This window comes from Boleophthalmus pectinirostris, unplaced genomic scaffold, assembly GCF_026225935.1.
Source record: "Boleophthalmus pectinirostris isolate CB_2022bp ecotype Guang Dong unplaced genomic scaffold, ASM2622593v1 HiC_scaffold_7, whole genome shotgun sequence".
Taxonomy (NCBI): domain Eukaryota; kingdom Metazoa; phylum Chordata; class Actinopteri; order Gobiiformes; family Gobiidae; genus Boleophthalmus; species Boleophthalmus pectinirostris.
Window position 1 is genome coordinate 26,095,275 of NW_026571473.1, and position 72,089 is coordinate 26,167,363.

The 72,089-nt window shown below is 38.7% G+C and overlaps 1 protein-coding gene across 1 annotated transcript; it reads left to right on the forward strand.

Annotated features, from left to right (window-relative positions):
* Positions 1–9,618: 9,618 nt before the first annotated feature.
* On the forward strand, positions 9,619–39,066 carry lmo4b (LIM domain only 4b). Its single transcript, XM_020918812.2, has 5 exons — positions 9,619–10,071; positions 12,982–13,219; positions 25,106–25,202; positions 28,078–28,233; positions 38,274–39,066. Exons 2-5 carry the CDS (start codon positions 12,987–12,989, stop codon positions 38,280–38,282), a joined length of 495 nt encoding a protein of 164 aa, XP_020774471.1. The 5' UTR covers positions 9,619–10,071; positions 12,982–12,986; the 3' UTR covers positions 38,283–39,066.
* Positions 39,067–72,089: the final 33,023 nt, after the last annotated feature.

A 72,089-nucleotide genomic window follows, 5' to 3' on the forward strand; every position in this document is an offset into this window, starting at 1 on the left:
ACAATTGTGATCTTTGTAGTGTTTGAAGCAGACAAGGCCACTGCTCGCTGTGGTAAACAATCCAGTGTTATGAGAAAATGAGAAGAGATCAGTCGTTCTATTGAGCTGTAAACAGAGAGGATTCTTCAGTGCTTTAATAGAGAAGAAAGGCCTGTCTGGGGTTGCTGATTGGAAACTCGGTGTCAAAACATGGAATCGCTCGAACATTTTACAAGTTATAACATGGTTTTGTGCTTACCTCCTGGTATTTGTAAATATGTACAGTACTTTGGGCAGTTGTAGTACTTGTAAATGTACTATATAAGTAAAATTGAGGTTGACTTTGATTGGATAAAATGACATGGTAATAGGTGACTTAACTACATTATCCAAAACACTGAAAAAACATGTCTGTTTATATTAATGGTGTTGGACCTGATTTTTACTGTCTTAAAAACTAATTCAGTTTAAAGGGATAGTCCGGAATTTTGGACAGAGGACCTCATTTCCTAGTTAGTCAGAGTGTTGGAGATGTGTGGAGACATTTTTTTAAATTTTGGATCCAGTCCTTGTATTTGCAGAGTTCGCTGGTGCTAGGCTAGTGCATGTCAATGGCCATAGTTAGCCTGCTACTAAAAACAGTCTTACCCACTCCACAAAACACCTGAAGCAAAACAATTATTACGCCAGACTGTCGATGTAAATGTCTGTGTCAATAGAATAATTTTAGAAGTAAAACCAAGCTTGCATTTGAAGGATTTATGTCTGAGCAGCAGTAGTGAGTTGTACTTCCTGAAAGAAAGCTTGGCAGTGGCAGACTGATATATGAGAAAATAGTCCCTCAACATGCAACGATTCATACGATGCAAGGTTAGTTTTATTTCAAACTTTATTCTATCGACACAAACATTTACATCAGCAGTCTGCTGTAATAATAGATTTGCTTTGGGTCTTTTGTGGAGTGGGTAAGACTGTTTTTAGTGGCAGGATAACTGTGGCCATTGACATGCACTAGCCTAGCACCAGCGACCTCTGCAAATACAAGAATATTTAAGAAGTGTCTCCAACACTCTGGCTATCTAGGAAATGAGGTCCTATGTCCAAAATTCCAGACTGTCCCTTTAAATAGTTTGCAATGGTTCAAGGTTTTGCCTCAGTTACTTTATGCATTCAGAGTGTCATAATTATTCACAGCGAGTTTATAAGCACTTTTCTGCTTTTCCTGTCCCAGTAAAAAAAAACAAAAAAAACAAACAAAAACAAACTGGTATGCTACCCTCCCTTTCTGATGATCAGATATTAATTTATACAATATATCTGTATATATTGACAAATTTTTGTTTATATTAGCGACGAAACATTAAAAAGGGAATCCATGTTTTTATTTTAAAATAAACTGGTGGAAGTTGTCATTTAGGTGTTTGTTAGGTGACATGAGGCACACACACACTTTGTAACAAGATAATAATATAAGCAATTTTAATTCTAGTCTTGGTCATTTTGGTCTCAAACTGAAGCAATGGATAATAGATAATGTGGAAGATAATGGATGATGGATGGATGGACTGAAGCAATGGAAATGGAAAGCTACAATCATACATAGGAAGTACTGTTGGCAGGTATCAGATTTTTCTAAAATAAGGACACCTGGGACATTTCTTGTATAAAACTGGGACAAATCACTGGTTTTGGTTATATTTACTGGGACAGAGGACCCAGGGCTCAAAACTGGGATTGTCCTGGGTAAACAGGGATTTCTGGTCACCCTGTTCATGCTATAACGTAAAAGATTACAGCTAAGACTCAGGTTTGTGGAGATACAAACCCACTCACAGTAAGGACCATACTAGACTAGACATAGCTAACCCTCTCTTCGGCAAGGAGGCTCCAATTGACTTTATACTGAAAAATTGTCAGTATAAGTTAATTGCAGTGAGCCTTGTCATTTTGGTGTTAAAATGTTCATATTAAACTGCTCTACATGATCCTGGTGTTTTTATTTAGTTTTTTTGTACATACTGTAAATAAATTCCTATTCCTAATATGGATCTGGCTCCAAATTTGCTCCTAAAACCGTTAGCATCGTGAGCTTCATTTGACTGGAGACAGAAGCTATGGGTGATGTCACGCTCCCTTAGTCCTTTTCTTTATACAGTCTATGATAAGCAGGCTTGTTTTGTATGTTTTTTTTCAATGCAATAAACACAACCGAAATGAAAAAAAAAACATGTTCTTATTTTAGTTTATTTCTTTGGCTTTAATGGGGAATTTTGCCTTTTGCACTTGATCGGACATCCTTGCTCACAAAGAATACTGACAAATGAAAAACACAATCTTTGTCAAATTCTCAAGGACGCCGCTGTTATTGTCCTAAGATTGTTTGTGAACGTGCATAATTGCGAGTCTAGCTGCCTGGGTGTTGCACAATGGCCCTTTAATAGACTGGCTGGCTGTGTAGTGGCTTTCTCCCACTGGACGAACGGATTCATTAGGAGCCCCACAGTCTCCCTTTATGTGGCGGAGATCAGCCCAGTGGGGAGCATCAACACCGGGGTACCATGTGACGCTCTTGTGCCTGTTTAAACATGGGTCCACAGACTCACACACTAACAGAATCGAGCCTGGATCCTCTTCAGAAAACAGCTGCTCGGGAAGTGACACAAGTCTGCAGTATCTGTGAAGAGAATGGAGTTGATTAGTTAGTGAGGGTAACTCGAGAATGTACCAAACGCAGAATAGAAAGGAATGTGAGGCTGATAAAATGGAGTCTTTTTCGCAGTTTGAAATCGGATGATGTGTTAAAACTGAAACATGCTATTACAAGCATTTGCACAAGTTTAAATTAAACATATTATTGATGGTTTTCTGATTGTAGAACGTGATGATATCATACTTCTAGATAAAGAGCAAGAGACAGGTTTTCCTATTGATTACATTGTACTTTACCATGAAATATCCAAAAGGTAAACGCACAAATGTTGAACCTGATTATTTCTATTAGTGACTTGACATCTAGTATTGACCTATAGACTTTTGCAATGTCATCTGAAACCCGGGAACAGCCAGAGTATAGTCAGCGAATGCTAATAAGTGTTAGATTTCCTCTTAGAGGCTTGAACGATCATGCAAAATATGACTCAGGTAACAGTCAGGTAAACTTGTGAGAACTCTGGAAGCCTCTTGAATGTGTGGTGACATGTGTTCACTCCAAAACTTTTGTCAAATTGTGGCTACGTTTATACAGTGAGGAAAATAAGTATTTGAACACCCTGCTATTTTGCAAGTTCTCCCACTTCATGGAGGGGTCTGAAATTTTCATCATAGGTGCATGTCCACGGTGAGAGACATAATCTAAAAAAAAAAAAAATCCAGAAATCACAATGTATGACTTTTTAACTATTTATTTGTATGATACAGCTGCAAGTAAGTATCTGAACACCTGAGAAAATCAATGTTAATTTTTGGTACAGTAGCCTTTGTTTTTCCATTACAGAGGTCAAACGTTTCCTGTAGTTTTTCAGCAGGATTGCGCACACTGCAGGAGGGATTTTGGCCCACTCCTCCACACAGATCTTCTCTAGATCAGTCAGGTTTCTGGGCTGTCGCTGAGAAACACGGAGTTTGAGCTCCCTCCAAATATTTTCTATTGGGTTTAGGTCTGGAGACTGGCTAGGCCACGTCAGAACCTTGATGTGCTTCTTACAGAGCCACTTTTTGGTTATCCTGGCTGTGTGCTTCGGGTCATTGTCATGTTGGAAGACCCAGCCTCGACTCATCTTCAATGCTCTAACTGAGGGAAGGAGGTTGTTCCCCAAAATCTCGCAATACATGGCCCCGGTCATCCTCTCCTTAATAAAGTGCAGTCGCCCTGTTTCAGATTTTAGCATTTTTAAGCTCCAAAAAACGCCATCACCGTCTAAACAAAAGGCACTTCTGATAAAATATTTTGTTGTTTTTACCCGCAAGCGTTTTCGTCTAAACAGGCCCTGACAGAATTAAATTTTTACCTCGTTCCATATCACCCACTATAACTTATGACTTACTGACTCCCATTCACGTTGATATTAATATCAATGGAGTACTGCAGTAAAGTCTTACTAAAATACTGTATATAGGTTAGTAGGTTGATTTGATAAGGTGAAATGTCCATTCTTGTTTTCCATTTTGTACAATGCTGGTCTAATATTACATTAAAAGAAATTGATCTATTGACTTCCTGTTCAAAACTATTGAACCAAGTCGCTGCTGCAGGTTCATTATCCCATGGCACACTGAAACCAAAGACAAAGCAAGATTTACCACCATTACCATCTATGTTTACAGCGATCGATTTGAAGCAATTTTCCAAGAATGGTAAGTCCAATCTGATGTCTGTTTAATCATCTACTGTATGCATTACGGCTGGGTATCATTAAGAAGCTGCCGATACCATACATACCTCGATATAGCGCACTTTTGATTCGATTTGATACGGTTTAATAAAAATAAGGGCTAAACCATGGCTGTGACACTAAAAGTCTTTGTTAAACCACTTCTTGTGCAATGTTAATATGTAACACAAACATTTTAATCATCAAAACAGTGAATATGTCAAAGGTGTTGCATAAACGAATTTCCTTCCTCTAAACAAGCAACAAAACTGTCTATACCAAAAAATACTCTTGGCGATATATATAGATACAGCAACCCCCCATATTCATACTGTATCATTACATTAAATGATACGATATATCAATATTTTAGTATTTTTGCACACCACTAGTATGCATATAGCTTTTTTGTTCTGTTTTACTGTGAAAACAAACCTGAACCATGGTATAAGATATTACCAGCTGTATTGAAATTGGTAACATGAGGAGGACAGTTGTGAAAATATTTAAGAATTCTTACCATTTTATCCACAACCTCCTTCAACCTAGAACACTCCTCCAAATTAGGGTACTTATAGGTTTTCCTCACTCTAAACCTGACTCAGATCTGAAGAAGCATTAATTCGTTCTCATCAAAACAGAAAATACAATTCTATGATCTGAAATATTGATAATAATACCATTGCCATATTATGAGAAAGGTGCATTATGGAACTTTTTCTTCTGGTGTGGTTGCTATGGAGATATTATTGCTTTGCCTGGAATGTCCCACAGTATAACAGTAAGTGAGTCTAAACGTGTCTCAGATCAGATATTTGTTCTAAACATCTCAAAACAATATTAAAGGTGCATTGTGTAACTTTTCTGGTGGAGGGTCCGTCAAATGCGTTTCTCCATGGAGATGCTATTGGTTTGTCAGGAATGTTTCACAGTATGGCATTAAACCTTTCTATCTTCATGGAGAACAAACCAGACCAAGTTACAGGTCAGATCTGTGGAGAGGAGACTCCGCTCACAGTCGAAATGCCTGTTTTTGTAGGTATTTTTTGAGCTATAAAACCACCAGTAATTGAGTAAATGTAAGGTAGAGCTGTTTAATGTCATACTTTGGAAGATTGCAGGGAAAGCAATGTCAAAACTCAACCAAAAAGTTACATAGTGCAGCTTTAAAGAAAGATAAATTGACAAAGTTCGTAAAGGACAAAGAAAACGTCCCTTTATAAATCTAACTGTGTGCGTATAGAGCCAGCACCTGGGACCCTCCAGTAGCTCCACTGTCCTACTCTTCAACTACCCGCAATTAATTCCTCTAAAAAGCCAATGTGCACAATAATTCCTGCTGCCCAGTAATGAAAATCTCATTAAAACTCACCATCAACAAACAATACAGCTCCTGTGAGGCCCCTTTTCAAATCCATTTCATAATTTCCTTCTGTTTTAATCATTTATATCAATTAATCATTCCTTGGTGGAAAATACATTCTTCCCCATCTTGCGTGTTTTTTGTTCGAGCGAGTGATGAGAGTGTCAAAAGAAAGAGTTTGAGACCAAGGGGGCGCTGCTGTGTCTGCCAAAAGGGAAATCAGCTTGACGCCGTTCAATCTCCTCGGAGCTGCAAGAATAATTAAACAATTAACGTCAAGAAAAAGATTGTCTTTATACGTCTGATGTCTTTCTAATGAAGCCTGCGGCGCCTCCTAATCACGCTGTTTTGTCATGTAAAACCACGCAGGCTGGTGAATCCTAAATATGTTTCGGTAACTTTTCACCAATTGCAACTTGTTGGTTTCGAAGCGGTGTTTCCAAACGCCGGGTGATTGACAGTTCTATTTACACGTGCTCATTTTGGTGTCGCGTTTTAGCTCTCAACACTCTCTCACTCTCGCTGTTTAATTAGTTTGACATGGTTTAGGTGCAGGTAATGATGATGTTGTGAGAATTAGATATGGTGATGGTGCATGAAGTAGTTGGGGCGTACTTAATTCAATTCGGTTTTAAACAATGCAGTAGTTAACTCAAATGACTTCAGAGGAAATTGTCTCAATGTCAACAGAGCAATCATGTTACTATATGCGACAAAATACAAATGTTTTTTGTTTTGTTTTCTTATGGAAGCAGGTTAGTTCTGATGCAATGGTTCTCAAAATATGAATAAAAATCATCTACCTATGCCATAATATCTTTAGAACCCATAGACTGTATAAAGATAGACATAGACATAGACATAGACATAGACATAGACATAGACGTTACCCATATTGTTCGGCTTCAGTCAAATGAAGCTCACAGACGCTAGAAGTTATATGAGCTTAGTTATTTGGAGCCAGGCTGTTTCTATGTTAGGAATAGGAATTTATTTATGGACACACTGCAAAAAACCAAATCTGGTCAAGTTACAATGACTTAAGAAAGTTTTATCATGATTTGAGTAAATTTCACTTGACAAGTAAAATGATCTGCCAGTGGTACAAGACTTTTTGTACTTAAAATATGATAATACATCTTGCTACACTTAAAATAAGAAAAATAACAACTTTTTGCACTTAAAATAAGACACGAAATCGAATGTTGCTTGAATTAAGAAAAACACACTTATTCCATTGATAGGTACTTTTACTTGTCAAGTTGAATCTTCTTAAATAAAGTAAAATGCTCTTAATTAAAGTCATTTTAACTTAGCTAGATATTGTTTCTTTCCAGTGCAAAATAGCAAAATAAAAACACTAGAATCATGTAGAGTGGTTTAATACGAACATTTCAAGACCAAAATGATGAGGCTCAGGCAGCAGCTACAGAGAGAAGGGTGACAGTTTCTCGATGTAAAGTTAATTAGAGTTGATGGAGCCGGAAGTGCCCCCATGCTCACTTCCTATTTTGAATGGCGAGTGGGATAGCTATGTCCATTTATATATACAGTCTATGTTAGAACCATATTTTCACTTGTCTCTCCACAGATCTGACATGTAACTTGGTATGTACTGGTAAGCTACTTGACTGATGGAGGCGAGGCTGTCAATCTGCACACTGCGCCCTTCCAACCATCAATAAGGTTACGTTTATATGATGACGATCTGAACAGAAGACGCAAAAGTGACGTCGCATCTTCACTTTTTATTTCACGTTTAGACAAACGTTTTCGGAAGGAAATCTGCATGCATACTGTGACGCAAAGGTGTGTGTAATTTGATTGGGTATGCATGCCAGGCGGCTCAGTGGTCATGTATGTGATGTAAACGTGTATGCGAAGTGAGCGGATGTGACCAGAGTTTTGCGTCTTGGGCAGTGTAGACAGAAACGCCACAACGTAGCATATTCAAGCTTTTCCACTCTGGAAGGTGGTTTCAGATTTTTGCATTTTTAAGCCCCAAAAACGCCATTACCATCTAAACAAAAGGCACTTCGGATCAAATATTTTGCTGTTTTTACCCACAAGTGTAAAAAGGCCCTAAAACACAGCACTCTGGGTGCAGTGTCTTGCTTAAGGACACAACAACACTGCCACTGCTACCTCACTGCAGCACCTGATATCCACAGCAATCCATCTACTAACCACTAGGCCCAAGATATATCCACAAGATCATGGTCTTAGATTAGTTTTGCGTATTTAAGCCTATACTGCATTAACGAATTTACAATAATTGAAACCATCCTCATCTCAAATAAACACTACAGGGCTGTGATTTTATTCAGTCCCTTGGCACTTTTGACAATAGAAGACTTGATTGGGCTTCAATTGTTGAATAAATCACATCTTATACCACATTTTATATATCAGAAATTATTTATTCCCTTTGAAGTTATATTGTTTGTTGACTTAGTTCTAATTGCTTTGCTTACCGTCTTTTTGTTCTCTTTGATCTGATTTCATTTTAGTTTTTTCCCCCATTGCGTTATGAGTCTCCTTTGATGCCATCGCTCTTTAATGTTATTGCAACTAATTAGCGCTTTCTATACTAGCATGATGTTGTAAAGAATAAATCAAATCGCCCATTACAATTCAACTTTCTAAACCGACCAGAGCCAAACACTGAAAAACCAATATCCAGCTCCAACTATCAAAAATGCCGTCTTTCTTTTGTCCTATTTTTACCTCTGTGACTTTACATTTAAATCTCGTCTTTCCATCTTTTCTCCTGTGAAAATCTGTGAGACTAAATGAATTAGAGGATGTGAGCCAAATCAAGGTCTGGCAGATTAGCCTTAATAGGTGTTGAAACCAATGACCTGGAGCGTAATGGGGTTGTAAACGACACAAGGCCACGCTGCGATTTCTTTCCGTGACAGACGATGGCGCCACTACGCAGCTTTCGGGGCCCTGATATTTCCCAGAGGTTGCAGCAGTCACCCTCGGTAAACCAAGTACTTATTGAATGTCAACTAATTAAACCGAGACGTGAGGCGCATGTAAGGCAGTTAATGTTACCGTGCAGCTTGCTTTCTTAAATAGCACCGTCTTTTCTGAACGCAATCTATTAGAACCCAGTGTGGTCCTATTGGGTGTAGTTTTACGTGATTTAATTGAACCAGACTTTAACTAAATAGTAAATGAGTAAACCCACTGACTTGAAAATCGGATCTTAAACATGTAGTGTTTTGTATTGTATTGTTTTCTCTAAAAACTAGGCACACGCGACTGAAAGAATACAAGCTTTTAACATAAATTTATCATTTTTATATGCTTTTTGCTGTTTTTAATGTGGCATATGAACCGAAATCCTATATTTTAGATGGCATTCATAAAAAATAGTATGGAGTTTACATTTAGCCTACTTAAGCAAGACAACTACCCAACTTTTCATGTTTTAGAATGCTTTTATTTTGGATTAAGTATGCGTATTGTGGTGACCCCAAAGGATCAGAGCAGCTACGAGAACTTTCTATAACATCCAATCTCAGTCATGAAAATAGCCTATTCTATTTTGGCCATTTTGTGTAATTACCTAGCAGGTCAGTTTACAAGAAACTGGGGCAGTTGACTATCGATATTGTAGCCCACGGTGTAACAAAAGTGTTATAAAAGTCGCTGAATTCCTTGTTTTAAGTTGTTTTGGTCATTTGCAATGCATATTTAGCACTCACATCTCTCTAGTCTAGTTCATTGCCGTCTCCGTTCCTCTCTGCGCCGTGTCCAAGTCAATTACGCCTCCACGTGATTGGCTGGATTTGTTATTCCCCTCAAACGGAGCGCGCTCCTATTGGCTGCCGATACGCGGTCGTCACGCGTATATAAAAGCTATTTACTGGAGGTTTCTTTCCTGTCAGCGACACATGTAGAAGGAGCTGCTAACGGGACCCGGAGACGAGACAGACAGACCGAGGCGAGAGACGAACGCAGCCGAAAACAGGACGCTGAACTGCCGCTTCAACTCGTCCATACCTCTCGCAGTTTTCCCCCTCTCTTGCGGACATTACGATACATCCACATCTCTGCTATGGACTTTTACACGATAGCAAAGCGAAGAGTGAAGAGGGAAGAAGCATCTAGTGGAAATACTATCTGATAACTCCATTTGCCAGCCAGCGGAACGTCGGAGATCTCAAGCCCGGGCTGAGGTTTGCTGTTGGCGGGGAGGTCGATTACGCACGGACCGCTGCTGTAGTTTTTTGGACATTTTTGAGCAAGATCACACTTTTTTGGGACTCTTTAAGCCTCACTGTTTACCTTTCATCTCCGGATCGTCAACTTTGCAACACAGTCTCCGGTTTTAGCCCTAAACACAAGGTGGGTTTTGAAGTTTGATCGTGGTTCGTGCGCGTTTTCTTTCCGTATTTGTCGTTGAAGAATGCCCTCGTAGTTGATGCCATAATCCCTCTTATCCCCTATCAGATAATTACCCGCTAATGTTTGCAGCCTACTTTGCCATTACATCCCAAATATACGCAATTTCATAATAGAGAAAGCTCTTAGCCTGATCTTTTTTCGTCTCTCTTCCATTTCAGTGACTCCTAAATTGCTTACCCGTGTAATTACTTGCCCATTTAAGTTAAAAGCCACCCCCTGCTCCCTCTCTCTCCTCACTTCTTCCCCGTCTGTCCCCATCGCTGTCATCTCCTAGCGGAAAAACTCCTCTCCCGGATGAAACTTGACTATGGGCTTGTTTATCCATAGATAGGACTCGGTTACAGCTCTGCGTTTTGATTCATTCGTCCTTTTTAGATCTAATCGCCGAAGGTAGGCTGCGGTTTGTCGCTAAGAGCCATCCGTAATGGGCTTAAACTGAATGCATTTCTGTGTGCGAGCAACCCCCCCTCCCTCCTGTATCGTGTGTAACCCAGCTCTAATTAGCTCTACCTGCCTTTCAACAAAGATTTAAGCGTTATCCGGGGCTTGTGTTGTCTGCGGCTGACCAAATTGGAGGGATTACATTCTGAAAAGACATTAATTTTGCGGCCGAAACAAATGCCAGCGCAGTGCACGATAGATTAAAACCACTTTAGCGTCATTACTGGAGCGCCGTAGCGTGGCAAAGCTGTGGCCCCTATTACCTTACCGGTGCTAAACGCTGATGAGAACAGGGTATGACTCTGGAGACGGATCGTATGCATCAATTGAGGTCAAAAAAACAATGCGTAAAAGTGTCGGTAAACACGGAGCAAAGTGCCGATTGTTTTCCAAGTCTTTTGTGTGTTCCCGTGCACACCTATGCCCCCGGGCCAGCTATTAAAAGCGAGGTGTGTTGAACTATTGCACTATTTGTGAAATTCCTTGGACAGCCGAACAAAAGAACGCCTGCGTAATTGTTCTTTTTTTTTTTTTTTTTTGGCGCTGGGTGTTATCGGTTAAAGCAGATTCATCGCGAGAGGTCCAACGAAGCAACAGCACGGGGGATGAGACGGAGATCAAGGGCGCAGATTAGTTCGCTAAATGACTCGTAGGCTCTGTTGTAGCGGAACAGCGCGCTCTGAACAGTTCCATAATGAGATCGGGCTATTGTGCTCCGGTGCAATTTGCAGTCTGCAGATGTTCAAAGACTATACGCCAGTCAGTGCAATGAGAGGCTGACAGAGAAAGAAGAGGGAGAGATGGGATAATTGAGAATAGGGGCTGTCCTTGATCGGGTTGTTGAGGCTGGAAAGTCAACACATGACCTAAAAACACCCTACTGCTCTGGATAGCGGTGTACTATGAGGATTTCAATAGAGGAGGCAAAATCAAAGTAGGTTGAACAAATTGAATTGCGATTTTTTCTGATAAATATTGCAATTCGTGTTTAAAAAGTAGGATTCAGATCAGAGAGCACATTGTAAACAACCCTAGGAGCATTTCCATTTGACAAAAATATGAACTGACAGACCAATATAAGAATTCTATGCATTTCAGAACATGTTTGTAAAGGTGTAAAAACGAAAGAGTTTGTAAAATAAAATTAAAGGATTTTATTGTTTATATTGAACACGCTGTTACCTAAATAATTGGGAGTTCTCAAACTGCAATTTCGATTCAACTCTGATATATAAGTAGCCACAAATACTACTTTTCAACTCACTATAACGAACACACAATCAAAATCAAAGTTTGTTTTTACAGTCTAGTCCAAGTTACTCAAAAAATGAATCAAACTTGTGTGAAACTCATGCAAACTTTACAGTATCAGTTCTGAAATTCTGCTATTATTTATGATTGCAGACCGTACAGGACAGTGTATTCTGATGTTCTGATGTGTGTGAGTACTTTGCTTAGTTACAATCTCTTGACAACACTGGACAAGCATATCAATTATACACTATTGTCCCGGAGACAGACTTGTTTTGTCTAGAAGCGGTACAGCTGCTGCAAACCATATAACCACCAAAACAACACCCAGGCCTTGTGTTTGTTGCTCGTGGTGTATGCAATAACATTTGTGCATCAGAAACACACAAAGAAGGGAAAACAGGAGAGGAGTTGAGTTATTGCAGCTTATTGTGCATGATTACGTACACCCTTTCACTATAATATAAGATAATACTGTACACTACACAGCATAAAGTTTGGGATTTGATTTAAAATGTTGCGTAGTTTGCGAGAAGTGTGTGCTCGAATGTAACTGTTAATTTAGAAAAATGTTGGCACTACAAAGTATCTATTCCAATAATGACTTTGACTTTATTGATCCTCAAGGGTAATTACTTTTCACAGTTAATGGTATTGGAAAAAAACAACATAGTAATTGCAATAGCATCTAATTAATAATACTAAAAAAGCAGCAAAAGAACAGGGCTTGATTCTAAAATTTCTTAATCTCTGTAAGGATTTTGATACTACAATTACAATCAATACAATGAAAAAAACATGATTTAATAATTATTGTATTTTCAATTATTATGTGGGCTTATGCTTGTTGTGAAACAGATGAAGATCATTCTAAAATTATGCAAGAAAGGTCCAGCTTTGTCCTTTTGTGTACTTTCTTCAGTCAGTACTTGCCCAAATTAGTTTGTAGTTTTGATACTAGTTGTAGTTTTGGTTAGTTTTACATTTTTTTAAACAGATATACAAGGTTTGGGCATCTACAGTAAAAAATGAGTAAAACTGAAGTAAACAAACTCCAGGAAACCTAAACAGAATCCAATTGTGTAATAATGATTCATCACTAAAGTATGTCTAGCACTACTCCCTCTGACCGCTCCTGTCTTCCTGTCTTTGTTCCAGGGACCATGGTGAATCCAGGGGGCAACAGCCAGCCGTCGGTGGGCACGGGGTCGCTGTCCTGGAAGCGCTGTGCAGGGTGCGGGGGCAAGATCGCCGACCGCTTCCTCCTCTACACCATGGACAGCTACTGGCACAGCCGCTGCCTCAAGTGCTCCTGCTGCCAGGCCCAGCTCGGAGAGATCGGAACGTCGTGTTACACAAAGAGCGGCATGATCCTGTGTCGGAATGACTACATCAGGTGAGGGGGAAAACACGGGGAAAGTTTGGGAGCTGTAGCTGGGAATTGTATTCATAAGGGTCAGCGCGAGGGTAAGGCAGCTAAAAGTCACACAATTTAATTTATTTAGTTTTTTGTCAACATTAATTAGACTAATATGATACAAATACACTGTACAAAATATTATGTCTGTCTAAATGTTTGACTGCAAAAGTTTGAGATGATTATTTATTGTGTTTTTAGTTGTTTTGACAAGCAAAGTTTTGTTTAGTTAGTAGAACAAAATATTTGGATCTCGTATGTTATGACTGTTTCATATATTATTCTTGTTTAAAGTAAATTGAAGTTATTAATCTGTCCTCTGAGTAAGATCTGTTTTACTTGTGTAATTTGCTTATCAAATACTAATCATTTTTACTCCAAAGTTTAGACCGAAGTAACTGTGTGAATATAAACTAGATATTTTTTGCATTGTAACATTAAACTACACTTATTATTATCGTAGATCGACTTTTGGCGTTATAAAAGGCTGAAAAGTTGTACCTAAGTTATACCTTTGGACATCTTATAAAGTACATTTGTTAAAAAATCCTCAGACTCCGAAATGCCGTAGTTTATAGTGCAAAACTTATTCAAGACAGCAAGGGAATATAGTAGAGTAAAGCCCATGTAAAAGAATAAGATAAATCATAGTAATTGTTGCAGCGAAGATAACATCTGCTATTTCCAACAGTTCTGATTAACTTTTGATAAACTGCCCAGCCCTGCATATGTTTCTTGTGGATGTCAGCTTAAGTGGATCAAAGATAAGTTGATAGTAACAGCGCAAAGTGAGAGTTCCGTCACGCCCATTTGCTCCTCCAAACTTCTCCACAAAAAAAAAAAACTTAAAGAAAATGAGTCTTGTGTTTACCTTGTGAGACATTTTACTGACTTTGGTTTGAGTTCAGAATTTCATATTGGATTTATCACCTCTTTGGACTTAATTCTAATGGAAAGGAGCATTTAATTAGCACGAGAGCCTTTTTAAATATTGTAGTAGGTGTGCCAGACAGACACCCAAGCACACTCACTGATGATACGCTCATTCGGGTAATGTAGAGCCCTGTGATGTGGCGTCGCCTCACTCAAACTTCTAACACTAAGTCCTCTCTTATTCACTTAGGTCATTAGTTAAACATGGGGAGGCACTTCCAAAATGCCAAATGCAAATCCACAATTAGCTTTACCAAGAAAGTCTACCTCATACTCAGAGTCGAGTTCATGCTCAGAGAGTGGAGAGTTTTCAGCATTTAAACAGGGACGCACGATACAAGTTTTGCTATGCCGATATCGATATTGATACTTGATTTTAAGTGTCTGCCGATACTGGGGCTGAGTTCCTTTTAACACAAACAGCATAAAATTATTTAAATGTTTTTGTCACTACAGAACAGCTTTTGGTCCAGTAAATCGTCTTATTACACTTTATAGTACAAAATTGGGTATCGATTGAACCGATATCTTGGAAGCTGATATCCGATCCACCAAAATTTTCAGTATCGGCGCAGATATCCGATACCACTGTCATATCGGTGGATCCTTAAGTGTGTGTCCATGTGCGATTCTCAGTTCCCAGTTTGTCACAGTGCTTCAGATTTGCCTTTTTTGAGCGACTAAATGACTGAAAATATGAATTTATATCCCACATTTTATTATTGGTTATTTTGACAAAAGCGAAAAGGTATAGTGAAGCTTACAAATGAACATAAGTTTGGGCTGTACTGTAGATTTTAAAAGCTTAATATCACCCAAATATGAGATTTCTGTATCGGCTTAAAAAATCCATATTGGACCATCTTTGTTTGCTCAATTCAAGTTTTAATTTCATACACTGTTGTTAAATGTTGTTCAGGTGCGAAATATCACTTCATACTATATTTTGAAAGGTTACACTGCAAGTTAATTTCATTTTTATTTATAACCTCCTCTTATTGCAGAAGTTATTATCGCTAATATTACAATTTTACATATCTCCAAGACTTCCATTTTTCAATATATCTCCCACCTTCTCGCTGCAACAACATTGTCTTCCATCACTTAACTTTCCTGTAACTGGATACATTTACCATTGTCAGTACGGAAAATTGCATAAGTTGAGTCTATTTTATCATAAGTATGTAAATGCGTCGCTCTGATAAGCAGTAATCTAAAAAAGAATCAGCTTTGCAGTCAACATTGTCACGCCATTAAATCTGCTCTGATAATTTCCAAATGTAACGTGTGTCTTTGCGCGCGCACACACACCATAAAAAGGATGAGAAAGTCAATGGGGTACTTCATTCATAATGGGACTATAACGTAATTAAAATTGGAAAGTGGGGGTAAAGCGTGGATACACCTTCCCACTTGTAATAAGAGCACGTTTGGAGCTAAAATGCATATTATGGAACCAGGAGATCTGAGTGGAGATAAAGATAGGAGCAGGGAGTAAAAAAAAAACAACACATCTGACAGTGAGTCTACACAATTAAATGCTTTAATTATAGTCCCCCTCCATTTCCTTTAGTCCTGATGGGTTTTATCTAATGAGATCTGGTCCCTGGCTTGTATCCGCTCCCAATGACGTGTCCGAAATGAATGAGCGCCACACTGCAAACAAAACATTTAATTAACCAAATTGGCTTTTGAGAGAGAGCAAGAGAGACAGATAGAGAAGAGGGATTATTGTGAAGGCCATTTGCCGTTATTTTTTTCCCCTCTTCGCGTCTTAAAGGGACAGGACGGGCTTTGGAAATGGATTGCTAAACAGCTCGAATGACATATATTTTCCAGAGTGGAGCGTATAATGAAAACGCTCATCTGATTGATCAGGACGGCCAAGTTGAAATGCATCATATCACTGCTATAATGGGATGTACTACGCCTGGCCTGGGAAGATAGCCATCAGCCATCAATCAAGCGGGGATATTTCACACAGCGTAAACATCTGAGGCCATCACTGGGCTAGCTAGAATGCTGCCACTAAAGCTTTTAAAGGTCACTTATTATAATCGCATTTTAGACTTTGGTTAGCTTCATCATTTTGAAAATATATAACACGATCAGCTAAGGGCCTAAGATGGAGCCTTGGGGAACACCTTCTCAAACTATTAGTACTCTTATACAAACTGAATAGGCTTATATGAGGATGCATTGACATTTTGACACTTGTACTTCTTTGAGCTCAATTTAGACCTGCATAGACTTAGTTTGATCCTTTTCTAGTCCTGTTTTAGTTTTGGGGTTTTATCATATCATCTACGTTTATATGATGATGGTCTGACTGTGAACAGAAGATGCAAAAGTGGCATCGCATCTTCACTTTTTATTCCAGGTTTAGAGGAGCGTTTTCTGGAGGAAATCTGCGTGCATACGGTGACGCAAAAGTGTGTGGAATTCGATTGGGTTTGCATGCCAGGAGGCTCGGTGGTGACGCTCGGTGGTGATGTATGTGACGTAAACACGTACGCAATGTGAGCAGGTCTGACCAGAGTTTTGCGTCTTGGGCAGTGTAAACGGAAACGCTACATTCAACTTTTCCACTCTGGAGGGTGATTTCAGATTTTTGCGTTTTTAAGCCTCAAAAACTCCGTCACCGTCTAAACGAAAGGCACTTCCGATAAAATATTTTGTCGTTTTTACCTGCAAGCGTTCTCATGTAAACAGGCCCATAGTTTTGTCAGAATTTCCAAGTGGTGCAAAATAGTCGATGATTTTGCCCACCTCAAATGAAGCTGGCTAAGAAGGTTTTGATTATACAGTCATTTTTTTCAAACTATCAATTCTTTCTGAAAGGTTTTCTATTTGCAGATGCTTGGAAACTATTCCGCATCACATAAGTGTAACATAGACTAACCAGACTTATTTCGTTTTTAGTTGGCGTGGAATCTCTTCAGGAGTCATCCATCATTGGGCGTAATCTTACTGACCAGACCAAACCACTTATCTAAAATGATGCAGCTTTTATGCATAGTATATTTTTCAGATTGGAACGGCCCAGATGAAGTATGGTCTGGATAGTAACACATACAGTATTTGCTAAATGAAAAGCAACCATTTATTGCACGAAACACGTCAGCGATTTTGATTTATTTGGCAAAACAGACAATATTCAATCAAGTATGAGAACATGATTGTTGATGTTAAACTGTGTAACCTTTCTATTGGCGGGTCCCGTGCCAGCTCGTCTCCATGGAGATGTTATTGCTTTACCTAGAATGTTCCACAATATAGCATTAAACCTATCTATCTCCACCACCAGTCAGCCAAGTTACAGGCAGATCTGCGGAGATATGTGAAGCGTTTTTCAAAATACAATCTTAAAAAACAAACAAATGCAAAGAGTTTAATGCCATACTGTGGAACATTCCTGGCAAAGCAATAACACAGCCAAAGCCAAACCCAAAAGTTAAAAGCGGTACACCTTTAAGAAAACAACACCCTACTACTCGAATCAAAGATAGAGCAAAGTAAACAGTTTCAGATTTCGCCTTCCTTACCTGTCATTACGACTCTGATGAGCGTATATTTGGAAACACATGGCTCGGGGCACTGGAGCCTTTTATGAGACGAACATTTTCCCTGTGGGGAAGGCGAATAGTAAATTGCTTTTTAACACCTATAAACCAGGCTTAATGAACCCAAATAAAGAATATTAGTTTGTGGCAGGGAGCACGCTGGTGTGACCTTTAATGTCAAACACTGCTGAAGTTTGGCTTTTCAGTCGGGATCATGTTGTCTTAAGCCCGAGGTGATATTATTTCTGTGGTCTGCCAGTCGTCGGAGAATTAATTTACTTTTCAGGGAGAATGCTGTCCCCTTAATTGAATAAGCCTAGGTAATTAAATGGCACTTTTCCAATAGAACGTGTGAGGTAAATTTAATACTTGGGTATTTAATATCACTTTGAAGTCTGCCCACTCAAGCACCCTGACAGCATAAGAGAATGTGAACTATTAGGCCCGGGCAAAAAGCGGGATCTCCGAAATTAATTAAACCGCATGCAATTTAGGGGGGACGTTTATCTTGATTTGTCATAACAGAATTAATTCAAGGCTTTCAATTCACTAGGGGCCAGATCTGTTACTCTGAATTATCCAAGTGTAATTTGGCTGATCCCCCCCCCTTCCCTCAAACCCCTCCCACTCCCACCCATCGCCGTCCGACACCCACAGCGCCCCTCCCCCTGCAAAACACATGCACGTACTCAAACTGCACTGCAAAAATCAATATTTAGGTGAGTTCAAATTACTTTTATTTACATTTTCTTGATTTGAGTATGAGTATAATGGCAACCAATGGAACACATTTTTCTTAATTCAAGTGGCAACATATGATTTTTGATCTTATTTTAAGTGCAAACTGTTGTTTTTTTCTAATTTGTGTTAAACAAGAGCTTTTTTCTTGTTTTACGTACAAAAAAAAGTCTATTCTCTTGTAGATAAGTTTACTTGTCAAATAAAATCTGCTTAAATCTCAAAAAAAATATTATTGATATTAGAGCCTGACCGATATGGATTTTGTTGTGGCCGATATGAAACTGATATAATGGGAGTTGGCACTGCCGATAACCGATATAATCGCCGATATATTTAGTGATGTAAAAATTCACTGTAAATCTTGAATTGTTTAAAAAACTTAGGTTTGGCTCTAGTGGATTCTAAATTGGGTTTATTTAGGCAACATTTATTGTTATTCTGACTCTTTACATCATATTTACATACAGTAGATTGGCCTAATGGCATTTTTGCATCACATTCTAGCTACTAGTGATGGGTATTCCAGTTTTTTTTTGGAGAACCGGCTCTTTTGGCTCAGCTCACTAAAGCAGCTGGCTCTTTCGGCTCCCAAGCGACTCTTGAGATTGTTTTGTTGCAAGCAGGACTAAACCAGAACTGAACCAGGACTGAAAAAGGACTAAACCAGGACTAAAACAGATTTAAACCATGTGTAAAACAGGACTAAACCAGAACTGAACCAGGACTGAGTGTCGGGACTCGGTCTCTATCTCTCTCTCGAGCCCAAGATTAGTCCTGCTTTATTCATTTTATGCTGAACTGCAGCCAAATATGCACTTTTTTTTTTATCCTGTGCACACGCAGATTTCTGAACGTTTCGTTTTCAGCCGCTGCTGCTGTCAAACTACGGGTCTACAAGCGGCTTGAAGAGAAAAAGTGAGAAAAAGAGAAAACACGGCTCCCAACAAGAAGCATGCTCCCGTCGTTCACTTCAAAGAGCCGGCTCTAAGAGCCGCTTCGATCGCGACCGACCCATAACTCCTAGCTAGAAAAGAAGCTACCGCTATTAGCCTTTAGCCGTAAAAACGTGCGCGCTGCGGTAATTAATTATATGCATAAATGTGGATCATTCACACATCTATTGACAGCTCATTTACATATCAGTGCAGGTCCAGTAACAAATATACGGCCAATATAGTCACTTTACAATAGGCCAATAGAAAACAGCCTGTTTATGTGCAGGAGCTACAGCAGCTAATTGCTAACAGTCGGGCTCTAATTGATATATTTGTTAAGGCCCTGTACCCTTGAGCAAAAGTGTCTCGCCACAGTACAGATGTACTGTATAGCTGTACAGCTCTTGAGGTTAAAATATCTTCGCTGCTGTCTGAGTTATTGGTCGATATTAAGGAGGTGTGCATTAGCATGCTAGTTGTTGTTAGCTTTAATGGCAAAAACTCCACTCTGGCCTCTTAAAGTTGTGAAAAACACCTATAAACTCCTTACGTGACTAGTCAGGATGTTCAGAAAGCACAAGGTAAGTAAGGAATAACTTTGTTCCACTACAAACTGTTTAAAATGATCTAGTTTTGTTTTTCACATTGATAAAATCAAGTATAACGCCTTTAACTTCCTTAGATATCACTTTTTGCAGTGTAACTCTAACCACACGGACCGCCCTCTCATCCTTACAATGTGCCCCCTCCCCTCCCCGCCCGCCCCTGCTCTTCTCTAATGCAGCCCGTGCCATTATGCAAAGCCCCGCTTCAGTATCAATATGGCCGAGTGCTTTTAAGGTGCTTTGGCTGCTGATGTAGAGAGGCATTTTTAATGGACTGTGTTGCAGAAATCATTGTTGTGGGGTAATTTTACCCTACTCAAAGGCCTCGCTGAATGAGCTCTGCATTTACCAGACAGCCCATGCTATATTTCACCTGGCAGTCAGCGCTGAAATGAAACTCAATAGTCATCGCCTATGGACAACAGACAGCTCCAAATGTGTTTTTTTTGTTTGTTCTTTAATTCAAGCCCACTAGCATTTTAAAGTCAAATCCAAGAGGGAGGCAGAGACATAAATCAAGATAAAGCCGTCTCTAGCGTTTTCAAAGCGCTACTGATTTTTAGGGAGAAACCAGATGTGTCATTGCAATTAAAGAGTCCCTTGGCCTTAATTATAGTGACCCAGGGTGTCGGCTTCACCCCAGCGCTGTAGTTCACTGGCAGAGGAGCCCATTAGAGCCCAAGTTCAAACCGATATAGCAACTTAATTGAGCACCTAAAGGCACGGGCTCCTTAAATCAAATACTATCAAGAGCCGTTCCCGTGGTAAAATAATTAACCTGGTATGAGTTCCACACTGTGGCGAAATACAAAGAGCTCGCTGCAAATGTCCTCCAGCCTTTGTTTCTGCAGCTTTCAGAAGTAATTTAGGAGATTTAAAGGTGCAGCCAGACCCAAGCCTAATGCTGGGAATTGAAACTATATCCCACAGTTTTCAAAGCCGAAGAAAATAATACCTGGAAAATATTTTATACAAGAAGTGACATGTTGATTAGAGCAGGCATCCTTTGAGGCTCCGGACAAGCTGTCAATAGTTCTTCATGATAACATATGACGACGTGATTTGGCAGGGTGAGGTCTGAGGGAGGGGTGGGGGATATTGAATATTGAAAAATGACTATGCTGATGATGCTTTTCACATTTGTCAATCCAACAGAAATGGCATAAAACATGTCTTCAAATGTTTTAGTTACCGCTGTTTGGACGTTTGCAGAAAATTCAATCCTGTTTTCCATCAGCTCTAATAATTATAACCTCAGTATAGAGAGGGATGCCAAGATCACTCTTTTAATCAATAGTCAATTATGCAGGCCACAATATGGTAAGAGAAAAGTCAGTAAATTATAAAGCTGATGTCATGTAACTTTACTCTATCATTAGGATCGTTTGTTCGGGAACATTAGATAATAATCTTGACACAAACACTTTAAAATAGAAACATCCTTACCTCATTTTATGAAACGGGGATTTTCATACATGACCATATATGACTGCTACCACAGCATGAAGTGAGACTAAGAAAGATGCCTTCACATTAACCACTCTTTTGAAATAGTGCGAACACATTTGCAGAGATGTTATCCTCAACACAAATGTTTGAAAGCAAGGCCCTGGTATATGGCTTTTCAGTCCCACGTCTGTCCCGGAGAAGGCGCAGAATTGGCAGTGTTGTGACGACAGTCTCCAGTTAATTAGTTTCTGAAATTGAGTTTTGATGGAGCCTTTCTAAATGATGCCAAGACAAAATTTGCTTCTGCCTTGGCTGTCTTATTGAAAGCCATTTCAGTCGCTTTTGCAAAGAGGTCTGGCTTGTTGTTTGTTTGTCAATATATCTAACTGCTTGGGTTATGGCTTGAATGCTTGAAATATTAATTTGCCTGCTGCAAGATTTTGATAAATCCTTTTGTTAACAGTTTAGAGTGCTGCTCCCACTTAAAATATCTGCAATTTGTTATGTACAAACAAGACAGTTGTCAATCCGTTCCCGTAGAACTATTCTTCTCTCTTAAATATCTCAGAACTACCCAGAATGCTGGGTATACACGATATTTAGGTTTGAAGTTCAGACTACTCAGACTGCAATGCTTTTTGCTCATTTAAACCTAAAAAATACCAAACCAAGTGCAAAAAGGTATTCAGAAACAAGAATAACTTATACACTTATGAACCTTCTATTTCTATAGGAACAAAATACTAACCTGGATGGAAAATAAGAAATACTGTTGATGTCAAGTACAGGTACAACGTGAACATTCTGATGTTTTAGGTCAGTTTATGTCAGTTTTAGACTGTAACTGTCCTTGAGAAAGTTTTGAGAAAGTTTTCTTTCTGTGGTAAAAAACAAAACAAAAATGTCCTTGGTCTGCTGGAGCTCTCTCGACTCATTCGGCTCAGTAACCTACACTAATATTATTACACATAACTTTCTAGTAGCATTATTAGCCTTTTTCATACAACACAACAAAATAATATTTTAATTGTGATTGTTCTGATACTTTGCAATTTATTAATAACAGGATTCTTGTCAAAGTTCACATTTCAGACATGTTCAGAAGAATGGTCAAAAACTCAATCACATTTCAAAAAATTGTTTGTAGAGTTCTTAACTATGAAGGTTAGCAGTTTTTTATGCAAAATAACAGAATATTTTGCTGTTTGAGGAAAATTATAGAACTTAAAAAAATGCAGCCTTTGCAATTGCAATTAACCCTGCAACCTTACAGCACTCAACCACAGCACCATTTGTAAGAACTAAAGGCCATCGGCTGAAAATAAATGTGACCTATCTGTGTTCATGTTGACATTACAGAGGTCAAGACGATAACTAAACCATAAAACCAGATCAATATATTCCTTGTAATCTTTGAAATCGTACACATCGCACGTCTAATGACGTACCTTGTTAAACATTCACGTAGCTTGTTAATTCCTCTGTATCCCGACTTCTTCTCCGTGCAATTCGGCCGGTTAACCACTCCCCCCTATCCCTTACCCTCCTCGCCCCCCGCTCCCCACGGCCCCCCCTCCTCCGCCGTGCCGAGCATGTCAGATGCCGTGGTCTTATTTGATTGCTTAGGAAAAGTGCAGTGATAGAGCAAACACCCGGTGAGATATGATGACAAATGGGTCCAGATCCCAGTAAATTACTTTCTGCTCAAATCGAAATTTCATTCAGTTTGCTGCTCACCGAGATGAAGTAATCTAAATTGTGGACTCAGAAGGAAGATAGAAGGGAAGCTGGAGCAAGCATTTCATTATCAAGAGGCAGAGAGAGAGAGGAGAGAGAGAGAAAGGAGAGAGAGAAGGTTAGGGACGAAAGAGATGAGCAGAAGCAAATCTAAAGTGTTGACACCATGATTGAAAAGGTTAACCCATGCACATTATATATCAAGGCGAGTAGCTCCGGCGTTCTAATGGAAACACGGCAGTGACAGAGCGCTCGCAGGACTCCTAATGGCAAAAGCACTACGTCTCCGCCTGGATGTACAATCAAATCCTCTTAGGGCCTGATTGCTTATGTTCCAGGTTATTATTAGGTTGCAAAAAATGGCCACCAAAAGTAGTGTGCAGCTCCTGAGCGGGAAGGCAGGAATGTGGAGTGGCGGTATTTTTCTGTTGGTATTGATACTTTGCAGTGACATCATGCTGCAGGGGTGAGAGGTTATGCGCGTATGTCTATGGAGGGATGTTCGGCAGTGATTAGGGATGTAACAATAACCGAAATATCGTCAAAGTTCTCACAATAATGGACCCTCACAATATATCAAATTACAAGTCCCTTTGCCTAAATTAAGAGTTATGGTGCAGCAATAGCTAACAAAATACAGAGGGAACTACATAGACCATGATCCTTTGCTCCATTTCAGTGAAGAAATAACACTTCTAAACACTTTTAAGTCTTAGTTCTTTGGATTAAGTCTTGACAAGGCATTTTAAGAGGAAAAAGTAGCATACAAACAGTTTCCACTCCACAAAATATCGCAATAAATATTGTAGTATGAGATGTATATTGTGAAAATATTGCGTAAGAGATTTGTATATCGTTACATCGCTAATCGTGAGCTTCCCCACAATATCGCAATAAATATCGTACCGTGAGGTTCATACTGTGATAATATCGTATCGTGAAACTTGTATATCATTACACCCCTAGCGGTAACCATGGAGACCAAATGCAGACATTAGCAAAGTACATTTTGTCTGGTAGTCTAAAAACTACAAAATGGATTTAAAGTAGAACTTGGAAAAATAGTGATAACAATGGAAGCGCGATCTCACTCTTATTGGTCAGTTTCAACTTTTTCAACAAAAAATTGAGCGTGACAAAGCAAATGATGTGTGATGATACAGTATCGATATCGTAGGCTGCTGTATCGATATATCGCCAAGAGTATTTTTAGGTATATTTTACTCAATTATTTTGTGTAAGAGCTACAGTTGTGTTGACATTTTCATTGTTTTGATGAGTAAAATGGGCGTTTTTCATATTAACTTTGCACAAACTTAGTGGAAGTCTTTTAGTATCACATCCACGATTTAGCCTTTGTTTTTCATTAAACTGTATCGAATCAATTTGAAATATATCGTATCGTACTGAATTGAAAGCGCACTGTATCAAAAAACGTATCGTATCGAGGTATGTTTCGTATCAGCAATTCTTAATGGTACGCAGCCCTATTGCATATTGTACTACACTAATAACACTTGTCTAATGCCAGCTTACTTGTGACTGTTATGACATTTGAGAGGGACTTGTTTAACAGCACAAATCAGCTCCTCGGTTCATTGTGGTCAGATTGTTTAAAACAAAGCTCTGATTAAAGTGTAACGTGAGTAACAAAGCATCAGACGGAGCAGTGCCTCTAGATAGCGTCACCCCCTCCAAAGAATGACATCAGCTGCAAAGTATCAGTTGCGATGGCTTTCTGTTGCTCGCAGTAGTTGGGTTGTATTTGTCTAGTTTATAAGTTTGAGGTTGAAAATGGGGAAGTGGGCGCTCAGTAAAGTGACACACCAGCCAAGTATGTCCAGGCCAATGTCCCGTTCATATCTCTCATAACATATGTTTCCTTTTTCTTGTTTTTCGCAGATTATTTGGCAACAGCGGAGCTTGCAGCGCTTGTGGTCAATCCATTCCCGCAAGTGAACTGGTGATGAGGGCACAAGGCAATGTGTACCATCTCAAGGTAAACTCAATACAGAGGAATAAAGGAATCGTTTCATTTCTCTTCACAGCTTTTCTGTAGAGCTGGCAGACCTTTCTTTGAATTGAAAAAGTCAAACAACCTCAAATGAACACCTTAAGCAATGTACATGGCAAAGCTTTTCAGTCAGAGTACAGGACATTTCTCTGACGTTTTGACCTTTTGTTTACGCTACAATGGCTTTACAATGAGCGCATGTATAAAACCAGTGAGTTTTGGGGAAAGGAAAACGATTCTTCTTGCAAAACCACCTAACTCTAACCATGAGATTTTAGATTTCTGTTTCATTATGAACACCAACACTATCGCATCTATGATCAACTCCAAAAAGTGGAATGAAGTCTCTCTGGTATTTAAAGTTATGCAATCAAAAGATAAAGGTGCTCTGCATAACTTTTGTAGCTTGTCTGCATGGAGATGTTTTGCTTTGCCTAGAATGTTCCAAGGTAGGCATTAAAAGTATGGCTACACTACCTTTAGTAAGAATTTACGTTTTTAAGCAAGAATTTAGGCTACTTGTGAATAAATAAATGCTATGTAGATGTGTTTAATGCCATACTGTGGAATACTCCCAGCAAAACTAGCCAAGCTGGCGCCACCTAGTGCCTCCACTCAATTTCATTTCTCTCCAGAGACGAGGTCAGGAATCGGAATACACTAGATGGTTGGCAAAAACCCTGGAAGTGTGAATTTGGGCACCGGCCAATCAGCGAAGAGCCATATATTCTGTGTTGGCAACAATTAACGGGATCGAGGATTTAAAGCCAAAACAAAGAGAATGTTTGGTGAATTTTATCAAGGGGAAAGACCTTATTGCCCTTCTTCCTACGGGATTTGGGAAAAGCTTAATATACCAGTTAGCCCCGATAGTGGTGCATTACATACGTCACGGCCAAATAGCAGCGATTGGTTAAATGAAAAAGTACAAACCTACCGTCAAGCGAACGAATCTTAATGCTGCGAGATCAGACGGTTTCTACGAAGTGAAACCAGATGATGAATCAGGCTAAAGCAAAACAACATCTCCATAAAAATAAGCATTAATAAGTAGAAGTAACACATAAAAATTACAAATGGACAACCAGTTAGAATTCTACGGTACAATTTGCCTTCTAATTGTTAGTTTGAACAAATCTATCTATTAATGCATGGAACGTCCGTCCGTCTGTGTCTCCTCCTGTTGGTTTGTTTGTTTGTCTGTTCGTCTGTTCCACTCATAACTCTCAAACCACTCATTAGACTGATCTCAAATTTGGAGGGTGTCATCCTAATGGGACGGGTGTGTGCAGTGCCAAGTTTCATGTTGTTAAGGTGAAAAATGCCAAAGATCTGGTAAGCTATAAATTAACAAAATCTTTTTTTACACAATAGCTTCAGAAAATGGGGTCATTATTCAACTCCAAATAAGTTGGATGTAAGATAGGATGGCAAGTTTGCTCAGCTGATCTGAAACAAATACTGTAATATTAATAAGGTTCAACATTTGTAGATGGGAGGTTTTTCTAATTCTTTCAATAACAGTAAATCTCCCACAGAATTATATAGACTCCAGCCCTGCATCTGAAATAAATAACATCAAATTGTAAAACGTGAACGCAACATCAGAGGCGGCACTACCATTAGGCAAAAGTAGGCGGCTGCTTAGGGCCCCAAAACCTGGAGGGGCCCCCAACCAACCCAGCCAACTGCCCTCAGTGCCACTAATGACCGAGGCCTCAGAGCAATTTAATTTTCTCTCAATATAACATTAAATGAGAGTAGTTTACTTTTAAACAATCATCATAAGAAAAATAATCATATGTAATGGATGTAAACAAAAATGGAATTGTACTTGCAAAAAATAAAACTACTTTCAGTTCTGGTTATCTAGTAGGCGACCAAACTAATAAGACAAGTTTTCAATCCACCATAATTAAAATAAATAGAGATGACAATGGGGAAAAACAGAGAACAAAAAAAGGTGCGTTATAGTGCGGGCCCCAAACTCAAGTTCGCCTAGGGACCCCAAATTGCTCACTCCGCCACTGCGAAACATAACACATTACTGACCTTTCTATAATTCAATATCTACAAATTACTAAATAATTTCCTTTGTGGCTTCAAACAGATGATGTCCAAACAGGCGGAGGTGGGAATCAGCAGGAATTTAAAAGCTTTTAAATATCACAAAGCCGCTGTAGCTTTAACACTTGTGAATTGGAACATTGCATGACAGTGCTGAGCTGGTTGACACCTCATTTCTGCTCCTTATCAAAGATTCATGTGACACTCCATAGACATGTGTATGATGCAATATGTATAGAGCCACTAGTCACCGCGAGGGAGGGGCGGGAGGTCACATGACTGAATACGGAAACAAGGATGGAAAACTTATAATCATGATAAATTGTGGGGGGGGGGGAGTTTAAATTCTTGCTTTTTTGCTAAATTTTTGTGAATTTTAACACATTGTTTTGAAAATACAGGGTTTTGATCGAGGTATTTAGTGCACCTACCTGCTCATCTCCATGTACACTAGTAATTTCTTTCGTGAAATGTTCCACAGTCTGGCATTAAACTTATATATCTCCTCAAAAACACCAGTTGCAGGTCAGATCTGTACAGAGGCATGTATGTGTTTGAAGGTGTAAATGCAACAATTGGGCACTATTTTTTTGGTGGAAGGATCTGCTGTTTGCTCATCTGCGCTTTCACCATGTATTGTCTTTGTGAGCAGGTGCCCTCTTCGCAGATCTGGCCTGTAACTCGTCCGGGTGGAGTCACTTTTGAATCAATACCACTTTAACAAATGACTTCTTTAAACCGAGACTTAAGTAAATTTGTCCTAATATAACTGCGCTCTCCTCTGTCCCTGCAGTGTTTCACATGTTCCACCTGCCGGAATCGCCTGGTCCCCGGAGACCGCTTCCACTACATCAACGGCAGCCTCTTCTGTGAACACGACAGACCCACGGCTCTCATCAACGGCCATCTGACTTCACTGCAGACCAATCCACTGCTGTCAGACCAAAAGGTAGCCCCACCCCCTTCACACGCACACTCAACTCAAATATAAAGGCCTTATGTTCTTTTACTGTGCATTAGTATTACGATACCAACATTTCTAACTCAATTTCAATACTTAGGAGTAGGATTGATACTGATTTTGATACCTAAATGATCATTTTAAAAGCTGGTTTTAGAAAATATTGTACTTTTCAACACAAAAAATTATACTATATGCTCTTACAATAGTTCTGATTAAACTTGTTGAATTTTTCAGGAAAGGTTCTTCTTCTTATTTTTTTCACTATCGATACTTCCTTAAATGAGTATCTGGTTTCGATACTTGTTTTATTATGGATTAGGGTCTGTTTTTCGAATCTTTTGACAACTCTACAGTGGATAGAAACAGGTTTTCATGTTTTTATAATTATTACTAGTGGGGTAGTACCTGTGATATTTTGCAGGTTAAGTGGCAGTTTGCGGAAAAAAGTTGACAAAAAGGTTGACAAAAAAGTTGACAGAAATACAGACAGTAGCGGTGAGGTCTACCACGGAACATTCCAGTTAAAATGCAAAGGACAATTGACGTGCAAAGAACACGTTTTACTAGCAGTTTAAAGCTTCATTTAACAAATTTAAGGTGTTGTCTTTTGTTTTTATTAGTCCAGTCATACCTCTTGCGCAGTGTAGACATGTAGTTTTGGCACTTGTTAACACTGGTTATACCGAATTACCTCTAGCCTTTGTGTGTCATGTCCTGCAGCTCATGTCCAAACAGTTATAGAATTACCTCTGGCGCACTGCAAATTTCTCTCATCTGGCCAAGATTTTAAAACTTATATCAAGTTATTCATCTTGTTTTCAGATTTATTATCCACTTACTAGTTCTGAGACAGTTTAATTCTAGTCTAGAGGTAGTTTACTTTAAGATACCTTGTCATGTAAAATTAAGATAATTTCACTACTTGTAAGTCATTTTCTGATAGATATAAGTGTTTATTTATTTTACATTTTGGTCAAGATTTTTGTAGTGCATATGTATGTCATGTCCTGCAGCTCATGTCCAATCGGGAACTGAAATTTTAACATTATAAACTTCATCAAAAAGAAAAAATCTTTAGTGAAAACTATTTTTTGTTTGTTTGTTCTATTGAGAAGAGTAGTTAAACTTGTGATGTGCACTTCAAAAACAAGTTCATGATGGAGTGAAAGAAGTGAACAGTTACTGCATTACCTCTAGTATAAGTACGTCATGTCCAAACCAAAAGAAAAAAATAAATAAAAAAACAGACAATATCTTAGTCAAATTTCGAATAATACTATGTTAATTGACTTTATTGAAGTGAGTAGTCTAACATTAATGGAATTACCTCTAGCATACTGCAAATTCATCTGATCTGGCCAAAATTTTAAACCTTATATCAGGTTATTCATCAACTTTTCAGATGTATTATCGACTTACTAGTTCTGAGACTGTTTAATTCTAGTCTAGACTTAGTTTATTTTAAGATAACTTGTCAAGTAAAATTGTCTTGCTGCATGGACAGATAATTTCACTACTTTTAAGTCATTTCCTGATAGATTTAAGTGTTTATATTTTAAATTTTGGCCAAGCTTTTTTGCAGTGAATCTGTATGTCATGTGCTGCTGCTCAGATCCAATCAGGAAGTAAATGATAAACTTCACAAAAAAATAAAATAAAAAACAAGCAAAATCTTTGTCAGATTTTAAGTGTTAACTATGTTTTATTGAAATGAGTAGTCTAACCTGTCATATGCTCTTCAAAAACAAGTCCATGATGGAGTGAAAGAAGCTAGTGATTACTCCCCATCACTGTGTCAGCTATTAACAGGAAAAGCAAAACAGCTGTAATTTTCATGCAACTTTTTCTGATGCGCTTGTATTGACGTGGCTGATTACTGCGGAGCATGAGACAGATATTAAATCTCTCTGAGTAGAGATGAATTTTATTTTTAGACGGGCAATGGATTTTTCCATCATTCTTATTGGAGGACATGAACTGTGAAAACTGAACAAAAACTGAAAATGAATTCTTCTACAACTGTCTTTGTTCACCACAGCACTACATTCAAGCGCAGTGGAAGTAAAAAGTCAAGTTATTAGAGAAGAAAGGCGAAAAGTTGCAGAAATGTCAGGATTTCAACAATTAGATTTGACAAAGTATTGTACAAAATGAATGATTCTTCTCTCTAGTATTTTTTGGAGAGGCTCACTTTAGAAGGCATTTCGCTTTTTGATTTCACTTTAAAGACATATTGAGCTTGAGTCTGCTATATAATTCTGATATCTCGCTATTATTAATCTATATTAGACATGTCAAACTCAGGCCTGGGGACCAAATTTGGCCCGCGATATAATTATATTTGGCCCTCGAGAGCATCTCAAATATGTATTAGAGCTGCCCACTGGCTACAGATAGACTATAGAGACCTAATTTATTTAAAATGGTGTTACTATTTTATATTATGCTTGTTCTGGACTCAATGTTTAACCAAAACTATTATTAAACATTTACTTTAATAAGAAAAGGTTTAACATTACATATCTCGAAAGAAGAGAAAACATGTAGATGTTGTTGAAATTTTTCAATAAATATTTAGTTTGGCCCACGACTTAATTTTGGCCCTCTGTGAATTTGAGTTTGACACCCCTGATTTATATGTTTAAATAAAAGAAACAAAACTGCTGATGTCCCTGTTAGAAAACTATGGTGCCCAATGGGAGCTGATGTTGTCGTAAACATCACAACAAAGAGCCACAGAGTTTTCGGCACCTCCTTTGGATGCAGATCACATTAGGGAGTAGCAGATATTTTTTGTCATTTGAAACAAAATGTCTGCGTGATGCTGCCAAATTCTACATGTATCAGTGATTAACCAAATAAACTTAGAGAGCGAAGTCAGTACAGAGCAGTGGGCGTGTACTGTGTCTGTAAACATGGGTTTTGATCAGAGCAATGAGAATTAACATTGCTCAAACATGCATAAATCACTCTAAATACAACTTCGAAAGGGTAAATGAGAAGAGAAGCAACTCCGAAAAAGGAAGATCTGAAAAGTCGAAAAGTGAATTCAATCATGAAACAGAATTTCAACACAAAAGGAAGACAAAGAAACCAAAAATTGCTTTAATCATTATTCAGGTCTTTCTTGTACATACACCATTTCCAGCAAGCACATGCAAGTAATACAACACAAATACTAATAACACAAAAAGAAAACAAAAATAATTGCAATTGATTTACATGCATGACCTGTGACCCACTGATACTGGACATTTAATTTGCATCATTCTCTGAGGGACTTATTAACCTCCATAATCAATATTTCATTTTCTGGGTCTGATTGAACCAGCCAATGCTACGATTGGACGCTCTGATGTGTTTTTCTTGTATTAACTTTGATATGGTGATGTGCAATGGCTTTGTAGATACAGTAATTAAATAATATTTTTGAGGCAAATCATAACTCAAAAAAATCTCTAAGCTAAATCGTACTTATTGACAAAAAATTTAAGTATTTTTGAATTATCTTGATGACAATATTCAGATGATATTTTAATAATACAACAAGAATGTGCTCAGCTCTGCCTGTAAATGTCTTAGTTGAGATTCAGATTAGTGTTGTCACAATACTAACATTTCAAACAATAGACTCGATACACAATACCGATTCCGATACCACGATGATCAATGAAAAACGCTCTTTCTATAGACAATCGAATGTGATTTTTTCTTATTAAATCGTAATACTTTCTTACCATGTGCTCTTATATCTGTAATCCGTCAGTCATCCACATAGGTTCCATAGTGATCCATGGGTGTATACTAGTTTATGGCTACATTCAGACTGCAGCCTAAGGTGACCCAAATTTTTCGTCCCTATACGACCTGTATCTGATCTTTTAATGACAGTCTTAATGACACAGATCCAATTTTTTTCAAATGCGACCCAGGTCACTTGGATATGTGCTCCTAAAACTGATACATATCCGATTTTTTGACATGCGACTTCAGTCTGAACGGCCAGGTCACATTCATCCCACCTACACACTCACAAATGTACACAAACGTTCTTCTTGTCATACGAAAATTGTGTATGAACTCCATGTTAGTGAAGCACAGAAGCACATAGCAATCCTACCACTTTTTTCTGCGACCCTGCACCCACACGTTACTTTCTACGGACTTTGTTGCCACTGCCCCACAAAATGCCATGGCCAGAAGCCTTGTCCTTCTCCTTCTCAATCTCCTCCTTCAAACAAATACGCTGTACATGTTCTGGGTCCAGTACGATAGCAACTTTAAGATGGCCAGGTGCTCAATGTTCGTGTCCATGTTTAGGCGACTTCCATAAACACTGAGCATGCTTGCTGTGTGTGATGTTGTTGTGTCTTCCAGTGCACATACGGGACACTTTTGGGGCGTTTAAAGTTCACACTGGAGATCACATACAAGTCGCATTTAACTGGACATGTGAACGACCTCGCAAAAAATCGGATTTTACAAAAAATTCCAATTGAGCATTAAGCCCTGCAGTGTGAACGTAGCCTATGTGCTCTTATACTTGTTCTGATACAGCTCAGGATCATTCTAAAGCTATTCGGGAAAGATTCATTTATGTCTTGTCAATGTGACGTGCCCCAAGAATATTTAGTTTCGATAGTACTATCAATCTATATCTGATTTTTGATACTTTTGACAACCCAAGATTAAATGTTAAAGCGTGAATGGAAATTTTAATTAACCACATTACATTATACCCTTCTTTAAAAGATTAGGCTAGATGTTTCAGCTCTTTTTGATGTCATTCATAATAATTCATTTTAATTATATAAAATAGATTCAATACCTTAATTCTGTATGTGTCCAAAATACAACTGCAATATTATTTTTTTTCGATTTACCTCTGTACTTAAATGCCTTTATATCAACACGTTTCATCACTAAAACTCACAACTTTTCGCTTTCTAATTTCAGCGCTGCTCATTCCTTACATGAATCATTACGTCATTACGATATTAACATCAGCATATTGAAGGTAAACTTCCTCTTGCGCTGACAGATGAGCGGTTGGCCGTGAAGAGAGCATTTAAAGCCCCGTTTGACTACTCTGTCAACAAGACTGGGATCACCTGTGCTAAGTTATTACAGGGAGGCCCGAAATCTGTATCCGGGGCCCCAGGCGGCAGCAGCTCCTCCATCACTGAGCTGTCATCATGGCTACCCTCTGATTTGATCTGGATGCCTCTAGTGAAAGCGAAACAGAAGGCCTAATCATATACGCTGGATAACTTCATTCTTCAGGATAGCTTCATTGTGCCTGCAGGAGATGTAATCATTTTTGCTCCAACAACAAGCTGCTTTATTGATACCTGCGCCGCTCACAGATACGGGGGTTAGGAGCACGCTTTCACCTTGAGTGGTTTGCGAGTGGAAGTGGGACTACATTACCCATCCTCCCCGCACTCCTTTTAGGGCCTTGTCACTTTTACAAATCAGCTCTTAGTGCGCTCACATCCAAATTGAAAGCATTATCTAGCTTAATTTTAAATGCCTGTTTAACTCCTCCCCGCCCGTCTCCCCTCGCACCGCAGCCGCACTAGTAAATACGAGGCTTCATTCCTTATTTATGCGCTAACATCAATTGTAGTGAAAAGCGCTGAATTATTGATGCTAAAATGCAATCTGAATATTGGCCCTGGTGCTTTAATTATAGCAGAGAGAGAATTATTAAATAAACAGAGAGGCGCGGCGCAGCGGGACTGTCTCAGGATGCTTTTGTTGAGTGAAATAAAGCAGAATGATCCTGCTGCTAAAGCGCGTTAGCACACAAACATTCCCCTTTTCACCGAAACAGAATTTGGACGGCCTCCTACTTCCCACAGCACAACAGCTTGCAGAGAGCGCTTCTCCAAATCAATATCGCTCATGTATCCTCAGCTGCACAGCCTAAATTGAATATAGAACACGGACTGGGCTAGCGCTACGAATAGGCCGGAGATTTAAGCAGTCACAGCTCGTACAAAAAGAGGGCTATCTTCAATCTGACATAGTTCTGATTGTGAGTGATTCTCTGGTGATACAGGAGGTGCTCCACTGTGTTTTTAAACTCCATACACCTTCACTAGAATCACTTGAATACTTTCAGCCCTGGAATTCGCAATCTGTACTAAACTAAAGGTAAAACGTAGATGTTAACTTCACAAGGTGGAACAGAACATTTTGAGCTTTAGAGATGTAGACAGACTAATAAGAGAAGGATAACTCAAATGTGTGAATGAAACAAAACACAAGTCCGGGTTTGCTTTTGATGAGATAACTAACTAATAATTAATATTAATTGAAACATTGAGATAACATTATAACACGCTAGCGCGACTAATAGGCAGAAAATTTAAGCAGTCACCGCTCGTACGAAAAGAGGGCGATCTTCCGTCTGCCATAGTTCTGATTATTGTCGATTCTCTGGTGATACAGGAAGTGCTCCACTGTGTTTTTAAACTCCATACACCTTCACTAGAATCACATGAATAAATTCAGCCCTGGAATTGCTAATCTCAACTAAACTAAAGGTAAAACATAGATGTTAACTTCAAAATAACCACTTCATGACATCACAAGGTGAAACAGAACATTTTGAACTTTGGAGATGTAGATAACAGAAGGATAACTCAAACATGTGTGAATGAAACACAACTAGAGGTATGTTGAGATGAGATAACTAACTACTAATTAATATTAACTGAGACATTGAAATAACTAGGGGTGTAACAATAACCGACATATCGTGTTATAGCATCATCAGAGTTCTCACAATAATATCGTGGACCATCACAATATATCATATTACAAGTCTCTTTGTTTAAATGAAGAGTTATGATGCAGCAATGGCTAAAAAAAGACAGAGGGAACTACATAGACCATGATTCTTTGCTCCGTTTCAGTGCAGACTCCAAGAAGAAATAACAGTTTTAAGCACTTTTAAGTCTTAGTCCTTTGGATTAAGTCTTGTTAAGGCATTTTAAGAGGAAAAAGTCGCATACTAGAGGTTTTGTTAGCCTCCACAAAATATCGCAATAAATATCGTACCGTGAGATGTATATCGTGAAAATATCATACCAAGAGATTTGAATCTTGTTACATCCCTAATCATGAGCCCCTCCACCATATCATGAGCTTTCCCACAATAAATATCGTACCGTGAGGTTCATACCGTGATGATATCATAGACTTGGAGACTTGGATATCGTATAAGCCGAAGATTTAAACAGTCCTGGAATTGCTGATCTCTACTAAACTAAAGGTAAAATATAGATGTTAACTTGAAAATAACCTCTTCATGAAATCACAAGGTGGACCAGAACATTTTGAATTTTGACTAATCATTTATTATTCGTCTGTCTACGTCTCCAAACATTTGCGAATGAAACAAAACACAACTCCAGGTATGTTTTTGATGAGATAACATTAACATTAATTGAGACGTTGAGATAACATTATAATGCGGGCTGGGTCAGCGCTACGAATAGGCCGGAGATTTAAGCAGTCACCGCTCGTACGAAAAGAGCGCTATCTCCAGTCTGCCATAGTTCTGATTATGTGCGATTCTGCGCTCACATAATTGGTGCAGTGTGCATTCACAGCATAGGACATTTGATGCTCATTTATTAAGCTTTCTTCTCGGCTTCTTCCTAATCTCTTTGTTCAGAGCAGACAAATTACCTCTCTCCTACAGAGCAGCTTTGACCCAGGGGAGTGAGACCCTCCCAGCGTCAGTCACTTTAATTAGCCCCCAAGTAGGAGTTTGCAATTACTAATAGACTCGAGCCCTCCTAGTCATTTGAAGGATGAAGGGGAAAGTAAATCACTCTTCAGAATCGTGTAAAAAGGGCAAAAGAAAAACAAGAAAGATGAAAAAGTTGAACTCAAGACGGATAATTGTCTTTACTCCGCGGCATTTTTTGCAGTTTTCAGTTTCGCAGGGCCCGGCACCTCCCGCGGTTATGTCGGAACGCCGTTATAATTATACCAAAGAGAATCGCTTCATGGATGCACTTTTAACTTAATGCAAAGTAAATGGGACACCAGATGGGTTTCAAAGCCTGGCTGATCAATAAATTAAACAAGGCCCCACTGAAGCCTGCGGTTGATGTGTCAGCGATGGTGGAGGATGATCTACACAGTGGTTTGAAGGTAGATTCTAGGCTCAAGACAGTCTGTTCCCTTATAAAAGTCTAACACACAGTTCAGTTATGCAGTCATGGCTTCTAAACAGCTTACCCCAATTACAGAGAGGTTAAAGTGCCTGTATTACGCAATTTTCTGATCAATGTTTTAAGGTTGTTTCCTCATTAAATCCATACTCGGAGTTGTTTTGTTTCTTTCGCGCATGTTTAACACACATATCCTCTATATTTAGGCTGAGTTTTAGCAAAAAACACTCTGATCCACCAATACAAGAAGTGCTCCGCTGTGTTTTTAAACTCCATAAACCTTCACTAGAATCACTTGGACACTTTCAGCCCTGGAATTGCCAATCTCGGTTAAAACAAAAGGTAAAAACGAGCTGTTAACTTGAAAACAACAGCTTCATGGTGTCACAAAGTAGAACAGAGACTAGTAATAAAAGGATTGCTCAGAACACACAGAACAAAAAACACATCTGCAGGTCTGTTTTTGAGGAGGTAAAACATTCTAAAATTTCTGAAAGCTCACAAGAGTCAATTTTGTGTAATATAAGTAAGGCCAAGGTCTTTTGTAAACCTGAACGAATTACCAAATGGTTGCTATGTTCACAGTTTAAAGCATCAATTTTGAGTTTTTAGAATGTAGTATCAAAGCTTTAAAGTAAACTAGATCACATCTTGGTTCATGCACAGGCGTCCCACTTTGTGATGTCACCAGGTGGTAATCCAGGCAGCATCCCTTTGTGTTTAGTCTCCTTTAAACTGTTTACTCTTCTGACAACATGGACTGGGGGCTCATTTATAAAACTTAACGAGGAATTCTTACGTCTGTATGTAAGAACAAAACACAAACACCCACAAAGCTTCTCACAAAGTTCACATGTTTTTGGACAGGATTGCTTGTTTTCATGTTAGGTTGTCTTTTTATAGATTAAAACTTAACATAAAAAGGCACATACGTCACATTTTTACATAGGTTATTTTTAATTTTATTTTGTGTAATGTGAAAAAGGTACAAAGGTGTTGAGAAGTTGTTTAAAAATCTAGACAAATACTTTTATATATTTGTGGATTACCAAAATTAACTTCTTAAAGGTTTTATATTACACAAAATTGAGCTTTAAACCATGTTATCTCCTCAAAACATACCTGAAGTTGTGTTTTGTATCATTCACACACGTTTGATGAATCCCCATTTATTAGTCTGTCTTCATCTCCAAAGCTCAAAATGCTTCCACCTTGTGAGGTCATAAAACTGTAGTTTTCAAGTTAACAGCTCCCTTTTAGCTTTTGTTCAGTAGACATTGGCAGATCCAGGGCTTAAATCATCCGAATGATTCTAGTGAAGGTGTATGGAGTTTAAAAGAACAGTGGGGCACTTCCTGTATTACCACATGACATCACGAGGTGGAACAGAGTGTTTAGAGTTTGAGAGAAGAACTCATCTTAAATATGCAGGGTTTGTGTTAAACATGTGAATGAAACACAACAAAAACACAACTCCAGGTCTGTTTTTGATGAGGAAACAACATTATAACATAGATTAGAAAATGGTGAAATATGAGCCCTTTAAGAAACAACATAGAAAATAATATAATAAAGTGTATGAGCCATGTACTGTATACTCCCATTGTTCAAGGTTATCATCCCATCAGAATCTCGGCTTGTCCCAGGTCTAATGCACAGTAAATGGGACACCAGATGGTTTTCAAAGGCTGGCTGATCAATAAATGAACGCTGGGGCCTCGGTGGGACCGGCGAAAGTTGACGTGTCAGCTCAGCGGTGTTTTGTGAATGACGGGTTGCCAGATTGTTCATCTTCTCTTTTTTTTCTCTCTACTCTGTGTCTCCGCCATGCAGGTTTGTTAGGCCGGCCTTGGGTGAGCTCGAGAGAGAAAGAGAGAGAGGGAGCAGCAGGATGTGTGCCTTCATTTTCGCCCTAACTCATTGTCACACGAGACAGAGTGGATCCCAGGCTCTTTTTGCCCTCAAGGAATCCTCCAACCATCCCAGTAACCCATACCCGTCCGCTCAGCCTCCCCCACTCCCCGATTATGGCTACTGGATACTTGCACTTAATGCACCTGGATAAAGACTCTACGTGAGCGCGGACTAGAAAAAAAAAAGAAAGAAAGAATCAGAAACTTAACAGACTCTTCGGATGGAGAGATCGGAAAATGTGGAAAATGGACTAATGCAGACTTTTCAACTCTGCGCATTTGTTAAAAGACTTCAGAAGAAAGTGGGATCATGTTTTTTCCTTTTCTATCCTCCCCCCGAAACAACGCGGTGTTTCTATATTTGAAAAAGTTGTCAAAAGGGGACTGTTTTTTTGTTTTTTGGTGGTATATATAAAAAAGATGGGTTTTAAAATCTGTGGCTTTTTGTGCAAAACAAATCATGAGACTTTGGTGTATTTGTAAAAGTTCCCATGTATGTACAGTATGCATGTAAATGTCGTGGCTACAGGACATCCCAGCTCCGGTTCTCCTTGTACCCCCAAAAACAACCCCACAAGAACCATGCCCATAGTCACCGATGTAGAACTCATCAACAACATATAAATGCTGAATGAAAGAGAATTTATTTGTGATATTTTCCGAGACATTTGCTCCACTATGGTGTATTTAATTAATAAAAAATATGGACAATTTACGACTCCTTAACTTCATTGTTGCTCTTGAGAATTTTACTCCCAACTTGCAATTTACTTCAGCGGAGTTTACAGATTTTCTAATTACGGGTGCGGAGACACTTAGCGCGGCGCTGTCATGATGTCTGACTGCCTTGTTTTTAGCAGAGAAGTGTTTTCACAGGCACCATTATGTCTGAATGGCATAATTACTACGAGATCCCATTTGCCACTCTACAAGAATTTATCTTTCATGCAAAAAGCTGATAGGAGTCGTCTGCTTTAGAATGCAAAAACTCTATTAAAGACGCCATTGAGTGTGCAGCCCAGCAATCATCAAGGCACATGATGAGCGTCTAACTGAAAATGGATAAACATGTAGCCACTCTCTCTGTTCAAATGACCGCTTGCTATTCATCACTCTAATACCTGACAGAAATAGAGGAAAATGTCCCTTTGAAGATTCAATTACTGCAGAGAGGGAGAGAGGTGTCTCTCCCTGGCAGCCACAAATTGAATGGGCTATTTGCAGAACAAATTGGTGTTTGAAGTCCTTGCAAGACCTAATAGGTCTGAAGGAGGAACCCGGTAATGGCTGATGCGCTTATCTGCAGCGTCTGGGCCTCTCAAGAGCTGCTGTGTGGCTGAAACAATAGCTCTATACGGCAAAGACCTTCATGCAAAATCACTGGGAATGGAAGATAAAATGGGTAAGAAGTAACAGAACTCAGTTTTGGTAAGACACCACTCACTGATTTTGATTTAGTTTTATTTTTTCAATATAAAACCAAAGTATGTCACTTTATAGCCCCAAAATAGACTAAAATAAAAGCATGTTATTTTCTTTTTTTCATTTTGGTTATTTGTATTGCTCTAAAAATGAAGAAAAACATACTGCCCATACTGTGAGCAGGCTTGCATCTCCACAAACCTGACTCTTATTTGGCCTGAAGGGAGCCCTCCTGATTTGTTCTTTTGGCTTTAATCTTCTAGCCAGGCTGGTGCCACCTAGTGCCTCCGCTCAGTTTCATTTCTCTCCAGCGACTAGGTCAGGAATCGGAATACACTAGACGGTTTGCAAGACGGCACCGGCCAATCAGCAAAGAGCTGTGAAACAATGACATCAAACACGAGCGCCTGCCTGGGTCCCTTTTGTGGTACAGCACAACAGTAAACAAAGCGGTTGAGTTGGATTCTGTGTTGGCGATGATTCCTGAGATCGAGGATTTAAAGCCGGAACAAAGAGAATGTTTGGTGAATTTTATCAAGGGGAAAGACGTTCCCTTTTTCCTAGGGAATTTGGGAAAATCTTAATATATCAATAGCAGCGATTGTTAAAATAAAAAATTACCCCCCTATCGTCAAGCGAATGAATCCTAATGCTGCGAGGTCAGACAGTTTCCACAAAGTGAAACTGGTTGATGAATGAGGCTAATAATCTTCCACAGTATGGCATAAAACGCATTAATCCCCCATGGACAATGTTCAGAAAAAGTTCTGACATTTGGTTTTAACTTTCTATTTCCATGGAATCATGCAGTGCTTCCTCCAGAAAGTTACACACTGTTCCTTTACATAAAAAATACACAAAATAAAATGCAGCGCTTTTACCGGAGAGGAACTTTACTGTGGTGAGTGAGTCCACAGGCAACAGCTCTAATTCTACAAATCATATTACATAACCATAACATCAGCATTAATAAGTAAAAAGGTAATATATTGAATGAATGAGTCAGCTCAAAAACAACACAAGAATTTCAAGTCATACATAAAGGTCATCATAGTGCCACAGTGATAGAAATATGAGATGTTTTGCATAAATTACATGTATAAATTACTGCTTTGTCAGACTAGTTTACAACTAATCGTCCTCTTGCAACTAAAAACATAGGCCTAGATGAAGTAGTATTAAACCACATCAGTGAGAAATCTAATGCTCACTCCTGTGCATTACATTTGAGTAACTGCATAGGTCGTCCCGCAACACTTAATCACTCTTCTCTATCTCTATACTGTGAGCGTCACCATAGCAACAAATTAACTACTGTTAGAAAGGGACTAGCTTCAAGTAAAACAGAAATAAGTAATGGTTTGATAATCCATGAACGGCCAAAAGCTTATTCAAAACTCATTTCAGTGGTATAAACAACTTGGAGTACATTAAGTGCAATCTGTAACTTTTTTGGTGGAGGTTTCACGTCGATCTGTCTCCATGGAGATATTTTTACTTTGCCTAGAATGTGGCGCACACACACTATGGCATTAAACCAGTCTATCTCCATGGAGACAAGCAGGTCACAACACCAGGTTAAGTTAAAGATCAGATCTGTGGAGAGACGAGGCTGCGAACAGTAAAGAAGACATGCTTTTCAAGGTATTCTAGGTCATTTTAATGCTATATTGTGAAATATTTCAGGCAAAGCACTGATATCTCCATAGAGACAGGCACTAGAAAAGTGGAAGAATGGCTGCAGACCACTCAGAAGACACAACCTGCTGACCTCCATCCACATGCTCCTAAAAGTAAACAAACAGTGGCCATGTCAAAAAGCCTAAGAGGACTGTTTCCTGCCCTGATGCTGTTTTCTGTCATGATTTAAAAGGAGAAAGAGAGTGAGGACCCTAAATGCAGGACTGCAGTTGAAGTTCTTTAATAACAAACAAAAAGACCCAAAAATCCATAAATCCAAAAATCTAAACTAAACTGCCATGATAAGACAAGACACTGACAATGACAATGGACCAACAAAGGGCAGAGGAGAACGCAGGAGGGTATATATGCACACAGATACAGGTGAAACACACTGGGGCGGGGCAAACAATCAACAGACAGCAGACAGGACAAATGTCAAAATAAAACACCAAGGGCACACACCACTAAAGGAATAAGATACTAAGCCTGATTCATCACACAGTTTCCATGAAGCGAATGAGAATTAGAATTCGTTCTCTCGACGGTAGGCGGGTACTTTTTTAAAATTTAACCAATCGCTGCTATTTGGTCGTGATGTATGTAACGCGCCGTTAACAGGCCTAACTAGTAAATTAAGCTTTTCCCAAATCCTGTAGGAAGAAGGGCAATAGCGTCTTTCCCCTTGATAAAATTCAACAAACATTCTCTTTGTTCCGGCTTTAAATCTGCCATCTCAGGAATCATTGCCAATACAGAATGTATAGCTCTTCGCTGATTGGCTGGTGCCTGAACTCGCACTCCCAGGGTTCTTGCAAACCGTCTAGTGTATTCTGATTCCAGACCAAGTCGCTGGAGAGAAATGAAATTGAGCAGAGGCACTAGTTGGCACCAGCCTGGCTAATAAGATACACCAAAATAAGCAAAAACAATGACTACAAAACACGAACCATGACAGTTGTCACTGTAATATTACTAAAGTTCACATTGTTTTATTAATGTGTCTAATCTTAACCAGACACGGGGCCTACGGCAACACATTCACAGACAAAATACATCTCATATGCCAATGCTATTCATGCTCTTGTACTAGTACATGTAGGCCTATGTTGACAGTTAAATATTGTTTTGTTTTCTTTTACTTTTTGTAAAGCTAGATCATTTCAAATTAAAAATGAAATCTACCGGAGATTAAGTGTCTTTATTCGTTCACTTTGGACAATTTGAAGATAGATTTATCGCCTTTAATGACCTTTAAAGGGCCTATATTATGCTATTTTCTCATCAGTGTTATAATATTGTTTCATTCACACATGATTAAGACACAAACTGAAGAGACACAAACATGCATCTTCACTAGAATCATTTGGATCATTTCAGCCCTGTATTTGCCAATCTACTGCCAAAAGGACAACTTGATGACAAGAGAGAGGTAGGAGAGGTAGGTCTGGGTGAAGCTCTGCAGTGAGACTATTGGAAAAGTTACACAGTGAATCTTTAAACATGAGTCTAGCCTTTGTCCTCATGAAACCTAAGAGTATCTTCATAATTCCAGCAAGTCTGAAACATCAACAAAATGCACTGGAACAGATAAGAGCGCAGCCCCATTTATTCCAAGTTAATCCAAAGCAGATCAATGATAAATATGCTTTTTCTGCAAATGCAAAAACAATATGGCCAGATTTACCCCCAAATAAAATATGACGAGGGGATAATGGCGCTTTTTCATGGGACATTTAAATTGGAGATTTGGCTGCAGACTCCACGGACCACTTAGAACAGGAATCTGGGGGAATTGCTATGTAAATATCACGGAAAAGGCAGCACGAGCTAATGCCTGGATGACTGTAAAAAACCTCACTTAGTTTAAGCACTTGATTTAAGGCGTTTTGGGGATGTCCAGAGAGTTCATTTTTACCTCATATGAAAGAGACGTTGGCGGTCCGGTTTTCCAAATGAATTAAGTTGATTTCTGGGTTGGTTTTTGCTTGACTAATCCACGTGATAACTACGCTATTTCCTGCTACATTGCATTAGGCCTGTTCCATTATGAAATCCTCTTGGTTCCTATAAGCTGTTTACAAGCTGACACACACACACACACGCGCGCAGACATTTGGGGTTGGGGAAAATGACTACGCTAAGATGTTTACTGACAGGTATTTAGTGGGTGAGGTACACTACGATACTGATATTTTATATACTTATACACATACATTCTAGCAACATTTGTCTTATTTTTATTATGTGAAAAATAAATAAATAAATCAAGGGTAGTTAGTTCCTTTGTAATAAAGAGAATGAAATCCACCATAAAGTGCACCAGTTTAAAATAATCACAGCTATGGTTCTTTGTGATAAAAATGTACACTGGAAAAGAATACCACAATATTTTTATGCAGTATGGATTTTTGTTCAACTTTTTTATATCAGTGTCTTCATTTACTTCTGCCCTAATCATACATGCCAAATAATATATAATATTTTGAAGTTTTAACTGCTTAAATGTAATTTTTGACAGCAAAAGTCTCAAATTATGTGCATGAAAAAAATGAAAAAATTTGATTTTTTTCTATATCTTTCAAGTAATTTTAATTTGTTTGTTTTGGGCTTGTCAGGGGCTGGGGTCTCCTCTAGAACACACCCAGATCATTTTAACCTCAAATATCTATGTCTCTGACCTTCAGTCTGGACTCATATGTACAAATGTCTTTCTATTGATGTAACCTTGTAATGGAAGATACACAGTAAAAAAAGAAATAGCAAAAAAAAAATTTGAAATTGAAAAACAATTTTTGACAGGGTTTTCAACACCAAAGAATGAAAAATAAAATAAAATCAAAAAGTAAAAATATACTGAAAAAGTTATGCCAGTAAAAAAAAAAACATTTTGAATGGAAGTCAATGGGACAAAAATGTACCCAAGGACCTCGGGTGTGAGTATTTTGTTTATTGACCGTTCAATTGATGTGATCTTGAAAACACAGAAATTAAAAATACATCACAAAATACACAAACTGGCCAATTTTGGTGCTATTTTTTGCAGTATAGCCAAAGTTATGCAGAAAAAAAAGTTGAGATGTACAAAAATGTACCAAGGGGTGCAGAAGGGTTAAAAAAGATTTCCATGAAAAACATCAACATGAAGAAATCAGAAGAACCAACGTCGTGATTCTGTAGTGTAGTTTGCAATTTTGTTCATTGTATTGAATCCAGTACTGGGAAGGTTACTTTTAAAATGTATTCCAATACAGATTACAGATTACATACCCCAAAATGTAGTTTGTAACGTAATCCATGAAGTTACTTAAGGTGAGTAACGTAATCTGAATACTTTGATATTGTCATGTTTTTTAGAACTACATGAATGCAGCGACCACATCCTGAAAATTCTTGTTTGTTCTCTTTAAATTGGCTATTGAGCCCAAATCTCCATGAATAAGCAACTGTTTACCGTAAAGTAGCAAAGACTAGGATATCTTAACATAAGATGTTTTGTCCTGGTTTTAGTTCCTAGTTTAGTCCTGGTTTAGTCCTGGTTTAAACCTGGTTTTAGTCTTAGTTTAGGCCTGGTTTAGTCCTGGACTGGTTTAGTCCTAGTTTTAGTCCTGGTGTTACTTCTAGTTTAGAGGCGCACAGTAGACCGGCGATGTCTACGCAGTACGGAAGGAGACGTGGGATTTAACCCAAAACGTGAAAATGTGACAGGAAAATACCACCATGTAATCCATTTATTTCAACAAAGTAACTGTAATCCAATTACTGAAACAGTAACTGTAACTGAATACAGTTTCTCATAATTTGTACTCCGGTACATGTAATCTGTTACTCCCCAACACTGATTGAATCATTAGTGTCGTAACTAACTTCAAACTAAAAAGATTTACATTTCTGTTTCAACCACAACAGAAAACCATCTGCCCTGCCCAAAGCCAGAACACATCATAACAACATGTGAAGATACAAGATTGAAGGAAAATTTGAAATAGTTCTCACAAGTGCACAACCTTGGTTTTTGCAATTATCATTTTAGTGAGTTTAACTTTTGCGTTTCAGCTCCAACTGTTCCAGTGGACTCTATCAAAAGTGGTCAAGGAAGCAATTTTAATTGTATTTTTTTACCTTTTATATTTTGCATAAGCTTTTTTTCAAACAGTACCCAGCCCTGGTGGTGAACTGCTGAAATACACATGTGAAAAAATTCTGTTGAAGGTATCTGATACATAGTGCAGCATTTTATTGCATAATAGTGTAGAATAGTTACGAGGCCAAATAAGGTTTGTAGAGGAGCAAGCCCACTGACAGTAAGGTCACTTTTTTTTTTGTATACATGTTTCAGTGCAATAAAAACATCCATAATGAAAAACTTTAATTTAATTTTAGGTTTAAAAAAATTACTGGGGCTTAAACATTTAATCATATGTTAAGAAATGACTCACCCAAACAAAAATACAAAATACTCAGTGACGTGGCCCTTTTCAGATTCAGTATTCTTAACTTATAAAATAGAAAAGCACAATTTCCCCTAAAACTATACACTGTAAGTTGCTCTGATGTGATAAGTCTTATAGTCAGGCCTAATGGATGTCGCCCACAACAATGAAGCGCTCCTAAATGGCATCTCCACCTCGGGGAAATCACTGCTCTTTCCTCGACCTCACCTGGGACTCACACAGCCAACACACTGGATTACTTATGATTCCTCGACTTGTGTTTAATTCTAATTAGTTTAGCTCATCTTTCTCTTGCTGGGCTGTCCTCTGATTGATGTAAGTGTGTGGGGACGGGTACATGATGTGTTTTACGTAACAAAAACTGGTTAACTTTGAAAAAGTACTAGACTTTTTTATAATTTTTTTTAAATATTCAAAGTCCTGAGACTAATAGATACCAGGTAAATATAAAAAAGTGATTTAGACTGCAGCAAAATACTAAATGACTCGACTCAAGATTTTGGTTTAAAATTTTGTGAAGGTAATTTAGCAAAGTGTATGTAACAAAAACACTTAAATGTATGCCACGTAACATTTCTAGAGGAGTCCGTCACCTGCTTGTCTCCATGGAAATGTTATCACGAGACAGACAAGCAGGTTACAGCACTAAGCTACGTTACAAGTCAGATCTGTGGAGAATCGCCTCTAGTCACAAAAGGAATTATTGTATTTTTGACCATTTTTTTTGATACTCGAATGAATAAATGCTAGATGGATATGTTTAATGCCATGTCATGGAACATCCCTGCCAAAAGCAATAACATTTCCATAGAGAAAAGTTCTTAAGTCTATAGTTTATTTTTTGTTATACATTTCAGTGAAAGTAACAGGGCAAGAGTTGATCGATCATGCTGAGTATCGAGATGGGACCCTGAGCAGGTTTGAAATGCGGAGCAGAGAAATCATGAGCGGTTTGTGGCTCATTTAAAAAGAGCATTACTCTAAACTAGCATTTTTACTTTTGAATGATAAAGATTGGCTAAAGACCAAATTGTCTCTAAATTTATTTCGACACACTAGTATAGATAGAAGGTGAGGTAGGTTAAGAAGCTTCTACACACTTTTGAACCATGAGTGAAGAACATGTTTCACTATTACCTGTTAGCCCCGCCCACCATGTTCCTTTTTCACTCTGATATTGAACCATGACAAAAAACAACCATCAGGTTCTCATCCAAAAAAGTTATTCTTTTAATAAAATGTATGTTAGAGCTGGGTAATTCATTCTTCTTCTTTTTTTTAATCTTTTTTATCGATACTGGGTCATTTGTAATCATCAAACACATACAGTGTACAAGGGTTCATTTAAAGGTGCATTGTGTAACTTTTCTGGTGGAAGACTCATCACCTGCTTTTCTCCAGGGGGATGTTTTTGCTTGGCCTGACATGCCTCACTGTCAGTGATTAAAGTTTGTATAGAGGATTTTTTAAGGGAAGTGAAATACAGCTACACTCCTTTTTCAAATGTTGTGCATGTGTGACACCACTTTCCTCCTCCACAGCTCCCTCAGTAGAAACACCTCCTCCCGTCTCCTTACTCTAGAAATCACGCTTGTTTACAGCCAGAATTACTGTTGAAGTGACCTGTCTAGAAGTAATTTAGCGACCGATGCATCAGTTTTTAGACCCTTCGTCTGCTTCATTTGTGCAATCACTAGAAGGAATCTCCAAGAATCACCTCAGTTTGCGCTTCACTCCTTTTCCCCTTCTCTTCTTCTTTCAACGACCTCAAAAACTGACTTTCTTTTGCAGCAAACTGGTCATGGATTCTCGTCCGCCATCGCAATAAACTTTGCGCGAATTGCGAGGAAGCAACAGTTTGAAAAAGCCTCTAAGAACCTCTGCATAAACCACGTAATCCCCACACGCCAGTGAGTCAGTTACACTAGAAATGTAGGGAGTTTGATTGACAACCTAACAACCAATAGAAAATGAGGGAGCCTCGTTTTCTATTGGCTGATGATAGATTTTCATTTGTTTTTTGTTTTTTTTGGTCATCATAATTACAAAGCTGCTGCGTCTCTTTAATGGTATTTTAAACTTTCAATGACAATTTGAAACAAAACAAAAAAAAATCTCCATACAACCTTTAAACCTTTCTATCACCATGGAGACCAAACCAGTCCAAGTTACAGGTCAGATCTGTGAAGAGGCAACCTTACTCACGGTCAAAATACCTGTTTTTCTAGGTATTTTTGAGCAATAAAACAATTAAACTACTAGCTGTTTAATGTCATATCCATGGAAACAAAAAGCTCATGGACTCTCAACCAAAAAGTTACATATTGCACCTTTAATAAAGAGGCCAATTCTATGCCAGAAAATTCATGTGATTTGGAGCAGAGTTACATTTTGAAGTAAGAAATATGACTATGATTTTTTTGTTTTAAATTTAAAATGTTGTGTTTTGCATTAAATTGTTTGGAGTGCAGTGTATTTTCTTGTAGTTGTGTTCAAATCGTTTAAAAAAAAAAGTCTGACAATACTGAAGTGGCATTTTCCTTGTTCCAGAACCAACCAAACCCAAGCCTATTTTAAACGCCAGACAAACCTCCTGCTGGCATCGTCTTGGCAGCGAGGGGGGTGCCATTCTCTGCGGCTCAAACCAAGTACTCAAGGATGGCTAATTGCTAATGTCAAAATAGCACAGGCAGTACGCAGGGAAATGTCACGTTCCACCATCTGTCGGTGGCTAAAATCAATTAAGCCAATGGATCTGAGCATTTACTGCACGTCACCTTTGCTAATTGTCTTTAACATTTGGGGAAGGATTCAAATAGAATGCACCCACAAATCTGAGTTTTGAGTTTTGGAAATAAAATACAAAAAAAAAAAAGGAAAATTCACTCCCTTTATTGTTATCCTCAAAGAAAATAAAAGAAAGTGTGTTTGCCAAAGTGGTAGCGTACAAGTCAAATGAACAGACTAGTACTGTATGTTGTACTAGTATGTTGTTTGCCACAACAGTTTGCAGTATGTCTCTACCTTTTCTCCCACTCTACAACTGTCCTGTCAGAGCAGAAATAAAGAAATAAAACAAATGCAAATAATTGGTACATGGTACAGACATGCTGCAAAAGGGTCAGTGTTATACTTTAGACAATACCCATGGTGTCCAAAGTATGAAGTACCTACATTATGTTGTTCTGGTCCCAGTTTTATTCAGGTTTAGTTCTGTTTTTCATCGCAGTTTAATCTCCATTTTAATCTGATGTTCTTTCAAGTGTGAACACACTCTAACATTGCAGTGTTACATGATACTCCATAGCTTTGTCATGACTTGGCCATAAGAGCAATTCTCAAAACAAAAGTTTTCAGAGCTGAATCAACAGTCCAGAAATGTGCTTCCCTTCTGAGGAAACTGGTTAAAAGTGAAACATCATAACCTAAAAAAAAACTTGTCAACTTTTTGAAATATGACATTGATACTAAGGTTGGCGGTTCAAATCCCGCTCTTGATATCACATGATGCACATATGAATACTGTGGTTGTGTCCTTGGACAAAACACTTCACCCTCCTCTCCCTGAGCGTCTGCGTACACTGGTGTATGAATGTGTGTGTGAATGTGTGAGTTGTTCCTTGATAAGTGGTTCTTTGATTGCCTTGAAGGTGGAAAAGCTTGATATAAATAATGTGACCATTTACAGTAAAACATGCCTGATTACTTTTTTACCCAAACATATTAAACCACACCACTGTAGACAAAATAAAAATGCCATTTATTTTTTGGGATAGAGCCTGTAAACCCCAACTGCTCATTAGATTACACTACGCTAATCTGTCAAAAACTACAGAGTTTGTACTTTGTCAGTGAAACACAAACTTCAGTAAAAACCCAAAACTTCAAACTCAGAGCTCGAAAAGAACACAGTTCATTTGGATTCCATGCCTCAGACTTGCATATCTCGAACAAAGCTTTCTTGATACACTAATTGTTGCTTCATTAGCCTACACGGTGCACTGTTTCTTGGCTGGGTCTGATCTGATTTTGCCAGAACCTGCTAACATCAAGCCTCTCATCACTTCTCTAATTACATTGATTAGGTCTGTGGGGGTTTGCCTGTTCCTTTGTTCCTCCGAGCTCATAAACCATTTATTACATTCAACACAAACTTGGGAAGGGGATGCAAGCTCGTCAATGCCAGTTTTTTCTTGTGATTATACTCTTGCCTGAAACATAATGATGCAGCCATGATTAGCACTAAACACGGAGCTGGTCCTGGTTAACCCCTCACATCTACTCGTTAGTGAGGTTGGATTGTGGATGGAACGATAAAGTGGATTTTCTTTGATTGTCACCAGACCGGGGTAAAAAACAGTCACTGAGTCATTGAATTTCACCATTGCAAAGAAGCCTATTAAACATTTTATGCATTCTTGTGGGTTTAATTGCTAGTTAAGCGTGCTTTTGGGATTAGTTTTTCACATTTTCTAACTTAAAATAATGTAGATATTTGGAAAACACAATTAAAGGACCTATTTTATGCTATTCTCTATTTTGTTTCCATCAAAAACATATCTAGAGTTGTGTTTCATTTCGTTCACACATGTTTAACACACAAACCCTGCGTATTTCGGCTGAGTTCTTCTGTGAAACTGAAAACACTTTTGTGCTCCACTGCGTTTTTAAACACCTTACACCTTCACTAGAATCATTTGGATGATTTCAGCGCTGTAATTTCCAATCCTTACTGAACTGAAGGTAAAAACGTACCTGTTAACTTGAAAACTACCGCGTCATAACACACAAGGTGGGACAGAGCATATTGAACTATCGAGAACATGTGTGAATAAAAAAATTAAAAAAAAACTCCAGGTATGTTTTTGAGGAGGTAACAACATTATAACATGGCTTAAAGGTCAAAGAATCAATTTTTTGTGTAATGTAGAACTTTAATAAACATTCCAATGAGGTGTTTAGGTGGAGCTGCTGTCACCAACTGGAATGAACAATGAGAAAATAAACTCCCATAAAGTCCTTACACCACTTGAATACTATGCTAATAGAACCATGTGTGCGCTGAGAAGTTTGACCGCAGTACAAAGTCAGTGACGGTTTATTAGCAGGAGAAGTCCGGAGTTTCATCTGTGACGCAACAATCCAGGCAAAAAACTGCATTTTTGAGTGGTCAGAGAAGATGACTTTTTGTTAATGAAACAAGCATGAATTAAAGCAAAATACATTAGAAGTGTGTATTTATGTGCAAGCAAATTTGATTCACATTTTGGTCCTCCTTTGGACAGTTTCTTGGTTAGAACTACTGTAGCTTTTAGACCTGGTTTAGCCTTACTGACAGAGGAGGGGACCTGCGAGTTGTGACTTGAGTAATTATTTTTCAGACTTGAGACTTGACTTGATAAAATGGACTAAGACTTTGGACTTGACTTGGACTTGAAGGTCACTGACTTGGGATTTAACTCGAGCTTGAGGCCTGCGACTTGAGAAGACTTGAGAAGCACATTTAAATCTAGCTGGTCTATTTTGGCCGTAATGATTCACACTAAGATCTTGTCAAGACATTTAAAAAGGAAAAACTTACTTTTCTACAACTCTTATATACTCTTTAAATACTCATATATAAATATACTATTTTTGTTAAGTACATTTTATCTTAAAAGTCATATAAATTGCAAAACTCTAAGATATATTTGGTATTTTGGTTTAATGACTTGAAATGACTTGAAGCTCAAAGCAGACGACTTGGACTTGACTTGGACTTATGGGCCAGGGACTCAAGACTTGACACGGACTTGAGGTCAAAGACTTGAGACTTACTTGAGACTTGCAAAACAACAACTTGGTCCCACTTCTGCTTACTGTTACTCACAAACCCATGTCTTTTCTTTGGCGTACATTACATGAAAAATTTGAGAACCACTGTCTTTTTGTTTTCGTTTTCCTTTTCACTGACCTCTTGTGGTTGGAGGTAGGATCTTTTTACATTGGTATGGAAGTATGGAAGTATGTGGTAGCTATTAAAAATAAACACAGCGCAAAAGCAAGCAGGTTTGAGGGTTCTTGAGAAGGTCAGCGACTAAAGTGAGCCTATATTAAAAGTGCAGGTTTTGAAATACAAAACAGCCTGAGAGGCCGAGCAGAGTGCAGGTATCTGGAGGAGAGCGGATTGGGTGACCTCTTATCTAAATGGTATCTAAACTAAAGCCTCGTGTAGCGTCCAGCGAAATGTGAAGCCTCTCTAAAACACTGTAATGGTGTGAAAGGGGCTGATAATTGTCTGCTCTCAGCCCCGCGTGGCAGCAGCAAACACCTTAAAATAGTCCCGGTGTTCAGTAACAGTCAGAGGGACATGCAAATATTGGTAAGACCGTAATTGGCAGTCGTGTTGGGCCTGAAGTAGGAGGTAACTCTATCCCGTCCATTATGAAGGCTGTGAACTGCGGGCCAAGGAGCACTGGTGAGGCTGTGCTTTTTACTGTTAAAAGGCTTGAGTTCTGACAAAAAGCAGCTCGGTTTACAGGAGATGTCCTTCACAGAGCAAATGCACTGGTAATATGGAAACTCAGCACCAGCTTCACAGTGGGATTGGCTCCTGCAGTGAGGGGACACAGTTAAAGGGTCTACAGTACACTAAATGGAACTTGTGAACTTTACGCCATGTTATAATAGTGTTACGTCATCAAAACATACCTGGAGTTGTGTTTTTTTTTTTTTTTGTTTGGTTGTTTTTGTTTTGTTTTGTTTTTTTCATTTAATTTACTTTATTTGTTTAAACCAGGTACAACAAAATTCAAAAACAATAACAAAAATAGTGATGTGTACATGAACATATTTGGGACCTGGTGCTCAAAAGGAGTAGGATGAAGTTTTAAAAACTTATGGCGTCCTACCCCAATTGTTTAACATCACATGGTTCACTTTTTTTTTTTTTTTTTTTTTTTTTTTATATCACCTTTGGAGTGCTTACCTGTCATTTACAAAAATATATCCACATATATATAAAAAAAAAACATATCCACACATACATACATATGCATGTACACACACACTTATACACACATATGTACACACATACATACATATCTGCATCATAGATATCCAGTACATATACTCAATATAAATGTTTATACACACACATGCATCACATACATATACACACATACAGAAACATATTTTCATTTATGGTCGTACACACTAATAATAATGTTAATGTAGGGACAAAGTTAATCGTTTATAATCGTATAAAATAAACAGTAATGAGAATGAAAAATTTAAGGGTTTTTTGTTTTCGTTTATGGTCGTACAAACTAATAATAGTAATGAAGAAGGTACAAAGTTAATCGTTTATGATCGTACAAAATAAACAGTAATGAGAATGAAAAATGTATCGATTTTTTTGTTTCATTCACATGTTTGAGTAACCATTTGTTATTAGTCTGTCTACATCTCTAAAGCTCAAAATGCTCTGCTCCCCCTTGTGATGTCATGTAGTGGTAGTTTTCAGGTAAACAGCTACCTTTTACTTTTAGTTTAGAGTTTAGAGATTGGCCATTTCAGCACCAAAATCATCCAAATGAATCTAGTGAAGGTTTATGGACATCACAAGGTGGAACAAAGTTTTTTTCAGTTCTAGAAAATAACTCAGCCTAAATATGCAGGTTATCGGGTTCTTTTTTCAGATCAAGAGTTTGTTTTTCATACCTGTTTTTCATCTTCCTCAGAGTGGTCATGTGATGTTGCTGTGACGTGTCCGGTCACCTGATTTATACAGGTTTTGGCGCTGTCTTCCTACCTAACACAATATCAACACACCATTGAATCCTTACAGAAAACTCAGGCTCGTCCACCCAAAAGACAAAATAGAATCGGAGCATAAATGTCATACACGAAATATGTCATGGTTTATGTTCTGTCGTGGTTGTGTAGTGTAGTGTATCTTTTTGCTTTAGTGTTGTGTGCCCTTTTGTTTTGAAATTTTTTTGTCTGCTTGTAGTTTTGAGTTTTACGTCCTGTCTTGATTGTTTGCCCCGCCCTGATGTGTTTCACCTGTCTGTGTGCATTTATACCCTGTGTTCTCCTCTTGCCTTTTGTTGGTCCATTGTATTTGTCATTGTCTGTGTCTTTGTCAGTGTCTTGTCCTGTCATGGCAATTTAGTTTCAATTTTTGGATTTATGGATTTTTTGAACAATTTTTCTATTTGTTATTAAAGAACTTTAAAGCAGTCCTGCATTTTGGGTGCTATCTTTGTTTCCACGTGACAAAATACCCTGCATGTCCTGGAGTAAAACATACATCAGGGAAGCGGGGAGGGCGTTCAGTCCACGAAAAAAGGAACATAGAACAGAATGCGAGAAGGAAACAGTGAATGCTTGCACACGAGCAACAAAACACAAAGCAGAACAAACTCAAATCGGCCATTTCTGACCACTGTAAAAGAGAGAATCACATTTTGGACTGAGACGGCACAAACATCACTGGGACAGAGGAAAACAAACACCGTCGCTGGATTAAAGAGGCAATCGAAATACGGAAACATGTCCACTGGACTATAAACCAGGACGAGGGGGCTTTTTTACTCTCACACACCTGGGTTACTGTCCTAAGAAGTTGGTCCGTAGATGGCGCTGTCATCCTGACTCCGCCAGTAGGAAGATAGCGCCAAAAACTGTATAAATCAGCTGACCGCACATGTCACAGCAACATCACATGACCACACCAAGGAAGACCGCTAGTGAGCAGTCGAAGTCAAGTATGAAAACAAACTCTTGGTCTGAAAAAAAGAACCCAATAACATAAAATATCAGAAGATTAAATGAACCTCACTGGACTAAATGCACAGGGTTTGTGCATTAAACATTTGTGAATGAAACAAAACACAACTCCAGGTATGTTTTTGTTAAGGAAAAAGCATAACATAGATTTAAAATATAGCATAGAATGGGTCCTTAAACTCACAAAACAACTTGCTTTTCTCATACAATTCCACTGATAACAACAAATACATTTTATAAATGTTTATTAATTTCATAAATTATTGACTGCAACATAAACCCAGCAGTTGATACATTTTCATTTTAGCTGAAACAATAAATACAAAAGTAATGAGACTCTTTTTCTCATTGATATAAATGTTTATTTCCTCTGAGAAAATGGGAAACATGTGGGCTGGGAGACTTTTATGGTGCGTTATTGAAATATGAGCGTAAATACAGAGGAGTGACACAGCCAGCACGCCCTCTCTCTCCCCCTCTCTTCTCCTCTTCCTCTCGTCTTCTCCCCCTCTCACACACAGGCCCTCGCACAGACCCGCACTGACTTCTGAAAAGCATTCCTTGTTCCATTTTCCCCCATTCTCCTCAAGAATGCACTAACAATAATAATGCATTAAGTGGCTGAGTACTCTAAACACTGTGTGCTTCCTCTCACCAGAGTGCAGAGCGTTCACTGCTGTTGAAAGCATCTTACACCGAGTCCCACTCAGACCCCATTCTCTGCGCCCTCCTCCACCTCCACCACCTCCACCACAGCCCCAAAGCCCCTCCCTACAAGCACCCCCCCACACACACACCACATACATACACGCAAAGATAATCTACAGCGAGCTCCGTTTAAGAGAAGATTCCTACACACTGCCCCAAACTATCCAATCAGGCTTTTATTACAAGTCAATGCCAATTTTTAAATTACGTCAAAATTTTGAAGTCTACTCCAAGTAAATTTTCCATTCATTTCCCCATAGGCTTTTCAAAAAAATCTAATATATACGGTTGGAGGAGCGATGCGGGTGCTAAGGTCTTCGATGTGGGCGCTCACTTAACACATCCATTTAGAGGCTTTTACGGATGTGAGTGCACCCATGTTTGCTTCACAGTTTAAATGCAGTGATTTATTAAACCTATTATCCAATTCATTCTTTATTGTAGTCACATTTTAAGCATTTGGACATTTTTAGTCTATTGAATATCCAGTGAAAATGGGTCTAAAATCTATGGGGGAGGTGTAGGGGTGTATTGGTCATTCTAGAGGAGGATAGCGCCCCCTCAGGTCCCCCCCGGCACCACCCCTGCTAACCAGCGATGTGGGAACTAAAAAGTTCAAAAAGCGTGGTGAAATTTTTTAACAATTTAGCAGTTTATAAAGTTTTAGAAAGAGATCTCACATACAATTATAGGTATTGTGGTCATATCTGTATCTTTTATTTATCTATTTTTTAGGACTGCTTTTATGTATTGATTTTATTGTTTTTGTTCATCGATTTTATTATTATCGTTTTATTTACTGATTCTATTCTTTACATTGCTATCTGAAGCACATTGGAAACTGTCTTGTTTATAAAATGTGCTATACAAATAAAGTTGGATTGGACTGGATTGGACATACCTGATTAGCTCTGAGCAAGCTTTCAAATTTCCAGTTTATGGAGAAAATTTATGGAAAATTTAGTTTCAGAATCAGGGGGTATAGGCGGTCACTGTTGAGCTCCAATGAGGTTGGTTCAGGAAAATCCATAGAATCCCAGATTTCATTTTCAAATCTTTTTACTTTTTCTGATCAAATCAATTGTAAACAAAAAATATCAGGAAGAAACTCTGCTCTAAATCCAAATACGAGACAATATTAAATGTAACACATCATATACTCTATTTAAAAACTCCAGGTGAGTCATGTAACCTCCTCCTCCACAAGATTTCATTTTCAAATCTGGTGCTTTACTTTTTTAGAACAAATTATTTCTTTTCACAGTTTTATATGAACAAACGAACAAACAAAATACCAAGAAGAAAGTCACATGAAATGAATGCTCTAAACCCAAATACTAAACAGCATGAAAATTAACACATCATTTTTTATTTTTTTTTAGGATCTGAGTCATGTGATCTCCTTTTCCTTTGGTTCAGGAAATCCATAAAATCCCAGTTTTCATTTTCAAATCTGGTTTCTTTTCACAATTTTAAACAAAAAGTACCAGGAAGAAAGTCACATGAAATGAACGCTCTAAACCCATTTTTATTTTCACAACTTTAAAGATGCATCGTGCAAGTTTTTGGGTAGAGAGTTCGTCAGATCTTTTTCTCCATGGAGATGTTATTGTTTTATCTGGTGTTAAACCTTTCTATCCTCCCGGAGACCAAACCAGACCAAGTTACAGGTCAGATCTGTGGAGAGGCGACCCTGCAGAATCAGAGTAGCTGTTTTTCTAGGTATTTTTGTGCTATAAAACCACCTGTAGTTGAATAAATGTAAGGTAGAGCTGCTTAAAATCCTACTGTGGAACATTCCAGGTAAAGAAATGACATATGCATCAAAACAAGCAGGTAAAAGATCACCAACCTAAAACTTACATAGTGCACCTTTAAACAAAACTACCAGGAAGAATCTTACAATGAATGCTCTAAACCCAAATATTAAACATTAAAAGTAATATGTCATCTATTTAAAAACTCCAGGTGAGTCATGTGGCCTCCCCCTCCTCGCTGACTGATATTTGGGAGCGTGCGTGAGCTGAAGTCCCATCTGAGTTTGTGAGCCCTCCCCACTGCAGTGCTGAGCAGGGGGTTAAATCCTGGTAAGAACCCCAAAAGGTCACCAAATGCTCGTGTTTATCAGGCGTCCTAAACGGAGCGCCGAGCATTGATTTTCGCCCTTCTGCCTCAGCGCCATCTCAAACACTGCTGTCCGCTTATTATCCCGCTCCCCTCTCCTCCGCGGTGACGGGTAAACACCGAGGGATGATGGGAAAATATGACTGCCATCTTGTCCGAGTCGGAGCACTTCCAAACATTAGCCCCCATTTGCGGGTCGTATGGGGAATTTACAGATAATGGCAAACGAATGATGAGTGAAATCTACGAAAAAAGAGTGGTCAGAGCAAAAAGAAAACGGTATAAAAGAGGCAAATGAATTTAAATAGTTCGGCGTTGTCTCTGGCCATTAAATGCGGCAATTTTGCATTTTGAGTATCAGAAGATTTGCAGTCCTTTTGCTGTCAGGGAAAAATTCCTAGTTCTGATTGAAAAGTATGCCTCCCTGATAGTCCTGTCGATTATCTGAAGCTTACTGGGTGAAGCATCAAAACTGGTAAATCTGAGAAATCAAACTTATTTTAAATCCAGAGAAAAGCACATTTTTCTAGTCTACCACAAATGCACAAAGCACTCCCCTCTGAATGTTATTTTCAAAAACGAAATAGTCATTATTCTGTTAAAATAGGTTGAAGTAGTTCCTTGGCATCACCATGTTTGTTTTGGTTCATTTGGGCGCTGCTGCCCAAACCACAACGCTGCCCTGTGATTGGTCTGAACCACCGGTGGCCCTCACCCAATCGCAACAGTAGGGCCGGATGGATTGTTGTGAGTTTGTGAACTCATGAATAGACCAAGAGTTCATCGTGGTTAATGGACAGCCTGATGAAGGAGCTAAAAAAAAAAAAAAAAAGTATATAGTACTAAACGTGACAAAATGCAGGATGTTTGCAAAATGTGTCTACGGGATCATTTTAGCTTCTCCTACCATCCTAATGTAAATTGCAAAATATAATCTAATAATTTCTATTAATTTAAAGAGCCCAAATTATGCTGTTTTCTGATTTCCTCATCAAAAACAGACCTGGAGTTGTGTTTTATTTCATTCACACATGTTTAACACACAAACCCTGCATATGATATGAGATGTACACAGAAGACTAATAATGCAGTGTAACTCAAACATGTGTGAATGAAACAAAACACAAATAGGTATGTTTTTGAGCAGATAAATGCTCTCAAGAGTGAATGTTGTGTAAATAAGAGTGAATACATTTAGCAACTTAGGTCCTTTCCTTTTTTGTGATGGAACAATAGCCTAATTCATCAGCCGGTTTTGCTTCATGGAAACTGTCTGACCTCGCAGCATTACGATTCATTCGCCCGACAGTAGGCAGGTACTCTTTTTATTTAATCAGTCGTTGCTATTTGATTGTGACGTACTGTATGTAATACACAGGAACGCTCAGTAGTGTCCAAGTAATTGCCGGCACAACAGCAAACAAAGCAGAGAGTGAACATGTCTGTCAATGGTCATTGTCATTTCTGAGAGACGAACTTGCAAATTAAAACATGCAAAGTTTTTATTTGACAAAGGAAGTCCAAAGAATAGCGTATACAGTCTGCTATAGCAACTCGGGTTGGTTCAGTTCTTCACTGATTGGCTGGAGCTCAGTCTACAACTTCCGAGTTTCTTGCAAACCATCTAGTGTATTCCGATTCCTGACCTAGTCACTGGAGAAAAATGAAATTGATCAGAGGCACTAGTTGGCACCAGCCTGGCTAATGGAACCTACCTGGTGAAGACTATATCGAGAAATAAAGTATCGTGAGTGTACTGCATGCATATATTAAATACTACAATTATATATTTGTTTGAACAGCTAATACCTAACCACTGAAATCTGATATATGTGTTTAAAGATACTGCTGTGACGGTTGTGTTCTTTTAAGGGAATTCTTTACAGAGCAGCTGACGTGGGGTCATCCTGGCTGACACCAATCCTAAATAGACCTGGCTATAATTGAATCTGGTGGTCATCCCCATAAACGGAGAGGCTTCAGGGAGAGGATCCAAGGCGTGAACCTGGTCAACATATCATTTGCATATTCATGTGGTTGTTTTATATTTCTGGGTGGAGGGACAGCGCAGGCGTTCGGACCACCTGACGTAAGTCCTGTGCAGCTGTAGGCCATCAGGGACAGTGATTTGACCCAGAGCTCTGTATTAGAATTGTACTGAATAGGGAATAAACTTTTGTTATTTTAATCGATCGATTCCAGTCATCATTTTCCACGGAACACGCTAACACTGGTTTACCTCAAACCTGAATCAGAATTAAATTGTAATTGTTAATATTATCATCATATTACCATCTTCTTCACCAATTTGGCACACTTAAGATAACTTATTTGTCCCACAGTGCAGAAATCTCAGTATTGCACCACAAAGTTCAAGAAGAAGAGCTCGTACGTCGCCTTTTTTCCACATATTTTGACTGCACGCTTTTAACACGTCCTTGGGCAAGACATTTGAGCGTCTTGCCTGCAATGAATGTGAACCCTCCGCCCAATGGAGATATAAAAAGGCATTATAACTGATCATTTACTGCCACAGGACCTGAACCGCAGTTTGAGAACCGCTGGCCTATTCACAAAACACACAGCACAGTGAGGAGAGACAGTGCACCCAAGGGAGATCCAGTGCCTTTGATTTGCTTAAATACCAGTGTGATGTGAGAGGGAGGGAGCGCAGGGCATCCCCATGTTAGCAGTGTCCACTAATTATTATACTGTAGCCTGGAGAGGTGCTGCTTTCCATTGTGGCTGTCAGGCTGGATTACACGGTGGGGCTGTGAATCCAGGGGGAGAAAACGGTTCAGTCAACGTACAACAGGCCCATAGTATAAAAATCGAAAAAATAAATGAGAAAACTTTTAAAATGACGAAATAAATACATCTGATTTTGTTAGCACTGAGTTATCCAAAAACCATATGCTAAAAAACGTACACTGGAAAAAACAATATCTAAATAAGTTAAAATGACTTAAATTAAGAACATTTGACTTTATTTGAGCAGATTCAACTTGACGAATAAAATGATCTCCCAATGGATTAAGTGTCTTTTCAAGCAACATTTGATTTTGTTTCTTATTTTAAGTGCAAAAAGTCTTATTCCATTGGCAGATAGTTTTACTTGTCAAGTGAAATTTACTCAAATCATGATAAAACTTTTATTCACTTTTATTTTATTAGTCATCTTAATTTGACTAGATTTTGTTTTTTGCAGTGTACACAGTTAAAATTCTAATAAAACAATAAATAAAAAGAGTAGCATGGTTTAATTCATTTTATAGTTATAACAATTTTGAGCTTCATCTGTTTTTAACAAGTTTTATTTATTGCTTTTATTCATGATTTTATCTCTTTTATTAGTTAATTAATTAATTCATCTCTGCAACACTTTGGAAATTGTCATGTTTATAAAATGTGCTATATAAATAAAGTGCATTGTATTTTAAAACATGAAGAGAAATGTCAATCAAAAATATTATCACAAGCACATTATGTAAACTAGGTTAAGGTATACTTTATTGCATTGTTTCCCAAAGACTGGGTCGTGATCCTCAGGTGGGTCGCAAGAGATATTTTGTAATATACATACAGTATATATATCTCCGCACACCCTCCGCTCCTCACTTTTTCAGCAGCACTGCTTTGCCTAACCAGTTTTCTGTGGGAAACACCGATTACAGTTTTTCCTTGTTTAAACTTGAGTACTAGATTTTTCAAACTATAAGGCGCACTTAAAATCCCTTAATTTTCTGAAAAATCGACAGTGCGCCTTATATATTAATTCTAGTTGTGCTTATTGACCTTGAACCGATTTTCACATATATCCCACTGAGTCGTGTTCTTTAGTCCAACAGAAGCTGACCGCATCAGCAGCACAAGGAGCGAGCTGTTTTTTTTTATTGCTTACAGTTTATGCAAATTAGCCATGCGGTTTTAAGTTTTGTTTCTGTAAAACGTAAACAAATGTATGCAAAGCAGCATTAAACAAATTATTACTCAGTCTATATTTGAGTCTTCCTTGTAGGAAATAAAAAAAGTCTCAAGTGTCGTCCTTTTGTTTCCTTAATGCGCCTTATGAAAATGACTTGTATGAAAATAGACGAGAGAATTCAAAATTATTGATATTGTGCTTTATAGTCTGAAAAATATGGTAATACTAATTGTTCGGAGAGACACGATCACTCAGTCAACAATAAAATATCCTAATTAATGTTCAGTAATGGTTACAAATTATTTTTGTGAATTACGAATAATGTCTATTGACTTGGGTATTGAAGAATTGTGACTTTTAAAATATGGGTCTCCAGAAAAAAGGTTTGGGAAACTGCTTTATTGTAAGTAAATCTGTCCTCTGTATTCGACCCATCCTTCCAATCCCACTAGGCCAACCTGTCTGGAGCGACGGATACAGCTGCACCCATCAACCCATCTCCAGATCTTGAGCTAGTCTCGGTCTTGACTACCTTAGCTGGAGAATTTTACCTATTGTGCATGTTTTTGGTTGATGGGGAAACTAGACACAAGGAGAAACATGGGGGAGTTGAACCCAGAACCTCCTTGCGTTGAGGTGAGAGTGATTGCTGACATGCCATCAGAACAATCAAGTTATAAAACCCCCTGCAAGTAAAATAAGAGCTAATGTGATGCTATGCCCGCTAATTATTGATAGAGTAGTCGCCCAGAGTCTTGTTTCTTCCGCTGCAGCTGTCAGGTCTTGTTTAAGTGTGAGCATTATGGATGTAAAGAACAACATCTAAAAACCTCCTGGAGACACAAATGCAAAGTGGAATCGCCCATAGTGTGATTTCCGTAGTCACTGACCTATGCATGCAATTACAGGACCAGCCCGAGCAGCGTCGAATACAGCCCAGAGACACGGGAGTCCAACGCGAGGCCCCCGGGCAGCGTTCGGGCCGGCGGGAGTGAAAATCTGGGACAAGCATGGTGGAAGTGTAAAACAAAGGCTGGTGAGGCTGTAGGGCTGGAGCGATCTCATTTAGGCAGAAGGACAAAGCTGCAACATCGGGCTAAACAAGGTCAAGGTTTATTTGTATATCATATTCAAAAATACTATGTTTACATGATGACTGGAAAACTGGATAACTGGCCTAATCCAAACCGCATGTAAACCTGGGGACTATAGTATGATTAAAGTGTTGTAGTTTGAATTTTCCATTACCCAAAAACAAATCTGGAGAAGCCAAAATGTACTTGGATGTCCGCTGGATATAATGGTGCAGGCTGGGAGAGGCTTTCAAGTGCATGAGGTAAGAAAGAGGCATGAAAATAATAAGACGTGTTTGGAAGTGTAAGTTTTTTTTTTTGTTTTTTTTTTTTTCATTTTTTGGTTCACTATGTTAAAGTGAAAACTACAGGAGCTTCAGTTTGTTTAACTTGTGACTTATGCTGTTCCCAGCAAATGCAAGTTTAGGTTAATGCTAAAGTACTGGATGAACCTGAACGTCTCTAACTCCCCGTTCACACCTATTCAGTTCTTTGACCTGCCTATGGGCTGGGACAAAAGAGCTCAGCTTTTTGGGACAAAGATGATTTGAATTTGGTTGTATAGTGCACTCGGATTTCCCTGTGCATGTAAACACCCCAAAGTATTTAAACAAACAAAAATAACTACATTTTATTACTTTTTGGACACTCAACTCTCACTTTGCATTGCACAGTTGCACTTATTATTGGTAAATAAGTCATAACTGCATGAACTTAGACCCCTGTTTACACGTACACAGGTATTTTTAAAAACAGAGACATTTTCCTTCGTTTGTACTCGTCTTTTACAGGCAAACAGTGAATTCGCCTCTGAGAACGAATCTTTCTAAAAACTCTGACTAGAGTGAAGATTATGGAAAACTACGGTTTGACGTTTGCGTGTAAAGTGAGATAAATAGAGTTTTAAGAGTTGATGCACCAGAAGTGCGACCAATGCACACACAGCAGATGTATCATATCCATGACCAGAGACGAATGAGGCTCGGAGGTCAACAATTTTGCCACTTCTTTAACAGATCTGTGGAAAGGCGAGCCCACTCAGTAATGCACGTTTTTCAAGGTATTTTTGAGTAATATGTACAAATGTAATGAAATAAATGCTACAGGTTTGAATCTAATCCAGGCACCGCCCAGAGGCTCAGTGTAGTTACGCGCTCGATGGCGTATTTATGCGGATTGATGTAAATGAAAACTTTTTTGAAAATGATGCTGTGTGCACAATGTTATTTTGGAAAACAAAGGGAGGGAAATATTTGTTTCTCTACATACCCGGCTATGTGTACATGTATCCTTAGTCTAGGTGGTTGAAGTGTGTTGCCCAGTGACACATCAATAGTAAGCTCTGGTTCAAAGGTGCCCAAACTTTTTTCCTCTATGGGCCAAATGAATGTTTATCAGCTGACACAGGCCAAAGCTTATCATTGTCTTTCATGTTTATATGTAAAAAGAAAAAAAAAATATAATGGTGGTTTGAGTGTAAAATCTAATCTAAAAGACACTTCTTATAAATCTGAGCACAACCACATTGGACAAATTAGACCCCCTGGAGAGCCCAGTCTGACCTGTCAGCCCCTCTTTGAGCACCCCTGCACTTATCGGAGCTTGATACACAGTTTAGTTATAGGATTATCTACGAGCGAAGGAGAACTCAATAAACTTAAAACAAATTCACGAAAATAGACTCGATACAGGATGAAGCATGTCGAGCACCACAGGACATTGCCACCCAACCCACGAGCCAATAAAACCCAGTTAATGAGCGACGCGTGTGATAGTCATGATGTTATCCTTATTTATCAGAACGCTCTTTCACTCTGTTGACTGTGACACCTCTGGCCCTGGTCCTGCTCCCCTGCCTCCCCCCTCCTTCCTGCACCCTCTCTCTGGACTCTCCCTTCATGTGTCTCCGACCGTGACCTGGCACCACCCGAGGACAGCGACTTCACAGGCACTTTCCTCGGGGACTAATGCGTGTTCAGAGCGGCCACCATCTCGCTCCCTGTCTAACGAGCGCTGTCATAAATAAATGCATGGACCTAATTAGTGCGTGCGTGTGTGTATCTGTGTGAGCGTGTGTGTGTGCGGAGGGGGCAGGCGGTGACGGGGCGCGGGGAGGTGGCCTTTGGAGCAGATGCCTCCGCCTTTCATCTAAATCTATTAAGCTGTCTCTCGCAGAGCGCTCCTTGGCTGCGTGCGAGCTGATTGGACGGCGAGCCAAACACGGGGCCAAAGAGTAATCTCGTTTTTAAGATGATTAGATAAGAGCCATCAAATTAAGCTAAAATTCCACGTTTTTAAAAGCAGCGATGTCTGTGTGTTTTCGTGCTGGAAGTGGGAGCAGTGTTTTTGGCTGGTGGGAATGGGTAATGACTATAGCTGTGGCGGTTTGGGTTTGTGTTGTGGGGCCCGGGCTTTGTAGTGGTCAAATTATGTGGACTTTGTGAAGCGCAGTTTTGCTCGGTTATCAAAATTCAGTGTCCAAATGATCATTAACGAATCCACGGTGGCTGTCATTAGGGAAGAGTTTGGCTTTTACAGGTACCACTTGGCAAAAGTATTCTCGGAAAATATTAGATTTCATTTGCACGATTTTTTTTATTTGATTTAATTTCCAGCGCATTTAGCAAAAATATTTCCAAGTGTCTCAGCCGTGGAGACTTACATCATATCTGAGAGAACATGACACTCTGCCCCAGTGAGTTACAGAAACAAAACTAATGATATTTTATTATTAAGTACATAAAATACTACTTTTTCGCTGTTTCTTTATCACAAACATACCTGGAGTTGTGTTTTGTTTTATTGACGCATGTTTAACACACAAATCTTGGGTATTTATTAGGCCTTCTTCTTCTCTCAACACTCTGTTCCACCTTGTGATGTCATGTGGGAACACAGGATTGTGTTTCTGAACTTCACACACTCCATTCACTAAACTCATTTGGATGATTTCAGCTCTGGAATGACCAATCTCAGCTGAACGAAGGTTAAAAGTAAACTTGAAAACTACTGCTGCTTCATGACATCACAAGGTGGAACAGTGCTTTTTGAGCTTTGGAGATGTAAACAGACTAGTAATAAAGAGTTATTCAAACATGGGAATGAAAAAGAACACAGCTCTGAGTGTTTTTTAGGGGGTAACAACATTATAACATGGCTAAAATCTCACAAAAGTAAATTTTCCATAATATAGGACCTAATAAAGGACAGCGAGTTAATGTACTTGCCCATGTTTTTATTATTTATACTTTTTTAAACAAGCAATTTCAGTCAAAATCTACAATTAATTAGTATTTATGCAAAATGCTTCTAAGCAAATATTGACACATTTATCCAATTTTCTCTATATAGGAAAATAGTAATATTGTTTGTGTTACAGCTTCAGTTGGAAGGACTGTACATGAGAATGAACAGAGAATGTTAATCGAGAACAACACTAGTATACGTCTATTCCTCACAGTGTTACGGTTATTACTTTAGAGAGGTTCATTTCAGTCTTTCAAAATAAAAAAAAAATATATAAAAATTGGAAATGTTATAATTATTGCTAAATTCGTTCAAGTAAAAGTAGCAAATTACTGTATTTTGGTAAAAAAAAATAATAATAATAAATAAAAAAATAAAAAAAATGTGGTATCTGTACTTTACTTTAGTTCATTTTAATGTGGATACTTTTACTTTTAATTTTACTTTACTACATATGAGACATTCAAATTTAGGGCAAAACTTTCGTGATGTCAAATATAATTCTAATATTCATCCATGCCTATAATCACCGTAACTTTTCTGGTGGAGTGTCTGTCAAATACTTCTTCATGGAGATGTTATGGCTTTGTAATGTTTCACAGTATGGCATTAAACCTTTCTATCTGCATGGAGAGCAGACCAAGTTACAGGTCAGATCTGTGGAGAGGCAAACCCACTCACAGTCAGAATGTGCGTTTTTCTTGGAATTTTTGAGCTATAAAACCACCAGTAATTTGATAAAGGTAAGGTTTAATAATGTCATACTGTGGAACATTCCTGGCAAAGCAATAACATATCCATAGAAACTAGAAGGTCAAAATCAAAGAGTTACACAGTGGACCTTTAATGTATTATCCTAATTCTCAAACGTGATCTCAACTAACTCAGAAGGTCAAGCACAATCATTTCCAAAAGTACTTCTTCTACGAAAACTGTGTCACGATAAATTGATCACAAAATTGGGCCTTCTAACCAGCCCAGCCGAGCCCCACGGTCACACTGCCCCTTTAATAACGAGTCCATTATATAATACCTGTCCAGAAATAGGGTAAAAATAGGTTGACGTCCCATCTCGGTGTATTGTTGCTCCTTTAATGAGAGTGTTGTGAAGTGGGCAGGTGCGCCGCAGACAGGAGCCCTGGCAGGTGCAGGTGGCCACAGGAACATCACCGGAGAGGCTGATGTCTGACTAACTCTCCTCCGTGTGCGATCCGAGGTGAGGCGCAGAGAGGGAGGGGGGAGACAGGCTCCTCCTACCGGCTGCTACAGACACTGCGCAGACTGACTGAACCAGGCTGTCTGCAGGTGGGAGAAAGAGTTACATAACAGTACAATGGAAAGTGCTAAGAATACTTTAACTTGTGCGTTTTGTAGGTTACACCGAGCAAAAGTGGGTTAATGTTAGAAGCTGTTTCATAAGCTTTATTCAACTTGTTTTGTGGCGTGCTTAAAGGTCCCATATTAAGCTGTTTTCTGAGCTGTGTTTTAATGTTGTTTATGCATCAAAAACATAGTCAGAGTTGTGTTTTGCATCATTCTAACATCTAACAAACAAATCCTGCATATTCCTCTCAAACAAAAAATACTCTGTTCCACCTTGTGATGTCATGTGGTGATACAGGAAGTTCTCCACTTTGTTTTTAAACTCCATACACCTTCACTAGAACCATTTGGATGATTTTAGACCCAGAATTTCCAGTCTCAACTAAACAAAAGGTTAAAGATAGGTGTTAAATGATAATCAACTGCTTCATGACATCACAAAGTGGAACGGAGGATTTTGAGCTTTGGAGATGTAGACAGACTAATATTAAAGGGTTACTCAAACATGTGTGAATGAAACAAAACATAATTCCAGGAAACATTCTAACATGGCTTAATGCTCAATTTTGAAAGAGTCAAAGAGTAAATTTGGCATAATACAAGACCTTGAAAGACCTTGTCAATACACCATTTTCAGGGGGAGGATGCTTGTTTAGATGTTGTTGTTAAAATGATCTATACCCAGAGGCGAGCCCACTCAAGGGAAGATTACCTGTTGTTCATGGTATATTTAACAATTAAAATGCTTACAATTAAATATACAAGATAAAAAATATTACAAGCTAACTGATGTTACATTTACAAGAAATGTTACCATGATTGAGGTGTTGTAGTTCAAATCTTCCAGTTCCCAATAACAAATCGAAACCGAAATGTCCTTGGATGTCCGCTGGATATAATGGTGCAGGCTGAGACAGGCATTCAACTGCATGAGGTAAGAAAGACACAGGAAAAATGGTTAGACATGTGCTTGGAAGAGTACTCAGCAGTGATGATAAAATACAGTCCCTCCATCACAAACTAGCATGCTTTTTTTCCCCATTGTTTGGTTCAGTGTTAAACTGAAAACTACAGGAGCTTCAATTTGTTTATCTTGTGACTTATGTAGTTCCTTGCAAATGCTGAATGTAAATGAAATGCCTCTCATCTTTTCCTACCAAAAGTGTGATTATGGTATGATATATGATAGGTGCAAATTTTAAATTAATGTTAAATTACTAGAACCTGAACATCTTTTAACCCCCCCGTTGGCTCCTGACCTGCATGTGGGCTGGGACGAAAGTATGTGGGCGTACACCATCCACCCACTTCTCCTGACGGGAGATATGAAAAAAATAACAAATATAAAATAGCTACAACTTAAATGTCAAACCTGAGCTATTGGCAATGGTGAAAACAACCTGCATAGGCTCGTGATATCTGCAGTACTGTCCTATAGTGACCTGCCATATGAGGGACCAGGACTGAACCAGGACTAAAACAGGTCTATACCAGGACTAAACCTGAACTAAACCAGGACTGAGTGCTGGGACAGGCTTAGAGGTGTGTCCACGTAAACTGCCGGGTGACCACAAGTGAAAGGACTGGTGCAGACCTTCACGCCTCATGAAGCCATCGCCCGATTATGCTTTGCGGACACCCTGCTCCGCGGTGTCCAAGATTAGTCCTGGTATAGTCCAGATTTAGACCTGGTGTTGTCCTGGTTTAGTCCTGGTTCAGTCACGAATCATGTTCCCCCACTTAAAAAATCCCCACTACACCACTGGATTTCCCTGTGCATGTAAACACCCCAAAATACGTCACAAGAATAACTGCATTTTAACATCCACAGAAAATGTTACCTATTGAACTTTTAAATTGTTCATAACTATGGCATCAGTGCTCATTTCCGTCACTCTGAACCCATGCCGAGGCTTATTAGTCTCTGGTGTTTCATAATAAGCGCATGCAGAACAGGTGAAAGTCATTCAGCCCTTATAAACAAATGTAACTGTGACCATCAGAGGCCTGGTACCGATTAACATGACACACTGCTTCATTTGTAGCACACAGACTCGAGTCAGTTCAAAGACGGCGGACGGAGAAGGAGGTCACGACTTTATGACATCAGCAGGTGGAACGGCACATTTTGACCTCTTGAGAAGGACACACGCTTCAACACGCAGTACAACCTTTAAAGAGACATCAGACTCGTCCACCATATTGAGAAGCTCCCTCATGTAGCTCCCCTATTTTTTTTATTTGAGCCCATATAACCTTTCGTCTTGTGACCATTGTGAACAGTTAGCATTAGCAGCCTCACTTTACATCCAGCATTAGCCCAAAACAATTTGCAGAGAGTGGTGCTGGCCGCAGATTGTAAAAATACATTAGGAGCAGACATTAGTAATATTACAGCAGCCGTCCCAGCCATATGTGTACTGTGGTCTGCCGAGGTCGCCCACTGAAGGGCACCTTTTCAGCTCAAATTATTAAGTGCTTCCGTTCTAATCAGATGAGACGTCCCACACAGCACTCATGCACATAGCAACCAGTTTATTTATAGGCTCCAAACTGAACTGACCAGTTGGTTTAATTTAATAGTGGCCAATAGGATTATACAGGGAAACAAATTACCTAAGTGGGGGTACCAAAATCTTTTAACAATGATGGAAACCACGGACATGATGTCTCTCCCAGTGTTATTGGGTTTTAGCGGGTGCATCTGTCGGCTATAGGGCTGGCTTCTGTGCGCTGGGCCCAGATTGTGCCCAGGCTGGAGCGCAGATGCTGGCGGCTAACGTGGCGCGTGGTGTCAGACCTCAGCACACTGTGAGGTCACAAAGAGGAGCACGGGCCTATTATATCAGTCCCGATGATTTAATTAGGGTAGGTTAGTGCTCCATGACACAACATATTAGATGCTATGACAGCCAATTTGGGTTTAATGCCAACGTAAATACTCACGTTACTGTAACTGAGGGCTAATTGTACTTTTTTGAGTAGATTTTTAAACATGTAATTGTACCATAAACTGTACAAAGAAGTGGAAAAGTGAGTGTCACATCACCCATAGCGTTCAGCTCCACTCAAATGAAGCTGAAGTAGTTAAAGGAGTTTATTTGGAGCCAGGGTCCATATTAGAATAGGATTTTTTTAAAGAACAAAACAGCAAAATAAAAACACCAGGATCATCTAGACTGGGTTAATATGAACATTTTTAAGAGACAGTCTGGAATTTTGGACATAGGGCTTCATTTCCTAGTGAGCCAAAGTGTTGGAGACGTGTGGAAACACTTTTTAAAATATTCCATCCAGTCCTTGTATTTGCAGAGGTCGCTGATGCTAGGCTAACGTATGTCAATGGCCATAGTTAGCCTGCCACTAAAAACATTTATTACCCACTCCACAAAGCACCCAAAGCAAATCGATTATTACACCAGACTGTTGATGTGAATGTAGTAGAAGTAAAACCAAACTTGCATTTGAAGGGTTTATATCTGAGCAGCAGCAGCGAGTTGTACTTCCCAGTGGACTGATATCACCTAACACCAATCTTACTGGCAAAATCAAATTCCGCTGCTGCAGAGAAAATAGTCCCTCAACATGCGACGATTCATGCAATGTATGATTAGTTTTATTTCAAAAATGATTCTATCAACACAGCCATTCACATCGACAGTCTGGTGTAATAACAGATTTACTTCAGGTGTTTTGTGGAGTGGGTAAGACTGTTTTTTAGTGGCAGGATAACTATGGCCATTGACATGCACTAGTCTAGCACCAGTGACCTCTGCAAATACAAGGACTGGATGGAATATTTTAAAAAGTGTCTCCACACGTCTCCAACACTCTGACTTACTAGGAAATGAGGCCCTATATCCAAAATGCTGAACGGTCCCTTTAAGACCCAAATGGCGAGGCAGAGAAAGGGGCCACAATATTCCAATGTAAGGGTCAGTAGGAGCCGGAAGCGTCCGTATGCAAACTTCCTATTCAAAAAGTGAAGGTAAGGGCATTAGCTATGTCCATTTAAAGCCTATGATTGTACGTGCATTTGAGTTTAACTCTAATAAGCTTTAACTTAAAGGCATTTTTCACATCTCTCTAAGCAGGATATAGTTTTGCAGTGACAGCAAAGTTAACTTCTAGCATTCCTGATTATCAAATCATAAAATGCTTTTTAATTAGATGCTGACAGCACGCAGCTGACTTATTTTGACCTCTAGAGCTGCTTATATAATATGTCTGCACTGGGGCAAGACTAATTTTGATTGGGTACAGGCCATATACTTGTACTTGTCATTGAGTACCTTTTTAAACATGTAACAGTACTTTTACTTGAGTACAATTTTCCAATACTCTGTACACCACTGGCAATAACACTGCCTCCAGTCCAACTACAGGGGGTAAAGTACAGGCTGTTATTTGTGCCATTCCCAAGGCTAAATAAAAGGAGTTGAATTGAAATAGCCTATAACCTATATACATAATTCACATACTATACGATGAAGACATGATGCCTCCACAAAGAGCTTGTTTGGAACAGTCCGTCCTTGGATGTCACTTGGAATAACATGGTGCACAGAGAAACATGTCCAATATTTGCAATGAAAGAAAATTCTTAATAATATAAAAAAGATGAAACCAAGTTGTAAAAAAAAAAAAAAAAAAGCTATTTCCATACCGAAAACAAGATTCCTGATATAGTAGTTGATCATATAGATAGAGAATGCTAATTGCCTGTAGCCTAAGCCCCTGCCTACATGTATGTGGATAGATTTTACCCTGGAGAGTCATCTGGCCCTCATTAAAGACATCACATGTGTTTGAATGTCCCACGCGCCGCCCCTGCACTCATCAGAGCAGCTGCTGTCAGCCTAACGGCCTATTTGTGATTCTGACACACAAAAATCCACTCTAATTGTAGCCAGCAGGGGCACTATACACAGTTGAGGTCACAAGAAGTTGTTCCATGAGAATAATTAACAGGCGTCAATTAGAACACTTATTTGTTGTAACTAGATTAT

Excerpts from the sequence above, each read along its gene's own strand:
- lmo4b (XM_020918812.2), top strand. The coding sequence starts at position 12,987 with ATGGTGAATCCAGGGGGCAACAGCCAGCCGTCGGTGGGCACGGGGTCG. Across the intron at positions 13,220-25,105 it reads TGTCGGAATGACTACATCAG|ATTATTTGGCAACAGCGGAG; the intron begins GTGAGGGGGAAA and ends TGTTTTTCGCAG. Across the intron at positions 25,203-28,077 it reads GCAATGTGTACCATCTCAAG|TGTTTCACATGTTCCACCTG; the intron begins GTAAACTCAATA and ends CTGTCCCTGCAG.